Source organism: Mustela lutreola, chromosome 17 (genome assembly GCF_030435805.1).
Source record: "Mustela lutreola isolate mMusLut2 chromosome 17, mMusLut2.pri, whole genome shotgun sequence".
Taxonomy (NCBI): Eukaryota; Metazoa; Chordata; class Mammalia; order Carnivora; family Mustelidae; genus Mustela; species Mustela lutreola.
Window position 1 is genome coordinate 6967131 of NC_081306.1, and position 72089 is coordinate 7039219.

At 45.0% G+C, this 72089-nt stretch overlaps 2 long non-coding RNA genes across 2 annotated transcripts; one reads left to right on the forward strand and one right to left on the reverse strand.

Annotated features, from left to right (window-relative positions):
• Window positions 1-1301: 1301 nt before the first annotated feature.
• LOC131819947 (uncharacterized) lies at window positions 1302-57907 on the reverse strand. The gene is made up of 3 exons (XR_009349415.1): window positions 57304-57907; window positions 2124-2266; window positions 1302-1552 (listed from the first exon to the last, which is right to left on the reverse strand). It is a non-coding gene; the product is annotated as an uncharacterized LOC131819947 (long non-coding RNA).
• Window positions 57908-63060: 5153 nt separating this feature from the next.
• Window positions 63061-66617, forward strand: LOC131819948 (uncharacterized). The gene is made up of 3 exons (XR_009349416.1): window positions 63061-63221; window positions 65074-65148; window positions 66172-66617. It is a non-coding gene; the product is annotated as an uncharacterized LOC131819948 (long non-coding RNA).
• Window positions 66618-72089: the final 5472 nt, after the last annotated feature.

Below are 72089 nucleotides of genomic sequence, written 5' to 3' on the forward strand. Positions count from 1 at the left end.
GGCAGGCAGAGAGAGAGAGAAGGAAGCAGGCTCCCTGCTGAGCAGAGAGCCCGATGCGAGACTCGATCCCAGGACCCTGAGATCATGACCTGAGCCGAAGGCAGCGGCTTAACCCACTGAGCCACCCAGGCGCCCTGGGAAGATTTTTTATCTTGTGGAGATCTACAGATGTACAATGTTGATGGTTGCACAACGATAGTGTCGTTAGTGCTATTTAACTGTATGCTGAGAAAAGAAATGTGTTGATATGTGTATCTTAAAAACTGTTGTCTTGATTCCTAGATTCATTTTTATTTTTTAAAATTTTTTTTTATAAACATATATTTTTATCCTCAGGGGTACAGGTCTGTGAATCACCAGGTTTACACACTTCACAGCACTCACCAAAGCACATACCCTCCCCAATGTCCATAATCCCACCACCTTCTCCCAACCCCCCTTCCCCCAGCAACCCTCAGTTTGTTTTGTGAGATTAAGAGTCACTTATGGTTTGTCTCCCTCCCAATTCCATCTTGTTTCATTGATTATTCTTCTACCCACTTAAGCCCCCATGTTACATCACCACTTCCTCATATCAGGGAGATCATATGATAGTTGTCTTTCTCTGCTTGACTTATTTCGCTAAGCATGATACGCTGTAGTTCCATCCATGTTGTCGCAAATGATTCCTAGATTGATTTTAAGAAACTGGCCATTGGGAATTAGGAAAAAGCAGGTCTGTTTTCTCCACTCTCACAAAGGAGCTATTCCTGGATCACATTTGAGGACATTAAAGCTTCTTTGCTCACTGTTAAATTCTTTCTTTCTTTCTTTCTTTCTTTTTTTTTTTTTTTTTGACTAATGCTAAGGCTTATTTATCAACACACAGATGATAACATAATATTTTACACCTTGGTTTGACTAAAACACAGCCATGCTCAGAATGGGCACTCCTTGAAGGAGGAATAAATGACAAGTTAAAAAAGAAAATATAAGTTGTAAATCTGTGCCATCTGTTTCTGCCCCAGGCCCACTTGGCTTACTCCTCTCTTTTCTCACACAGTATCTGGGTGATGGTAGAAAAGGAAAACTGGAAGAAGCCAGTAGCTGACACCAAATAGGGAAGTGAGAAAAAGCAGAAAGGCTGCTAGGGTTTGATTTATGAGTGAGTCTCAGGGGCTATGTATGGAATGATGAGAACAGAGACAGCCCTGGGAGAGGAGTTTTGAGTTTTGCTGTGCACTAAGGCAGTGCACTTTTTCCCTTGGCATTTTTAGCAAATGCTGCAGCAGAGATGTAAATTGCCTATTGATTACTATTTATTTGAATGCCATAAGGAGATGAGATGAGGCACAAGATACCAGGGTTGCCTTTGGGTCCCATTCACATCCCTAGGACCTGGGAAACTGTCCAGTAGTTGAGACTGAGTTGGTGGTATTTGCTGGAAGAGTTGATCCACCGTGTGGTCATTGGGAGCTCATCCTTCTAAGCGCCCTTATTTCTCTTGTGTCTGTGCAAAATCTTGTGAATTGCCCTTCTGAAGGGATCCATTGAAAGATGCAAGAGCAGTTCCCTGTGTAGTGGGAATACGACAGAAGTTGTCACTTAATGTCATCCTGATGCTCTGGGAATGAGCTGAAGACAGAAGAGTGGTGGTGACAGAAAGTATGTCGAGAATAGCTGTACATCACTTCATGTAGTGCAGGGGCAAGTCAGCATATTCATAAAAGTGCATTCAGTCTGAAAGCCAATAACTTAAGTCATTCAAACTCCATCTTGTTGGACCATAAAGCCTCTGGCAGTATTTCTTATAAAGGACTCTGTAGAAGGATGAATTCTGTTTACTGAATCGAACATCAAATACTAACCCCGCCACCTACCCTACCTAGCCTTCCCAGCCTACAAATTTTGATGCATTACAAAAAGTTCTATGGCAGTAAGATCACTTAAACCAAAAGCTATCCCAGTAGTAACACAAGCACCTTTAAACTGGAGATAAACTCATTTGCCTTTGGGTTTGATCATTCTTGATTTTGTCACTGCTCTGATTGCCTTTCTTGGGAAAAACGTTCAGAGTAATACCTTTTTGTTCATGGTGACAGGTGTTCCTTGGAATCTACCACTCTATTCTGTAAAGAACTCACTCTTGGATGCTTTCAGTGAGATGTTTTCCACCTCCACGTTCTGATCTTGGCTTTTCACAGTCAAGCCTGATGCTGCCTCGGTCCAAACAAGGGCCTCTTCCATACAGAAAAGATGCAGGAGCTTGGCTAGGGAGCATCCACGACTGTGAAATATAAAACAACACATTCTCAGAATTCCACCTAACTGCTTCAGTGTGTTCCTTATTTGATTTGTCTGCATTGCCTTTTCTGAAGACTCAGCTCAAGTATCCTTTCCCTTAGGGAGCTCTGTCTGATTTATTTCCTAGATAGGTTGTTATATGTCCTTTCCATAGGCTTTTTATAGTGAGAATTTGTTGAAAGTTTGGATTCTCGGGATCTTTGATCTCCCTGTGTTTGGAGAATTCCTCCCTCCCTTCCTTCCTTCCTTCATTTGTTCGACAGTGTTCACTGAGAGCCTACTGTGTTCATGACACCATTCCTGGCATTGGGGGCACAGCAGTGAATAAAGCAGACACGCATTCTCACCTTCTGGAGCTCACATTTGGGAAGGGAGAGATAGATGAGCATGTAAATAATGAGATGGTGGCAAGAGCCATGGGGGGAAAATATAGCATAGAAGGGTGATGACAAGTGCTAGGGGAAGGAGGTATTAGAGTTTTAAATAGAGTGGTCTCACTGAGAAGGTGACTTTTGAGAAAAACCTGGAAAGAGGGCTTCCCCTTACTGTACAAGTTTTGGTGGTGGGAGACCAAGTGGGTCTCCAACTGTAGAAACTCACCAGGTGAGATGCTCAGTTTCCCAGCATGCCTTACAGCTAGACTGAGGGTGAGGGATCTAGAATAACTGAATCTTTGGACCCCGGGAAACAAACTGAGGGTTTCAGAGGGGAGGTGGGTGGGGGGATGGGGTAACGGGTGATGGGTACGAAGGGGGGGAATGTGTGGTGATGAGCACCGAGTGGTTTTTTTTTTTTCAATTTTATTTTACTTTTTCAGTGTTCCAAGATTCATTGTTTATGTACCACACCCAGTGCTCCATGCAATACAAGCCCTCCTTAATACCCACTATCAGGCTCTCCCAAACATCCCCTCCAAAACGCTCAGTTTATTTCTCAGAGTCCATAGTCTCTCATGGTTCATCTCCCCCTCCAATTTACATCAACTCACTTCTCCTGTCTTTCACCCAAAATCCTCCATCTTATTTCCTTATGCTCCACTAAGTAAGTGAAACCATATAATTGACTCTCTCTGCTTATTTCACTCAGCATAGTCTCCTCCAGTACCGTCCATGTTGATACAAAAGTTGAGTACTTATCCTTTCTGATGGAGGCATAATACTCTATTGTATATATGGACCATATCTTCTTTATCCATATCTTCTTTTATTATGCCCCAAGAGGGGCATCTTGGCTCTTCCCGCAGTTTGGCAACTGTGGCCATTGCTGCTGTGAACATTGGGGTACAGATGGTCCTTCTTTTCCCTACCACTGTATCTTTGGGGTAAATACCCAGTAGTGCAATTGCAGGGTCATAGGGGAACTCTGTTTTTAGTTTCTTAAGGAATCTCCACACTGTTTTTCAAAGCAGCTCTACCAACTTGAATTCCCACCAACAGTATTGAATTCCCACCAACAGTATGAGAGTTCCCCTTTCTCTACATCTTCTCTAATGCTTGTTTATTGTCTTGTTAGTTTTGGCCATTCTTGTTTGTTTGACCATTGTAGTAAGGTGGTTTCTCAATGTGGTTTTGATCTGAATCTCGCTGATGGCTAGTGATGATGAAAATTTTTTTATGTCATTAGCCATTTATATGTTTTCTTTGAAGAAGTGTCTGTTCATGCCTCCTGCCCATTTTTTGATGTGATTATCTATTTTTTGAGTGTCGAGTTTGAGGAGTTCTTTATAGATCTTGGATATCTGTCCTTTGCCTGTAGTGTCATTTGCAAATATATTCTCCCATTCTGTGGGTCGCCTCTTTGTCTTTCCATGTTTTTAAATTGTCCCTGCAAATAGCATAAAAGTAGCAACTGGGCAATGCAGTCCCCTTACTGGAAACAGTATGGAGCCACAGTAGTTATCATCACTGAAATTTCACTGGTATAATCTGAATCAATAACACTGGTGTGGACTAATACTCCCTTTGAGGTGAGGCCATATCATCCCAAAAGTAACCTAGTGGTTCCTTTTGGTAAAGGGCCAAAAATATTAGTTGGAATTTTAGTGGGAATCTCGGCAGGCATTAAGAGATGATCTTTGGGAATGGGATATCTAATCTGGCATTACTTAAAATTAAAATGGTACATTTGTCTGAAATCTGGGTTCAAAGGAAGAATTGGCCACCTTGTTTTGTGGGGTTGAAGGCTTGCCCCAAAGTAAGTTTCCCTGAAGGGGGATCCATCCTTGTGGAATTTGAATGACATCAATTTGCACAATGGATTCCTTCTTTGCATTTAGGACAGAGACCTGGTGGCTCATGTCTTGCATTTTGCAGGGAGAATTTTCCTTGTTGCCTACGTTGAGCTTTTGTATGCCCTGTCTGCCCACAGTTGAAACATTGTGCTTTAAATTTTCCTGTGATCAGAGCAGCTTGAGCTAACAAATCAGCTTTTTTGGTCTCTGTCCCCACTCCTTGGCATAGCTTAATATTGTCTGTTAATGTTTTATTGCCTTTAAAGGGTAAAATCAGTTTTTTTACAATAAGCCTTGGCATTTTCAAATGCCAGTAGCTGAATAATAGTATCAGCAGCTTTGAGATTAATTTATCTGTTTTTTAATAGCTTCTTGTATTCCCACAATAAAATCAGTAAAGGGTTCTTTAGGACCCTGTGCTACCTTTTGAAAAGAAGAGCAGTTCTCGCCTTGGGATTCTGTTCTCTCCCAGGCTCTCAAACAACAATGTTGGAGCTGCTCAATAGCTTGATCACTCATTAGTACTTGATCTTGCAGCCAGGCCCACGGCCCAACACCCATGAGCTGCTCCATGGAAACAGGAACATTATTAGCTGTGTTATGGGCAGCTGCTGTTTCTGCATGATATTGCCACCATGTTAAATTGTAAAAACTCACTTGAGGATAAGACTGTTTTTTCTAGTAATAACCCATCAATCGGAATAGGTTGATTTTCTTCTCAGATGCCTTGAATGATTCCTGTTGTATATGGGGAATTGACTCCATAGTTTTGTACTGCCTGTTTTAATTCCTTCAATAACTTGAAGGGAAATGGCTCATGCATGGCCTCATAGAAACCATTAGGGTTGTTGGGATCATGTCCTGGAGCGACATGTTCTCTAATAGTAATTGGGAAATTAAAATGTAAGGCGTCTAGGTCTCCTGCTCACTTTGCTTCAGTGAGTCCTTTTTGAATGGATGATAGCATGATTTTTCACCCTTTTCACTAAATGGCGCCTTCTTATAGGATGGTGGAGCCAATGGGGACGGTGCCACTTGCCCTGGCACAGTAGCAATTCTTCCCTCCTTTGGTTCTGTTACTGGAGGGCGGGGGGGAGGAAATTCCTCCTTTATATATTCCTTTATGATGACTTTAGTAATTTCCCTCCAGGATGGCCTGTTCAGTTTCCTCTTTTATAGTTTCTCCTGAAACTCGTTACCGGTTTATAAAGGCTCCAGACTATCTGCTTCTGGGAACTCAGACCTAGCAGGGTGATATCTCTCTCTCTCACACACACACCCTGCACTCACACATGCACACACAAGCACACACACCTTGCCCCTTTCAGCTTACTCATCAAGCAAATGGAAATGAGGTCATGTGCTCCGGGTAATACTTAAGATGTTTCTGGGTCTAACTCCTTTTAGTTTATTAATTACATTGATCTTCTGACATGGATGGGTAGCAATTCTTTGTTTGAAAAGCACTACTAGACAATGGATCCTGTTTACTCTTAAAACTCTGTGGGTCAGTTTTCCTTGGACAATCTGGGCTTGTAGGTAATTTTGTCCCTTATTGTGTTTCGGTGTTGACTTATTGCCTTGAGTCGCCAAGGGTATGTGCTTTCTTACAGGTGTCTGCTGATGTGGAAACATGAATGTGGGAGATGAGGTGGGGGGACATGTTTGTACAGCATTAGCACTGACTGTAGTCAAGGCAGCAGTTCGATTTGTCCATGGATATGAAGAGAAGGTATAGTATCTGTCTGCTTCTGTGAGCTCAGAACTGGGCCGGGTGACATCACACACACATACACACACACACACCCTCCTGCTTTGAGCTTATTCATCAAGGGAACAGAAATGGGTTAATACACTTAGAATATCACTTAGGATGTTTCAGTGTGTAAGTAACAGAAGAACAACTCCATTTGGTTTATTTTTTTAAAAGATTTATTTATTTGAGAGAGAGTGGGAGAGAGGGGCAGAGGGAGAGAACATCCTGGAACAGCCCCCTCACTGAGGAGTCTGATGCACAGCTCGGTCCCAGGACCCCAAGATCATGACCAGAGCCAAAACCAAGAGTTGGCCTCAACTGATGAGCCTACCAGGTGCCCATTTCCTTTAAATGGTAAAGACATTTATTAACTCACAAGATAGTCACTGAGAGGGAGAGCAGACTCCAATGCCCAGAGTGTCTTGGTGTGGCCTTGGGATTTAAGCTCCTTCCACTACTTCTCACTCTCGTAAAGCTAGTTATACTTACAGTTGCTTTAATTGATTTACTTCTGAATCCACATTGATGTTTCCTGTAGGTGTTCATTCAATGACTTCTTGCTCCTTGATCACTCTAAAAAAGTAAGTTAAACTTCTTCCTCTTCTAATAAATCGTGGTTTTTCACTTCCATTCTCTCTAGTCAGAGGCTGAATTGTCACTTCAGTATCATCACAGTGTTCTGTTGGAATGTGTAGGCTTTTGTCAGGCAGTTGGGATTTCATTTGTTCTATCGTATCTTGCAAATTCTGAATCTGCTTGTCTTGCTGAAAGGAGCTGAACATCTTCAATACTCATCTGCTCCTGCTGGTGTTGAAGATGGTCACTTTCTGCTTTTGCTCTTGTAAAGATTGAAGCAGTGCTACCTTCCCCTGCTCCTGGTTGTCAATGATCTATTGCTCTTTTATTTCCCCCTCAAGGTCATCTTTTAACTCATTGAGTTGAAAGACGTCACACTCCAGTTTTACAGTTTCGCCTAGGATTTTAGGTCAACCAGAGGGACAGTGTGACTCTGTTGTTTCAGTCGCTACAGGTCTTTGTTCACAGGACAATTTTTGTCAGGCAACCAGGCTTTCATCTGTTCTACAGTGTCTTGCAAATTCTGAATCTGCTTGTCTTTCACTGAAAGCTGAGTATGTTTAACATTCATCTCCTGTTGGTATGAAGGTGGTCTGCTTTCTGCTTCTGCTCTTGTAAAGATTGCAGCAGTCCCATGTTCCCCTGCTGTTGGTTGTCAATGATCTCTGGTTGTTCTTTTACTTCCTCCTTGAGATCCTCCTTTTAAAAATTTTTATTTATTTATTTGACAAAAAGAGAGAGAATAGCAGGGGGAGTAGCAGGCAGAGAGAGAAGAAGGGGGCTCCTTGCTGAGCAGGGACCCTGACACAGAACTTGATCCCAGGACCCCGGGATCACAACCTGAGCCGAAGGAGGCTGCTTACCCATCTGAGCCACCCAGGCACCCCAAGATCATGTTTTAACTCCTTGAGATCATTGAACTTGGTGTGAGGTCTTTCAACTCATCTAAGACTTTAGGGTCAACTACAGGGACAGTGAGACTCTGTTGTCTTAGCCACTCCAGGTCCACATTCACATGAGGATTTTTGTCTGTTCCAGGTGGGGGACAAATGTCTTTGTCCTCCACAGACGGTTGTAAAATGCCATTGCTTCTTAAGGTTTTGGTCGATTTACGGAATTCCTCCTGAAGCTCTGGCCTTTCTCTAAGCTCTTCAATATACATGTCTTTCTCTTTAATGTGTTGTGTCTATTGCTTCTGCTCCTCCAAAGCAGAGGACAGCAGTTTCTTTGTTTCTTTATGGTTGGCATCCATCTGCTTGATCCTCTTTTGAAGGTATAGTATTTCCAGATCTTTCTCTTGATCGAGTTGAATGAAATGTGTATGCTCCACCAGTGACAATTCTTTGAAAATTTGCTCAGACTTGTTTGTCTCTTCCAACAGCTTCTTTTTGGGCCCACACAATTTTGCTAGTAACTGTCCTTTCCCTATTTTTAGAGCCCTCACAGCAATGTTGTTTTCCAGAGAATCCTTGTTGTTCCACAGAATAGATTCTTTCAGTTGATGTCTTACATCTTAGAGCTCCAAAAGCAACTTTTGGGGTTTTGCTCTGAGATCAGATGCAACATTGATTAAACTGTCATTCAGCTGCTGCATCTCTGCAAGTTGTTGCTTCAACCTTCTAAGCTTGGTTTCCCTTTCTTCAAGTAAGCCATTTTTTACATTCCCAGCAGAGTCTTGATTTTGTACGTCTTCCATCCATTTTTCACAATTGATTAGTTGCTCGCAGTGCCCCTCATTCATGTCTGCCAGTTTCTCCTGATGAGCATTCTGCAATAGCACGATGGTTGTCATTCAACCCCTTCATCCAATGCTGTTCTATCCCTGGTGCTCTTCAGTTTCCAGACTGTATTTGAGTCTAAGCTATTAGGTCCCTGGGATGAAGACTGGGACAAGTTCTTCTAGTATGTCACTTCTGCTTCCAGTGTTAGGATCTCATTTGGAGAGTCTGTTGATGTCTTACTCTGCCCAGTTGACATCAGCAAGGTCTGTGTCATTGCTATGGAAAGTTCCTTTCCTCAGGTGAAATTGAAGATGTGGCCCAGGAAAGAAGCCTCACTGCCATCTACTCCCCCCAGGAAATGGCCTAGGCCAAATCCCTGGCCACCAATACAGAAAAATCTTTGCAGGTCATAAAACTGACTTGGTCCACTGTGGAAAAGCATCTAGCTTTTTCTTGTGGGAGCTTCAGTCCATTTGGTCCTTGTTCTGCCACTAACTGGGTTTGTTTCCTTTCCTGTGAGTATAGTTATACCTGTTTTTACTTGTTAACAGAGCGGGTGAGAGATCAAATCAGGGAATAGCTACAAAAGGCCTCTGTGTCATATCACTATCACCAGCCTTGCACATCTCTAAACTGTACTGAAGACACTGTCATGATGACCATAAAATCTTTGTGACCATCAATACAGCAGATGCAGAGGCTCTGGGGCTCATAATCCCACTGGCAGTGTTTTCCACACATGCAGAGGACATGTCTACAAGGGTTTTTATCAGAACCCGTGTTTGTAACAGCAAAGGATGAGAAGCCACGCACCCATCCTTCATCAGGGCCCCGGTGACATCAAGTACTTGGCTGACAGTGGCAGCAGGTACAAGCAGCTGGGGACAGGGGCACAAGACAGGCAGTCACTGCATTCCCTCTGAATATATTTTTAACATTTTGAACCGGGGGCCACCTTCACAAATGAAACAATTCAGGAAATAAGAGGGCGAATGTTCATTTACCTTTAATCTCCAGAAAGTGGTCTCCATCCCAGCCTTAAATTTAGAACTTTACAATGACATTGATAAAGCATTTCAACTGAAGACAGCTACCTGACAGAATGGACTTGAGGAAAATATTCTGAGAGAGACACAGAGACCAGCTATCCCTCAGTGAGGTTGGAAATCATCCCTGCACAGCCCACCCCAGAAGAGCAAATGAAGATTCTGCTGCTCTTCTTCAGGGTCAGCAATTTATCTGTGGACTCATGGGAGAAATAGGGACTTTCCACATTCTCTTCCTTTTTTTTTTTTGTTTCTTTTTAATTTGAAGCTGCTGGAACCAAAGTAAGTAGAATCTATTTAATGATTTAATGGTAGAAATAATGATCTTACAAATAAAATGCCTTGTGGGGCACCTGGGTTGCTCAGTCAGTTAACTGTCTGCCTTTGACTGCCTGAGATCAAGCCCCACATCAGTCTCCTTGCTCGGCTGGGAGCCTGCTTTTCCCTTTCCCTCTGCCCCTCATGCTCTCCCTATCCAATACATAAATAAAATCTTTCAAAATTAAAATGTCCCATGATTGTATATAGGAAAGACAAGTGTTTTACATCAAAACATCAGATCTTAATATTCCTCTTTGAAATATGCTTTTTTGTGGCCAAGTACAAACTGCTTAGGACTCAGATAAAACTCAAAATGTGAAATGGTGACAAAATAATATTTTCAGATCACGAAATGTGGTCAATAAATAAAAAAGGCCTTTATCTCTTACCCTGTTTCCTTCATCTCCATCCTCTGTGGGTAAAAGCATCTATGGTTATAAAATGGCTATACAGACTCTCTGCAGGAGGGGAAGGTACAAGCACATGTTGCTGAATAAATGGACTTGTTCAGCTCCAGGGTGGGGAGCTGGGGTAAAGGCGATGGGAAATAAAAGAGGGGGAAAGGAAAATAAAATCTGTGCCCTAAAGTCCTGTTGCTTAAAGTAGAACTATCTTAAGAATGAAATTTGAGTAGCATTTAGAAACATACTGCAAGGTGATATAGGAGTTCTATGTGTATTGATTCTCCTAATAAATAATTTGAGCTTGTACTTTACATGTTACCTTGCATTTTATTTCTTAGAAATCATTTTTATTGTATGTTATAGAATATTGTCCACAACAGACTGGATATTGAAACAAAAACTTTAAAGATGCTCACCACACCCTATTTGGAAAGCACTCTACAGTGTACTGCAGCCTGGACATGCCAGCCCAGGCAGAGGAAGAAGGCAGGCAGGCTGCTGCCATGCTGCCTGAGGCACCCAGCTCCCCAGGGCTCCAAGGTGGGTCCCTGCCTCTGGTTAGGAAAGTTGCCTCAGGGACCCAGGAAGGAAGCTTCATGCCTCTTAGGCAGGCCTGGCTCCATCTTCCTAAAGCCTTAGTTCATGCTCAGCTCAAAGTAAGGTCCATGTCCTTATTGTCAGGGACCACCACTTAAAACTGTCTGTCTTTTTTACAGAATCTACCCCTAGGCTCCATCTTTAGGGCCAGGATTCCCTGCATGCCCAAGGACCAGGGTCATTTGGCTAATTTCTCAATCTGGGTGAGACTGAGTCACCCTCCCATCTCAAGTCCTTTCACTGCTTGCTAGAGGCTGCAGAGCTTAATAGTGTTACTACCATCTTAATAAGGTCAAGAAAGTAATCCCTTACTTAACAGCTCACAGTACAACATAAATGGCTCTTAAGCATATAAAATGATTTTCAACTTCAACCCCAAAATGAGAGAAATATAAAGTTACCATAAGATACCATTTTTCACATATCAGATTAACAACACTGAAAAGGTTCCTAATACACAGTGTTTTTGAGGATGTTGGGAAATGAGCACTTTCATATGCCACTGGAGAGCGTGAACACTAACTCTCTCTTTTGAAGAATGAGTCCCTAAAACCTCGGGCCTCTGGGCCAGGAAGGGGACACTGAGAGGGATGGGGTCACTTGCCTCTGTTAATTTCGGTTGTCTTCCTCTCCTTAGATAGTCTTACAAAATGCTAGATGGAAAGATCATGCCAGTATCCAAGGCTTACTGCAGACTTGGAAGGGAGGAAAGGAGGCAGGTGAGGCGAGGTCAGTAGGTTCTGGCCCAGTTCTCAGGAACCAGGTCAAGGAGGACAATCAGCTACCTCCAATGGTCAACTGGGGCACATTTCGTGCTCCATTATAAATCTCAGCAGCGGACTCAGCCATCCATCTTGGTGCTCACATACACAGCTCCTCATCCTCCGCACAGTGGCCATTTCTTCACTCTCTTTGCTCATGTACATAACTCATTTCCCAGGACCCTACAGAGCACAGAACCTCACCTCATACCTCACCTAAAAGACCTGCCACCATTTATTCCCTCAGCAAACTCACTGGCAAGAGCCAGTCAGAAAACTGCTCAACCACAAGTTCTGTGTCCATAGAAAAGGAGATCCAGGATTGCTTCCTAACAATATTTCCTCAAATTCATAAATGAGTAAGCATTTCCTGTGGCTTTGTATCACCTACCAGTCCTTCCACATCCTTTAAGCAGGTCATAGTGGGAAAACCAGGAATCAATAAATACAATAGCTACAACGTAGAAAATGCTGCTCTGGTCTATACAACCTGGAAAATGCTGTAGTAGCCTAAACTCTCCCCAGTCTACTGTACAAGAAACCAAAGTTTTAGTGTTATAAACCAGGGAACTGAAGCCCAGATTAACACTGAAGGTCTTCTGGCAGCTGTGAGTTATCCTGAGGCTGGGTCAAGGAGAAATAGTGGAAGGAGACTGGGTCCCTAGAGGCATGCCAAGTTATTGCCGGCCTGGAGCCTGCTCTGCCCCTCATTGGATATCTTGTGAATTAATAAATGTCTTTAACATTTAAACTAAATGGAGGGGCACCTGGGTGGCTCAGTCTCCCAACTCTTTGTTTAGGTCCAGGTCATGATCTCAGGATCCTGAATCGAGCCCCATGTTGGACTCTTTGCTTAGCGGAGTCTGCTTCAGGATTCTCTCTCCCTCTGGCCCTTCCCCCATCCCCGTTCACTCTCTAAATCTTTTTTAAAAAAGTAATAAACTGGGGCACCTGGGTGGCTCAGTGGGTTAAACCTCTGCCTTCGGCTTAGGTCATGATCTCAGGGTCCTGGGATCGAGCCCCGCATCTGGCTCTCTGCTCAGCGGTAAACCTGCTTCCCCCTCTCTCTGCCTGCCTCTCTGCCTACTTGTGATCTCTCTCTCTGTCAAATAAATAAGATTTAAAAAAAAAAGTAATAAACTGAGGGAGAAAGGCAAGATGGTGGACTGGTAGGGGACCTCATTTTATCTGGTCCCTTGAATTTAGCTAGATAACTATTTAATAATTCTGAACACCTATGAATTCAACCTGAGACATAAGGAAATAATTGTTGGAATTCTACAGATAGAAAAGTGACCACTTTTTGCAATGTAGGAGGTGCAGAGAAATGAATCTGCAGGGATATGTGGGAAGATCCTCTGTGTAGAGCGGGAGCCTGTGTAAGCCGGCCATAGGAAAGTGATGTAGCCCTAAAACATAAAATCAGAACATTTAGAAATCTGCTCCAATGAGAGATTTGCTTACTCAGGTGGTGAGGTGGGGCAGAATCCAAGGTGGGGCAGTGTGGTCTCAGGACCTCTGGGGTCACAGGAAGCATGGGGTGTCTTAGCCGGCAGAGTTCCCAGGCATTGGAGTGGGAAAATTGGATAGGGTCAGGGGCCAGAGCAGGGGTTTCTCAACAAGGTTTGCCATAATCCGCAAACCGTGGCTAGGCTGGGCAGTAGCTGTTGTGGGGGCGCTGCAGGACAGAAAAATCGGTGACCTTCTGCCTTCTCCCAGGAGGACTGGGGCAGGCACGAGCCACAGGAGACTGCAGGGTCTGGTACACACAAAAGTGAAGACTGCTTATCCCTGACGGTTTACTGAGAAGAGTGGACCAAGATCTTTCACTCTGGGGCTGGAAATTGGGGCCCAGGCATTTTTATTTTCATCCTCTAAAGTGGCCCACAAAGGCTTCAGGGAACAAGAGCGGCACAGAGCAACCAGAAGCAGTTTACATTGGCCTGGCCCCCTGGCAAGGCGCGGTATAACTGCCCCAGGCAGAGATGCCTGAGAATCAGCACAGCAGGCCCCTTCCCCAGAAAACACCTGGAAGAACAGGTGAACACCAAGTTTAGGAGCACAGAGGAGTGCAAAATTCCAACACTGGGGGAAAACAGTAAATAGAATTCAAAGGTTTTGATCTTTCAGTCTAAAATTTTTCCTTTTCTTTTTTTCTTTTTTCCATTCCAATTAGTTTCTTATTTTATCAACTCTTCTTTATATGTCTTTTTAAATTTTCATTTTCTACATTTACATTTTTTAGATATATTCTTCATTTTTTGCTTCCTTTCACTGTATTCAGTGTTATGTTTGTATGTAATTTTGGTGATTTTACACTTTTGGGATTTGGTGTCTTAACAAACAGACCAAAATACACCCAGTACTTCCTGGAGGTTTGACCACCTGGGAAATTATATTCTCTTTTCACCTTGCCCTCCCTGGCCCCACATTTTTTTTCTTTAGTTTTTGGTTTCTGACCTCTTTGAATTTCACTAGTGTGTTTTTTGCCTGGATCATGGTTGATATTTTTTATTTTGCTCTCTTGTTCATTGATTCTTCTCTTGGCAAAATGAATAGGAGGAAGAATTCACAACAAAATAAAGAACCAGAGCAAATACTCTCTGCCATAGATCTAATCCATAGGGGTATAAGTAAAATGTCAAAGCTGAAATTTGAAATAATGATTATAATGTTACTAGCTGGGCTTGAAAAAAAACATAAAAGACACTAGAAAAATCTCTTAGTGCAGAAATAACATGTAATCAGGCTGAAATTAAAAATGCTTTGAGATGCAGTCTAAACTGGATGCTCTAACAGCTGCAGTACATGAGGCAGAAGAGAGAGGAAATGACATAGAAGACAAGTGAATGGAAAGGAAGGAAGCTGAGGAAAAGAGAGAAAAGCAACTAATGGACCATGAGGGAAAGCTTCAAGAAATCAGTAAAACCATAATGTGAAACAATATTAGAATTTTTGTGGTCCCAGGGGAGAAAGAGAGAATGAGACTGAGTATATTCAAACAAATCATAGCTGGAAACTTCTCTCATCTGGGGAAGAATGCAGGCATACAAGTTCAAGAGGTAGAGATGACCCCTTTCAAAATCAATAAAAATAGATCAATACTGTGTCATATAGTAGGGAAGCCCGCAAATTTTCAGAGACAAAGAGAAAATCCTGAAAGCATCTCAAGACAAAAGGTTCCTAACCTACAGGCATGGCAACATTAGGCTGGCAGCAGACCTAACCAGAGACCTGGGAAGCCAGAAAGGGCTGGCATGATATCCTTGGGGTACTAAATGAGAACATACAGCAAAGAATACTTTCTCCAGCAAGGCTGTCATTCAGAATGGAAAGATGTAGAAAATGAAAATTTAAAAAGACAAAAAGAAGAGTTGATAAAATAAGAAACTAATTGGAATGGAAAAAAGAAAAAAGAGAAGGAGAGATAAAGGGCTTTTTGGCAAACAGAAACTCAAAGCCAGCCCTGTAAAAAAAATATTAGAGGGGGATCTTCAAAGCGAGGAGAGAGCCCCAAAGTAAGAGAGATCAGGAAGAAACAATCTACAGACACACAGACTTTAGAGGTAATAAAATGGCACTCAATTCATATCTCTCAATAGTTACTCTGAATGTAAATGGGCTAAATGCTCCAACCAAAAGACAGAGGGTGGGATGCTTGAGTGGCTCGGTCAGTTAAGCTGCTGCCTTTGGCTGGGGTCATGATCCCAGGGTCCTGGGATCAAGTCCTGCATTGGGCTCCTTGCTTGGCAGGAAGGCTGCTTCTCTCTCTGCCTCTGCCTGCCACTCTGCCTGCTTGTGCTCGTTCTCTCTCTGTCTCTGACAAACAAATAAAATCTTTGGAAAAAAAAAAGACACAGGGTATCAGATTGGATAAGCTATCTAAAGATATGCTATCTACAATTTTAGACCTTAAGACACCTCCAGATTGAAAGTGAGGGGGTAGAGATCTATTTATCATGCTAACGGACCTCAAAAGAAAGCTGGGATAGCAATCCTTATATCAGACAAATTAGATTTTAAACTAAAGACTGTAGTAAGGGATGAAGAAGGATGCTATAGCATGCTTAAAGGGTCTATACCCAACCGAAAGGTCTAAGAATTATAAATATTTATGCTAACTTGGGACCAGCCAATTATATAAGCCAATTAATAACCAAATTAAAGAAACATTTTGATAATAATACAATAAACGTAGGGAGCTTCAACACCCCATTCACAGAATAGACAGATCATCTAAGCAGAAGGTCAACAAGGAAACAAGAGCTCTGAATGACACACTGGATCAGAGGGACTTAGGGGATATATACTTACAGAGCATTCTAGCCTAAAGCAACAGAATACACATTCTTCTCCAGTGCACATGGAACATTCTCCAGAATAGATCACACACTGAGTCATAAATCAGGTCTCAACTGATACCAAAAGACTTGGATTATTACCTGCGTATTTTCAGACCCAATGCTGGGAAACTGGAACTCGATCACAAGACGAAATTTGGAAAAAGACTTGGAGACTAAAGAGCATCCTAATGAAGAATGAATGGGTCAGCCAGGAACTTAAAGAAGAATTTTAAAACTTCATGGAAACAAATGAAAATGAAAACACAGGTGTTCAAAACCTTTGGAATATAGCAAAGGTGGTCCTAAGAGGAAAGTACATAGCAATGCAAACCTTTATAAAAAAATACGAGAAGTCTCTGGGGCACATGGGTGGCTCAGTGGGTTAAAACCTCTGCCTTCGGCTCAAGTCATGATCCCAGGGTCCTGGGATTGAGCCCCGCATCAGGCTCTCTGCTCAGCAGGGAGCCTGCTTCCACTTCTCTATCTGCCTGCCTCTCTGCCTACTTGTGATCTCTGCCTGTCATATAAAAAAATAAAATCTTAAAAAAAAAATACAAGAAGTCTCAAATACATAAGCTAACGTAATACCTAAAGGAGATGGGAAAAGAAGAGCAAATAAAGCCTAAACCAAGCAGAAGAGAAATTGTAAAGATTAGAACAGAAATCAATGAAATAGAAACCAGAAGAACAGCAGAACAGATCAATGAAACTAGGAGCTGGTTTTGAAATTATTAATATTGATGAACCCCTAGCCAGACTTATCCAAAAGAAAGGGGAAATGACCCAGAATAATAGCATGAATGAAAGAGGAGAGGTCACGACCAACACCAAGGAAATACAAAGAACTTTAAGAACATATATATTTTTTAAGATTTTATTTATTTATTGGACAGACAGAGATCACAAGTAGGCAGAGCGGCAGGCAGAGAGAGAGTGGGGGGGGGGGAGGAAGCAGGCTCCCTGCTGAGCAGAGAGCCCGATGAGGGGCTCAATCCCAGGACCCCGGGATCATGACCTGAGCCGAAAGGCAGAGGCTTTAACCCACTGAGCCACCCAGGTGCCCCTCATCAACTCTTTAAATCCTAGGTGGATTAATCAAAGACCGGTAGTCTAGCTAGCATGCTAAGATAATTTGTTATCTTAACTTTTTATTACATTTTCATTTGTTTCCATGAAGTTTTAAAATTCTTCTTTAAATTCCTGGCTGACCCATTCATTTCATTAGGATGCTCTTTAGCAGGGAGCCTGTTGTGGGCTCCATCCCAGGACCCTGAGATCATGACCTGAGCCGAAGGCAGAGGCTTTAACCCACTGAGCCACCCAGGCGCCCCGAGAATTTTAAGAACATATTATGAGCAACTACATAACAACAAATTAGGCAATCTAGAAGAAACAGATGCATTCCTGGAGACTTATAAGCTACTAAAATTGAATCAGGAAGAAATAGAAAATCTGAAAAGACCCATAACCAGCAAGGAAATTGAAGCAGTGATCAAAAATCTCCCGACACACGAGTCCAGGGTCAGATGGTTTCCCAGGGGAATTTGACCAAATATTTAAAGAAAAACACCTATTCTTCTGAGGCTGTTTCAAAAAACAGAAGTGGAAGGAAAACTTCCATACTTGTTCTGTAAGGCCAGCATGACCTTGATCCCCAGACTGGACAAAGACCCCACGGAAGTAATGTTAAAGGGACTACTCACCCCAAACAAGTGGGATTTATTCCTGGGCTGTATGGGTGCTTCAAAATTCACAAATCAAATCAACATAACATATCACATTAATAAAAGAAAGGACAAGAGCCATATGATCCTCTCACTTGATGCAGATAAAGCATTGGACAATACACAGCATCCTTTCTGGATTAAAACTCCACAGGGACAGAGGGAACATACCTCAATAACATAAAAGCCATCTATGAAAAGTCCACGGTGAATATCATTTTCAGTGGGGAAAAACTGAGAGCTTTTCTGTAAGGTCAGGAACATAACATATGCCCACTTTCACCATAGTTGTTCAACTAGAAGTCCTAGTCTCAGCAATCAGACAATAAAAGGAAATAAAAGGCATCCAAATGGGCAAAGAAGTCAAACTCACTCTTTGAAGATGACATGATGCTTTATGGGGAAAACCCCAAAGTCACAAGCCCCAAATTGTTAGAACTCATACAAGAATTCAGCAACATGGCAGAATATAAAACTCAATGCACAGAAATCAGCTGCATTTCTACACACTAACAATGAGACAGAAGAAAGAGAAATGAAGGAATTAATCCCATTCACAAATGCACCAAAATCCATGTAATAGGATGCCATGGATCTGAATAATGCTGAAGTACTTAGAGAAAAAAAAATTTAAGAACATGTATTCTGAATGTTTTCTCACTCTCTTGCCCATTCATTTTCTTAGTGTATCCATTTTTCTCTCTAATTAGCATTTTTGTGTTCTCCATACAAAACATTTGTACACCCCAAGGTTGTCAAGTTATTTTCCTTTGTTTTCATATGAAACTTTTATGGTTCTAGCTTTTATTTCCTTTTTTTTTTTTTACATTTATTTATTTATTTATTTGAGATAGAGCATGCAGGAGGGGAAGAGGGAAAGAATTTCAAGCACTCTCCTCACTGAGTGTGAAGCCTAACACAGTGCTTGACTCCAGATGGGGTTCCGCATGGGGCTGGACACAGGGCTCAATCTCATAACCCTGAGACCATGATCTGAGCCAAAATCAAGAGCTGGACCCTTCAGGGACTGAGCAAACCAGGTACCTCTGGTGCAAAGTTTTATATTTAGGTTTATGATCCATCCCAGATTAATGCCTGTGTACACAATGAGGTCAGGGTCAAGGTCTGTTTTGCTTCCACTTGAATAACCAGTTTACCCAGAATTATTCACCAAAAAGTCTTCCCTTTCCCCCACTAAACAGATTAGACACTCTGGGCAGAAATCAATTGACAGTACTTGCTGTGATTGCTCTATTTTTGGACTCTCTTCTGTTTCACTGATCTACCTTTATGCCAAGACTTTGATTACTGTGGCTTTATTATAAGTCTTAAAAGTAAGTGTGAATAAGCAGTATAATTTCTTCAAATGTGTTCTTCAAATGTAAGTTCTTCAAAGGTGATGGGACTGTCCCCTTGAAGGTGAAGAGAAAGACAAGCCCCCACCCACTGAACAGCTAAAGGCCAGGTTCCCAGGGGCGAAGAGCAGGTGCTGCCCCCTTGGTGGCACTACCCTGCCTCCCAGTCACACACCCCCTGCCCACTCTGCCCACTGAGGGTCCAGCCTCCCGCCTCCCTCTCACTCTGTGGCTCAGTCATCCAGACTGAGGTGGTCACTGGCAAGGATTAGACCCAGACAGCCTGGCCCCAGAGTCTGCTGTCACTGCCTTCCTAGACTCTGCTACACAGTCACAATTGTCAGCCAAAACTAAGAACCATCTCTGGGTCTTGTGATGTTTAAATAATAGAAGTCAAGTCCCTGGAAAATTGTAAGGCTGTAAGAAATGACAGTCATCAACTTCAATCTCCAGGATGCTAGTCTTTCAATTCACATACAGAATAAAAATACCTTCTACTTGTATTGTTCTACAGGTTTGGAAAAAGGTTCACCTAAATTACCCTCCTTCATTCTTAGAACAATCCTAGGATACACTTTTTTCTTTTCTTTTTTGAACAATCTTATTTATTTATTTATTTGTGTGTGTGAGAGAGAGAGAGAGAGAGAGAGAGACTGAGAGAGCATAAGCAGGGGGACCGGTAGCAGAGGAGAAGTAGGCCCCCTGCTGAGCAAGAAGCCCATTGCAGGGCTGGATCCCAGGACTCTCAGATCATGACCTGAGCCGAAGGCACATGTTTCATAATCGACTGAGCAACTCAGACTTCCTAATCTACTGCTTTTCTTCTAATAATGCTAGCATGCAGTGCTTAATATGTCCCAGGCATTTTCCTGTGTGCCTTTATTCTTAAATAAATGTGTGCCTTTATTCCTAAACTCACTCAGTCCTATAGCTCAGTGAGGTAAGTATTAGTATTATCTCTATACTACCAGCCCAGGGAGGTTAACAAATGTGCCAAGGATCAGACAGCTAGTAAGAGTAGTGGTGCTGGGATGTAACTCAAGAGAGTCTGGTTTCAAACTCTGAGCTCTCTGACCCTCTACTCTGGGAGATCTGTGTAGAAGTCAACTCCAGCTCACAAACCCTGTGATAAGTAACAGACTCAGTAAGTGCCAGAGCCAGAACTCAAATGCAGGCCTGTCTGCCACCAGTGTCCCTAATAGGTGATTTCTCTGACTCTGTTGCCTTGTACATCCAAGTGGCCCGATGGATATTGCCTTGAGTTGGGGCTTAGAAGACATAGGCTCTAGACTTGCCAATAAAATAAATTAAAAAACTGGTCAACAGCAGGGAGACCTTGAACAAATCACTTTGCCTCCAACCTTCACCTAAAAATTGGGGAGTCATGCTCACTTGATCTTTAATAACCTCTAATTCTAAGCAACTGTTTTCCAAGAAGAATTCCAATTCTGTTTGAAGGAAAGAAATGTAGCATGTTTCGTATAGCTCAATGTCAACCCCACCCCCACCCCTGAGGAAAACTCTGGAAAATGCTTCTTTTTACCTGATACAAATCCTACATGTGCCATGAAGTACAGCTCAAAGGCACAGCAGCCAGAAACACAGCCACTTCTCTGGAGGCCTCCCAAGCTTCTAGTCCCTTTCCCCCACCCTTACTGGTAAGAACTATGCACACGCTACTCTGTGCTCCTGTAATCCTGAGTTTGTGCCTCCAGAATAACAATTCCTACATTCACAGACAGCAGCAGCATGTGTACCTGTGCGTGTATATGTGTGTACGTGTCCTTAAGGGCACAGATTGTACTCCATTCATTTTCCTATGTTTGGACCATATCTGTAAGTACCAATATCTGGCCATTTTTGACCTACACAAGTGGCAATTTATATGGTGCAACCTACCAGATGCTCATTAAATATAGGCATATTTCCTACTGTGCAACAGATGCATTCCCAAAAAACCTTATGCTCTATAAGAGGGGCCAGTAAGCTTCTCTATAAGGGGGCCACATGGTCAATACTTTAGACTTTATGTGCTATTCAGTCTCTATCCCAAGGATTCCACTTTGCCATGTTGTATCAAAGCATCCCTAAAGAATCTATCAATGAGCATGGGTGTGTTCCAGTAAAGCCCCATTTGGGGAAAAAAAAGGGGGGGCTGAGGGCACCTGGGTGGCTCAGCTGGGTAAGTGTCTGACTTCGGTTCGGATCATGATATTGGGGTCCTGGGATTGATCCACGGATTGTGCTCCCTGCTCCATGGGGAGTCTGCTTCAGCTTCTCCCTCTCCCTTTGCCCTGCCCCCTGCTTGTGCACTCTCTCTCACTCTCTAATAAGTTAATAGAGTCATTAAAAACAAACAAAAAAAATTTTTTTAAAGATTTTATTTATTTATTTGACAGAGAGAGATCACAAATAGGCAAAGAGGCAGTCAGAGAGAGAGAGGAGGAAGCAGGCTCCCTGCTGAGCAGAGAGCCCGATGCGGGGCTCGATCCCAGGACCCTGAGATCATGACCTGAGCCGAAGGCAGCGGCTTAACCCACTGAGCCACCCAGGCACCCCCCCCCCCAAATAATAATAATAATAAAAAAAAGCTGGACTCATGAAGAAACAGAAAATTTCAACAGCCCTATGACAAGTAAAGAAATCGAATTAGTCATTTAAAACTTCCTATTAAGAAAAGGTCAGGTCAGATGGCTACACTGGTGTATTCTAGCAAACATTTCAAGGAAAATGAATACCCATGTGTAGATTCATGTATCTACCACCAGCAGTCAAGAAACAGAAAAATTCCACCATCAAGGGGTTCTTCCTGATTTACTATTAGAATCTTACTTACCTACTCCCCACTATTCCTATTCCCTGGCACAAAGCCCTGCATTTCTGAATTTTGTCATTTCAAAATGTTATATAAATGGAATTACAAAGTACAGAACCTTTTTTCACTCAGCACAATTCTCCGGAGAGTCATCCAAGTTGCTGCATATAGATCAATACCTTATTCCTTTCTATTGCTGAGTATTCTATTTCTTCTAAGTTGTCTAATTTTTTAGCATACACCTGTTCATATAATGTCCTTGTTAATTTACTAAAGGCTACAGGATCTCTAGTGATTAAAAAAAAAAAAAAGAAAAATGAATACCATTATTTCTTCACAAACACTTTCAGAAAATAAAGGAAAAATGAACACTTGCCAACAACTTTTATGAAGCCAGTATTATCCTGATACAAAAACCAAGCAAGGAAATCAGAGGGAAAAAAAATAATCTACAGACCAAACTCTCTTAAGAAGACAGATGCAGAAATCCTCAAAAATTCCTAGCAAATTGAATCCAGCAGTATATTAAAAGGATTATATACCATGAGCAAGGAGACTATATGCCAGGAACACGTCTGGTTTAGTATCTGGAAATCAAGTATTAGAAGACACTACATAAACAGAACAATGCAGAAAAAACATATGATCAACTGAAGAGACACAGAAAAGCATCTGACAGACTTCAACACCCCTTTCTGATAAGTTTTAAAAACTAGGAACAGTTCAAGCTGATAAAGGGTATCTACAAAAACAACAAACAAATCAACAAATCATAGTAAGGTCCTACTGAAAAGGGTAAGACTGAATCGTTTCCACCTAAGATCAGGAAAGAGGTTCAGTCTCACCCCTTCTATTCAACATTGCACGAGACATTCCAGCCAGGGAAATTAGGCAAGAAATGTAAAATAACAGGGGGCAACATTGGATAGGAAGAAGGAAAATTGTGTCAATGTGCAGATGACATGATTATGCATATACAAAAATCTTGCATATAAGAAATTCAGGAAAGGAACCAATAAAAATATCTTTCTTGTATATAAGCATTCACTAAAAAACTATTAGCATGAATAAATGAGCTCAGCGAGTTTGCAGGATATGAGATTAATATACAAAAATCCATTACATTTCAACAGACTAGCAACAAACAATCCAAAAATGAAAATGCAGAAAACAATTCCATATAGAATATCATCAACATATCACTTAGGAATACATGTAACAAAGGCAGTGCAAAACCATAAACCATTGTTGAAAGAAATGAAAGAACTAAATAAGCAGAAAGATATCCCAGGTTCCTGGATCCAAAGACCTAATGTTGTTCCAATGGCAACACATTCCAAATTGATCTACTTGTGTAATCAATTCAATCCTTACTGGACAGAGTGGAATGCCAAAAGGTAGCTAAGTGGAGATAAAGGGAAGAGAAAGAAAGTCCTGGCTAGACTGATAAAGAAGCAACTTCCATAATCACACAGGGCAAAAGACAATAAGCAATTTAAGCATTACATACGTTACATACAATCTATTTCAACCTGAACAAAAAACTCTGTACAATTCTCATTCCAAGATTCCAAGATCTGGACTCATTCTTCTCAACTAAACTTTCTGTCATATTCATAAAATTCAGAGTTAACTTTCAGGGGACATGATCTGATATTGCTGTCAGAATTGAGTGAACCCTCCTTGATAATTATAGTCACTATATGTTGCTAAACTGCCAGACAGACCTATTTTTTCATAACGCCAGATGGTATTTTTAGTTCATTTCTATCCAGGAATGTTAAACGGTACCCAAATAGAGGCAGTCACATGGGTGATAAGATCATCACCATCTACGTGATTCTCTTGCTGTCAAAGAACTGATCTAGCTGGAACAAACTGTGTATTTCATCTCACTCATTCAGCTTGTACTGAATGCTAGCCACAATGCCACACACAGGCCTAGGTGCCAGGAGATAGCAGAGCCCTGACTCTCCCTCCAGCCCTGAAACTTGTAAACTGTTTATCATCTAATATCATCTAATTCAGCGATTCCCAACCAGGGTGATTTTATGTCAAGGGATATCTGGCAATGTCTAGGAACACCATTGGTCACAGTGAGGGAAATACTATTGGCGTCTACTGAGTCAAGGCCAGGGATGCTTCTAGACATTCTGCAATGAATGTCTAATACTTCCACAACAAGAATTATCCATCACAGAATGCCGAGACTATACCTACTGTGACACTTGATCTAAGTTCATCTGCCCCCATTTTTGAGAAGGAGAAACTGGGGCCAAAGTCTGTGATATACCCAAGATCATCACTTCTTCAGCAGAGTCTATAGGTCCTGGTTCCATTCTGCATCCAAGAGATCTTTAGTTTCTGTTTTTTGAACTAAAATTGAGGACTAATTTTTCCACGTTTGTCTTTTCCTCAAAGCAATGAGTTCTGCAGTGGCATCCTGGTGGAAAGCAGCTTTAGACAGCAACAGAAAAGCAGTCACCTTTGATCTGCATGTTTCACTGCAAGAAATGGGCTCTAGACCTGAGGGACAAAGGTGCCTTAGCATGGTTGCATATGGCTTCTGATTTTATTTGAAAGGAAGGATGCTGTGGAAAAAAAGCATGGACTCAAGGAGTTCCATTTATTTTCTCTTTTTCTTATTCATTCACAGAATCAACAAAAGCATACGACCTCCTACCATGTGCCAACCACTGGGCTAGACACCAGAACCATGAGGATGAATAAAAAGTATGTGTTCTCTCAGCAGCCTGCAGGAAACAGGAGACACACACATAAACAAGGCATTACAACGTGTTGAGAGAGAAGCACTAAAGGTGGCAAGCGCTGGATGGAATTAGGGATGTGCCAGTCAGAGCTACTGGCTGCAAGTAAGAGAAACCAATTTTGGCTTATTTAAGCAAGAAAGAAATTTACTGGATCTATCTCGGGATGCTCACAGAAGCACCAGAGAGCCTGAATAACAAAGCTCAGGAAACAGGCAGAAAGGCTCAGTGCAGCTAGTACCCCAGTCTCAAAACGACCATGGTGAACACTCTGCAGCCCTGCTCAGGGACCACTGACCATGTCAGTTAAACAGCACTATCCAGCTTTCACACTGTAAGCTGCACTGGATTCCTCTTCTCCCACGGCCTGGAGCCAGCAGCTATGACAGGATGGCTTCTCTCACTTTTTATCTTGCCAGATCCCAAAGCAATGTCCTTGCGATTTTTTTTTAACTTTTAAAAAAAGATTTTATTTATTTATTTCACAGACAGAAATCACAAGTAGGCAGAGAGGCAGACAGAGAGAGAGAGGGGGAAGCAGTTTTCCCCACTAAGCAGAGAGCCTGATGCAGGGCTCCATCCCAGGACCCTGAGATCAGGACCCTGAGATCATGACCCGAGTCAAAGGCAGAGGCTTAAACCAGTGAGCCACCCAGGCACCCCCCCACCAAAGCAAAGTCTTTGGATTCAGTTATTCTGGTTTTCTTTTTCTCAGATTTTTGGTTTTTTTTTTTTTTATTATGTTCAGTTAGCCATGTAGAGTACATAATTAGTTTTTGATATAGTGCTCAATGATTCATTGGTTGCCTAAAACACCCAGTGCTCCATAGATCAGTGGAACAGAGTACGGAGCCCAGATATGGACCTTAAATTTTATGGTCAACTGATCTTTGACAAAGCAGGAAAAAATATCCAGTGGAAAAAAAGACTGTCTCTTCAATAAATGGTGCTGGGCAAATTTGGTAGCTATGTATAGAAGAATGAAACTAGACCATTCTCTTACACCATACACAAACTCAAAATGGATGAAAGACCTCAACATGAGGCAGGAATCTATCAAAATCCTAGAGGAGAACATAGGCAGTAACCTCTTTGACAACGGCCACAACAACTTTCAAGACAGGTCTCCCAAGGCAAAGGAAACAAAAACAAAAATGAACTTTTGGGACTTTATCAAGATCAAAAGCTTCTGCACAGCAAAGGAAGCAGTCAACAAAACAAAGAGGCAACCCACGGAATGGGAGAAGATATTCCCAAATGACACTACAGACAAAGGGCTGATATCCAAGATCTATAAAGAACTCCTCAAACTCAACACCCAAAAAACAGATAATCACATTAAAACATGTGAAGACATGAACAGACATTTCTCCAAAGAAGACATACAAATGGCTAACAGACACATGAAAAAATGTTCATCATTAGCCATCAGGGAGATTCAAACCGAAACCACATTGAGATACCACCTTACATCAGTTAGAATGGCCAAAATTAACAAGACAGTAAACAACAAGTGTTGGAGAGGGTGTGGAGAAAGGGGAACCCTCATACACTGTTGGTGGGAATGCAAGTTGGTGCATGCAGCCACTTTGGAAAAGAGTATGGAGATTCCTTAAGAAACTAAAAACAGAGCTCCCCTATGACCCTGCAATTGCACTGCTGGGTATTTACCCCAAAGATACAGTGGTAGGGAAAAGAAGGACCATCTGTACCCCAATGTTCACAGCAGCAATGGCCACAGTTGCCAAATTGTGGGAAGAGCCAAGATTCCCCTCTTGGGGCATAATAAAAGAAGATATGGATAAAGAAGATATGGTCCATATATACAATAGAGTATTATGCCTCCATCAGAAAGGATAAGTACTCAACTTTTGTATCAACATGGACGGTACTGGAGGAGACTATGCTGAGTGAAATAAGCAGAGAGAGTCAATTATATGGTTTCACTTACTTAGTGGAGCATAAGGAAATAAGATGGAGGATTTTGGGTGAAAGACAGGAGAAGTGAGTTGATGTAAATTGGAGGGGGAGATGAACCATGAGAGACTATGGACTCTGAGAAATAAACTGAGCGTTTTGGAGGGGATGTTTGGGAGAGCCTGATAGTGGGTATTAAGGAGGGCTTGTATTGCATGGAGCACTGGGTGTGGTACATAAACAATGAATCTTGGAACACTGAAAAAGTAAAATAAAATTGAAAAAAAAAAATCCACTCGGTGCTCATCACCACACATTCCCCCCCTTCGTACCCATCACCCGTTACCCCATCCCCCCACCCACCTCCCCTCTGAAACCCTCAGTTTGTTTCCCGGGGTCCAAAGATTCAGTTATTCTAGATCCCTCACCCTCAGTCTAGCTGTAAGGCATGCTGGGAAACTGAGCATCTCACCTGGTGAGTTTCTACAGTTGGGAGACCCACTTGGTCTCCCACCACCAAAACTTGTACAGTAAGGGGAAGTCCTCTTTCCAAGTTTTGCTCAAAAGTCACCTTCTCAGTGAGACCACTCTATTTAAAACTCTAATGCCTCCTTCCCCTAGCATTTGTCCTCACCCTCTCATGCTATATTTTCCCCCCAATGGCTCTTACCACCATTTCATACACTGTATGTGTATTTATTTATATGCTCATCTATCTCTCTCTACTCAAATGTGAACTCCAGAAGGGAAGGACACACATATGCTTCATTCACTTCATTCACCAATGCCAAGAACAGTGCCTGGAACACAGTAGGTTCTCAATAAACCCTCAAATAAATGAAGGGAGGAAAGAAGGGAGGAAGGAAGGAAGAGAGGGAGGGAGGAATTCTCCAAACATGGGGAGATCAAAGATCCTGAGAATCCAAACTTTCAACAAATTCTCACTATAAAAAGCCAATGGGAAAGACACAGAACATAACAGCCTGGAAATAAATCAGAGAGAGTTCCCGAAGGGAAAGGATAATTGAGCTGAGTCTTCAGAAATGGCAATGCAGAAAAATCAAAATTAGGAAAGAAAAACTGAAGCAGTTAAGTCGGATTCCAAGAGTTTGTTGTTTTATGTTTTACACAATCGTGGATGCTCCTAGCCAAGCTCCCTGCATTTTTTCTGTATGGAAGAGGCCCTCGTTTGGACCAGGTCATCACCAGCCTTGACGGTGAAAATCCAAGGTCAGAACGTGGAGGTGGAAGACATCTCACCAAAAGCATCCAAGAGTGAGTCCTTTATAGAGTGGTAGATTCCAAGGAACACCTGGAGCCTTGAACAAAAAGGTATTACTCTGAACGTTTTTCCCAAGAAAAGAAATCAGGGGGTGCCTGGGTGGCTCAGTGGGTTAAAGCCTCTGCCTTCAGCTCAGGTCATGATCCCAGGGTCCTGCGATCAAGCCCCACACTGGGCTCTCTGCTCAGCAGGGAGCCTGCTTCCCGCCCCCTCTCTGCCTGCCTCACTACTTGTGATCTCTGTCAAATAAGTAAATAAAATCTAAAAAAAAAAAAAAAAAAAAAGAATAGAAATCAGATCAGTGATAAAATCAAGAATGATCAAACCTCAAAGGCAAATGAGTTTTTCTCCAGTTTAAAGGTGCTTGTGTTATTACCAGGATAGCTTTTGGTTTAAGTGATCCTGCTGCCATAGAACTTTTTGTAATGCATCAAAATGTGTAGGCTGGGAAGGCCAGGAAAAAAAGAGTAGGTAGCAAGGTTATTACCTGACGTTCGATTCAGTAAACAGAATTCATGCATCTACAGAGTCACTTATAGAAATACTGCAGGCGGCTTTATGGCCCAATGAGACAGGTTTGAATGACTTAAATTATTGGCTTTCAGACCGAATGCACATTTATAAATATGCTGACTTCCCCCTGCACTAAATGAGGTGATGTACAGCTATTCTCCACATACTTTCTGTCACCACCACTTCTCTGGCTTCAGCTTGTTCCCAGAGCGTCAGGATGACACTAAGTGACAACGGCTGTCGTATTCCTACTACACAGGGAACTGCTCTTGCATCTTTCAGTGGATCCCTTCAGAAGGCCCTTCACAAGGTGTTGGGTGGACGCAAGAGAAACGAGGGAGCTGAGAAGGACGAGCTCCCAATGACCATGCAGAGGATCGACTCCTCCGTCAAATACCGCCGACTGGTCACAAGTACTGGACAGTTTCCCAGGTCCTTGGGAGGCGAATGGGACCCAAAGGCAACCCTGGTATCTTGTGCCTCACCTCATCTCCTTATGGCATTCAAATAAATAGTAATCAAAGGCAATTTACATCTCTGCTGCAGCGCTTGCTAAAAATGCCAAGGGAAAAAGACTGCCTTAGTGCACAGCAAAACTCAAAACTCCTCTCCCCGGGCTGTCTCTGTTCCCGTCATTCCACAGCCCCTAAGACTAGTGCATAAATCAACCCTAGCAGTCTTTCTGCTTTTTCTCATTTCCCTATTCAGTGTCAGCTCTCTGGCTTCTTCCAGTTTTCCTTTTCTACCATCATCCAGATACAATTTGAGAAAAGAGAATAGTAAGCAAGGTGGGCACGGGGCAGAAACAGATGGCACAGATTTACAACTTATATTTTCTTTTTTAAGCTCTCATACATTCTCCCTTCAAGGAGTGCCCATTCTGAACATGGCTGTGTTTTAGATAAACCGAGGGTATAAAATATTATGTTATCACCTGTGTGTTAATAATAAATAAAATAATATATAAACTATAAAATGTTTTATTTTATATAAATATTTTATTTTATTAATATATAATAATAAAATATTATAAATATTTTATATGAAATATAAAATAAATAAATAAAATAAGCCTTAGCGTTAGTTAAAAAAAAGGGAAAGAATTTAACAGTTAACAAAGATTTAAAGACCTCAAATGTGATCCAGGAAGAGGTCCTTTGTGAGAGTGGGGAAAACAGACGTGCTTTTTCCTAATTCCTCTAGCCAATGGCCAGTTTTTTAGTATCAACCTAGGAGTCAAGACAACAGTTTTCAAGATACACATATCAATACGTTTCATTTCTCGGCATACATTTAAATGAACTAAGGACACTATCGTGCAACCATCAACACTGTACATCTCCACAATTTTCCCATCTTCCCAAACTGAAACTCTTGTCCTCATGAAACAACACCGCATTCTCGCCTTCTTCTGGTCCCCAGTAAGCACCATGCTACTTTCTCTCTATTATCTAGGTTACTGTAGGCATTTCATAAATGAAATTGGACAGTATTTGCCCTTCTGCCCTATTTCACTTTGTGTAACAACCTCAAGGTCCATCCGTGTGGTACCATGGGTCAGCATTTCCTTCCTTTTTAAGACTACAGAATCCCTCCATCCCCCTGAGGGACACGCAGGGCACTTCCACCTTTTGTCTATTGAGAATAATGCCACTATGAACATGGGGGTATTCAAGCCACCATTTTGTTAGTTTGTATCCAAACTTCTTGTTCTTTTTTTTTTTTTCTTTTAAGATTTTATCTATTTCTTTACAGAGAGTGAGCAAGAACGTGGGAAAAGGCAGAGGAGAGAGAAAGGGAATCCCAAGCAGACTCCTCACTTTGCCAGGGGCCAACATGGAGCTCTATCCCATGACCCTGAGATCATGACCTGAGCCAAAGTCAAGAGTTGGATACTTCACCCACTGGGCCAGCCAGGCGCCCCTCCAAACTTCAAACTGATTAAGAAACTATGAGTATCCATCAAAAAAGAAATTGACAAACAAATGGGGCACATCCATACATGGAACCCCAGCTGACAAATGAAGTACTGACAAGTGTCAACACGGATGAATTGGAAAAACACTACACTAGGTGAAAGAAACCAGCCACAAAAAGGTCACATATCAAATGATTTCAGTTATTTGAAATATCCCAAATAGGTCATCCACAGAGACAGAAAGTAGACAGTGGGTTGGCAGGGACTGAAGGGAGGGGACATGGGGAGAAAACTGCTTAATGAGCACAGGGTTTCTTGTCAAAGATGTTCTGGAGCTAGTTAGAGGTGATAGTCACACAACCCTGTGAATGTACTAAATGCCACTGAATTAGTCACTTTATTTTTTCATTAACTACCTTTCATTCCAGTATAGTGAACATGCAGCCCTCTATTAGTTCCAGGTGTACAGCACAGTGATTCAACAGTTCTGTACATCACTCGCTGCTGCCCACGGTAAGTGTCCTCTTAATCCCCTTCAGCTGTTTCTCCCATCCTCCCAGCCACATTTTGCTGCTGCTGTATTGTACTAAGATCGCACGGTCCAGTGTGGGAGCCACTAGCACATGGGGCTGCCGAGCGCTCCACATGTGGTTCGTCCAAGCCACAGAGATGGCAGAAGTGTAAAATACACACTGGAGTTCAATGGAGTAGTATGAGCAGCCAATACAAAATATCTCATTAATACATTCACACTCATTACATGCTCAAATGACAATATTGTGAATAAGCTCAGTTAAGGAAAACAATAATAATAAATATAAATAAGTAAATAATTTTTAAAAATTTCATCCATTTTATTATACTCTTTTCAGGTGGCAAGGAAAATTTTAAATTACACATGAGGCTCAAATCATATTTCTCCAGGAGAGGGACCGTTGAAGGTCTAAGCCAGTCTTGGGGTGGAGGGAAGGGACTGAGCACAGAATTAAGTGGGGGTCACTGCAGAGGAACAAGGAGAAAAGAGCAGGTGGGTGAATGGAGGACAGGAGAGCATCACCCTGGCCAAGAGCTGGAGTTCCCAGGACCAAGAGGATGCAGCAAGCCACACCTGCAGTGCTGGAGACCTGTGCTCTTCTCCCTTACAATGTCCCAAAGGAGACACCCCTTGGATGGGGTGACACTTGAATCCTAGGGGTCATGACCAAAGAATGAAACTTTCAAGGCCACGGGGAGGTCCTTATCTGATCCACAGCTCCACTGAACCACTGCACACAGCACTTCCCACAATGGACAACTGAGGACCACACCCCTGCTGGCACCCACAGAAGCTCTAGGATTTGATACCATCTCATTGTGGGGCAGGCAGCCCAATGATGACAGACTGCCCATCCCACCAGTCTCAGGACTCGGGGCTCAGAGCCAGATTTCATTTCACTTAGGAAAATGAAGAAATGTGAGTTTTCTGCACCCTAACACTGTGAAGCAAATTCATGCATGTGTCACACATAATCTGTAGCTAAATCAGCAGGACAGCCCAAGTCCTCAAACATTCAGAGCACCTGAAGCAGAAGGTCCATGTGCTTTTCTGCATATGGCTGCCTCCAGGTCTTCACTCCATAGCCTCCACTCTGAAGCACCAGGACCCAGATGCTTCCCAGGTGGATTTATCTTCTTGAGAATATACTAAGAATTTCCAGGGGCTAGAAGCCAAGAGAACTAATAATGCAAAAGCCACCAACTCCAAACCTCTGAACTGGAAAGGATCTATATGGATAATAGTCCAACTGCTTCATTCTAGTGGGAAGGAAGTACAGCCTAGGTGGGAAGTGGACAGGGAGGACTTAGTCAAGGTCACACACTGGTGGTTAGGTCTCTAAGTAGAAGGCACCCCATTTTTCCTATCCTGGACATCTCACATGGCCCGACAGATAGCTCCTCAACACTGTCAACCTCACATCTTTCCCTTTCCAAATAAACCAGACACTTTGCAACATACCAGGCAGAGTCTTTCGAGCTGGAGAACATGCAGGTATTGAACTGGAGACATTCCAACTCTACAGGGAAGAAATTGCCTTTACCAGAATTACGTGCAGATATACATGCATTGTATTGAGCGAAGATAGAACTGCATATGGCTTCTATAGCTCAGACTCAGGACAGCGGCTTAAATAAGAACCTCCTTGATGTCTCATGAAACAACTTGAACAAGCAGGTAAGGGCCAGTAAAGAGGTTCCAGAGTGTGTGTGGCCCAGGATCCTCCCATTGTGTTGCTTTTTGTCCACACACAGGGTGTTGCCCCTGATGGTGTGGTCCAAGATAGCTTACCCCCTGTGCCTGTGTTCTGGCCCATGTCAGTGAGGACCCAGGGGGCATGGGGAGAGCACATCCTGCCCTTCAGAGGCATGACCTAGAGGTTCTTCACAGCATTTCTCCTCACAACCTATTGATCAGAACTTATTCATGTGGCTATACCATGCTGTAAGGGAGACTACAAAGCAAATCTCAATTCTGAGAAGCCACATAAGTAGCAAAAAGTTGAGTTGGAAGAGTTACACAAGGCCTTTCCAAAAGTATCTAGATGTTCTGTTGCTCACTGGACACAGCCCAAACTGAGGAGCATATGAGCATGACCCCATACACTGTGGTCTCTGATGCTCCATCCCTGCAGCTATGCCTCTTGTTTCTGGCATCCTCCCTCATTCCTGCACAATGACATGCACTTCCCCTACATGTCCCCACTCTCTCTTCCCTTCCTCACAACTGCTGGCACTTAGAAATTCCTGTTCACTTTCTCTAGCTCCTTTTCCAACCTCCATAGCAGGCAGGAAGACTGGATTAGGGGCTACAAGAAGAATCTCCATGCAGGATGAGGCTTGGTCCTTTGGGCAATGACAGTCCTGGGAAACTGCCCTACAGTTCATCTCACCCCACTATCAACACAGAAGAATGTGTTAGGTGTCGCCAGGGAGCCATCCTGGGTGGGCAGGCAGCCAAAGAGTCAGCTTCTTCCAAAATGTGAAGAGGGAACAGGATGTCCATGAAAAGGACCAAAGAAAGTTTCCCTGAAGACCTGAGGGGATCCAGTCTCTGCCCAGGCAGCGTCACTGGTAGCTGGGTGCCTTCGTGAGAACCTGGGAGCTACGTATCCTGTTTGGGATTTTTCTCGTTCTGTAAGATACTGTATCCTTTACACACATTTGGCTTTCTCTTCTCCAAACACACCAACGTCACCTCCATCACAACACACAGTGCCTCTCTTCCAGGAGCCCCTGGAACCCTTGCATTTCTTCTCTTACACTCTTTCTCATGCTGTATAGCCACATGTTGAAGAATGAGGATTCAAGAACCAGACTGCTTGATGCCAATTCCCGACTCTCTGTTTACCAGCTGTGTGACACTAGGCAAGTTCCTTAACCTCTCCCTACTTTGGTTTCCTCATCTGTACAATAATACTAAGGATCCCTTTGTTGCAGTATTCTTGTGAAGGCTAAGTGAGTTCATTCATGGGAAGCATTCGGAATAGCAGGGGGGATGCAGAACTTGTTCAATAAACACTGGCAACGATTCGTAGGACTACTAACTTGCATCTACTTCCCCCTCCACCACAGGGCTGTGAGATCCAAGAGGCTAGTGGCTACCTGCAGAGTTCATCCTTTGCCCCCAGCACAGGAGGTGACACAAAGCAGGTACTCAGTAAATACCTGTGGATGTCAGAGAAAGACAAAGAGACGAGGGGAGGGTTGGAGTAGGCAGAGTGGAGGACAGGAATGCCTTGAAGGTTGTTTAATGTAACCTCTATATTACAAATAGAAAATTATCTAGAACCAAAGAAAGCCAGATGAATCAATTTCCGCCCTAGTGGGACTGGATTACCTTCTTTATTCTGCCAAAATCACAGAACTATTCTCCATCATTACATATCCATCATCCCTTATACTGAGTTCATTATTTGTTTTCTGGAAGAGGGGGACTAGGACACATGCGCAGTTCCTTAAAGGACACGCTGGGTGGCACAACAAACTCCCTCCATTGGCCCGGGATCCCGCCGCTTCTAAGAGCTTTGTCATGGGGATATCTCAATCCCACCGGCCCCCTCTAGAGGCCCGCCATAAGCCAGGGGTCACCTCAACACTGACACTGCAGTCCCCAGATCAACCTCAGCTTTGCCAATGGAATCCCAGATTTTACTAACAAGAGGTCTGTCTTCAGTTGCACGTTCACATGAGTCAAGTTCTCAAGATTAATATTTAATGCCAAAACGTTCAATAAATAGGGTTTCAGAACAGAATCCTCATCATATGGGTTTGGTTCCTCTAACTCCACACAAGCAGCACTTTCTCTCCCTGTCAACAGCCAAGTAATATTGAAAGGATACATGACGATCAGCCACTGGGAGTGGCAGGACTTGGGTGAATCAAATCTCAGCAGCATCAAGAGAAGATGGACTGACGCGTCCATCTCAGAGGAACAGATGGCCTGGCCTCATCCTGCTTCAGCCTCACTCGGGGACACTTCTGTGACTTTGTGCTACACCCACTGGTACTATTCTTGACTAGCTCCATACAGGGGTCCTGGACAGTCCCTTTACGGGTGGGGCTAGGTGCCTCCACACTAATACTTCTTTCTATCAAGAGGTTTTTTTCACTTGTCACCAGATAGTTCCTAACACGGCTGAAACTTAAAGGTCTTCCTTAAATACAAAACTTGCTTTGCAAGTTATTTTAATCACATGATGCTTGAGGGGAGATACTAGTTGTATGTTGAAATGTAAGAGGGTGCTTGCCTTTCAGAATTATGTAATGTTCAGGATTGCTCTTTTTTTTTTAAGATTTTTACTTTTATTACTTATTTGAGAGAGAGAGGAAGAGAGACAGAAAGAGAGCATGAGAGGGGGGAGGTTCAGAGGGAGAAGCAGACTTCCCGCTAAGCAGGGAGTCCGATGAGACTGCAGACAGGGACTCCAGGTCCATGACCTGAGCTGGAAGCAGTCTCTCTTTTTTTTTAAGAAATTTTTTTATTTTAAATTTTAAATAAAATAAAAAATAAATAAAATTTATTTATTTATTTGAGAGAGAATGAGTGAGAGAGAGCATGACAGAGGTCAGAGGGAGAAGCAGACTCCCCAAGGAGCTGGGAGCCCGATGCAGGACCCCATCCTGGAAGTCCGGGATCATGACCTGAGCCGAAGGCAGTCACTCAACCAACTGAGCCACCCAGGCGCCCTGAAAGCAGTCTCATAACCAACCAAGCCACCTAGGTGCCCCCCAAAATTGCTCTTAGTTTCTAAGCCCAGCCAGATCCACTCCAGGAACCATAGCCTCCATTAATTAAGGTTAGATACACTCGAGATAGCCCATACTCCAGGGCAGCCAGAAACGATGGGATGCCCACTCAGTTCTTTCCATTACTACATAGTGTTCTCTCACACTGAGGCCCACTGATACAAAGTCTGATCTTCCCTGACTGGACACATTTAAAGCACACCTTCCTTGAGGACTCAAAGTATTAGAATGGTCAGCCTGAAGATCAAAACTATAGCTCTTTACTCCCCTCTTTGACTAGGGATCTTCTTCCTCACTGGGTTTATGGAAGTTTAGTGCCTCACGTCTCACCCACGTGTCTTCTCCATGCAGCCTGAGCTTCTCACAGCATGGCATCTAGGTTCTGAGAGGCAAAAAGTGGAAACTGCTCAGAAATTCCAGGACACCATTTCCAGTGCCTTCTAGTGGCTAAAGCCAGTCACGGAACAGTACAGATTCAGGGGACACAAGTTATGCCCCATGGTGTGAGGAGTGTCATGTACACAGGGAGGGGGGAGGGATGGCTGGGGCCAGCTTCAGAGACGGGCTGCCCACACAGCCTCTGCCCTTAGTGAGTGTCCTTCATGGCTGGGATGAACTACGCAGACCGCTGCTTCTCAAACGTCAGAGTTCCCATGATTCCCTGGATGTTGTGTGGCAATGCAGCTCTGATTCAGTGGATATAAGTGGGTCCTAGGAAGCCATGTTTTACAATTTTCAGGTGATGACAGATGCTGCTCGTTCAAAGATCACGCTCTGAGTAACAAGGATGGTGTTTGTATACAGGAGGTAGCCAAGGGTTAAAGACTACAGACCTGAGGTCCAAATCCATCTCTGCCTCTTTTTCACTGTGGCTCCATGAGTATCCTTGAGCCTGTTTCCCCTGTTTAAATGGAATCATGAAACAACTGCAAGAACCCACAGGAAGAATACGATATGGTACCACAGACTCTTGGTAGCTGTGTGTCAGGGGCACTTTACTTCTTCCCCTTTCTCACCTTTAGTTTATTCACTTAAAATTAAAGTGGGAATGGGAATGACAGTATCTACCACATAGGGTGGTGATGAATCTATGGGAAAACTGGAATTCACATACGGTGAATATGTGAGAAGATATGGGATATATCCTTGCTCCCCTTTTTGCTTTCCTCCCTTTAAACCCCATCAAACATATCCCAGCAGGTCAGCATGTGTTATGATTTGAGGGGCAGAGAGGGTGGAAGGAAGCAAGGGCTGAGGTTTTGAGGTAAGGGAAGTAGGAAGCTAATCCATGGTCTATATCTACCCATGACCCACTCCATGGAAAAGGGGGGATTTGCTTCTCCTTCTCCCCCTAGTGGACTGAAACCAAAGATCATGAGCAGGAACCATATTTGTCCTGGATGCCTGGAAAGAGCTCAGCTCCCTCTTTTGTGGGATCAGTGGCTGCTGTGATTAATGATCCCTGCTGGGAAATTCAGCTGTGCCATTATCAGTGAGAAGGGTCACCAAGTCCAAGAAAGCTCCTGAGTAAGTTCCAGGTGGTCTATGCCCCCATGGGGACCCTTGAACCATTCCTGGAAATCAGAGGTTCCGGACCACTGAGGACAGTTCAAGTCTGTTTAGTCATATATTCAGATACTCTTGTAGTCACTGCCATCTGTATCGGAAACAAAATGGCTCTCACGACTTATATCAGGATGGGAACCAAACTATCCTACCTGGGAATAAGGCCACAAATGACAAGGCAAGAAACAATGCTTGATGTTCGTTTTGCACTTCATGCTATGTTCTGAGATAATGTGTGCACATGCACTATCTTATCTTTACAGCAACTCTAGGAAGAAGACAGCATAATAACCCCCATTGTCTATATAAGGAAACCAAGGACACAGAAATGAGGTGAGCTTCTCAAGGTTGTACAGTGTACTTGAAATCATATCTGCCTGGTGACGAAAAATGCTGCACTGTTTTTTGAAGGCTGGAGGCAGGTAGCATCTCACAGACAAAAATAAGGTTTCTCTCCTGGTTCGGTGACTAAGATATTGGTCCCTTATTCCAACACACAAATAGACCCCTTGGGAAGAGAGAGCAGCCATAATAAAGCAGGGCTTGAGGAAGCTAACTCCTGAGTTCTAGTGACCAAGGCAGAACTGAGAGAATCTATTGCTCTGATCCCATCTGATCTGAATACACTGCTCTGTGCATTTGGGACCTGGCACCGTATACCTGAGTGACCAGCGGTTCCAGGCTGGATGCTCCAGGCATCTGAGTTTGGGCACTGTTCTATGTCATTTTCCCTCCTGTGCAGACCTCTTATTCCCCAGTGGGCTGCAACTTCCTTAAGGACCCAGACCCTATCACATCCTGCCTCAAACCCTCTGCACTGCATGTCCTGATCCCTCAGAGAAGATCCTAATCTGTCTCTACTGGCTCCTCCTCCAACCTCTCCTCTGGAATGCTCTGAAAACACAAATTAAACGAGGTCACTCCAAATTAAAAATCTGTTAATCAAGATAAAGAGTCATATTGATATGAACACATTAATAGTAGGAGATCTTAGCATGCCTCTCTCAGAAACACACAGATCATCGAAGCAGAAAATCAATAAAGAAACAAGAGCACTGAATGACACATTGGGCCAGATGGACCTCATAGATATATACAGAACATTCCACCCTAAAACAACAGAATACTCATTCTTCTCAAGTGCACATGGAACATTTTCAAGAATAGACCACATTCTGGGTCACAAATCAGGACTCAACCAATACCAAAAGAATGAGATTATTCCCTGCACATTCTCAGATCACAATGCTTTGAAACTGGAGCTAAATCACAAGGAAAAGTTCAGAAGGAACTCAAACACCTGGAAGCTAAAGACCACCTTGCTTAAGAATGCTTGGATCAACCAGGAGATCAAAGAAGAACTTAAACAATTCATGGAAACCAATGAGAATGAAGACACTTTGATCCAAAACCTATGGGATACAGCAAAGGCGGTCCTAAAGGGGAAATACATAGCCATCTAAGCCTCCCTCAAAAAAATTGAAAAATCCAGAACACAGCAGCTGTCTCTACACCTTAAAGAACTGGAGAATCAACAACAAATCAAACCAACTCCACACATGAGAAGGGAAATAATTAAGATTAGAGCTGAGATCAATGAGGTAGAAACCAGAGATACAGTAGAGCATATTAATGAAACTAGAAGCTGTTTTTTTGAAAGAATCAATAAGATCAATAAACCATTGGCCACAAAATTCATAATATTATGAGTGAAAAGGGAGAGATCACAACTGACACCAAGGAAGTAGAAACAATCATCAGAAGTTATTATCAACAGTTATATGCCAATAAGCTAAGCATCCTAGATGAAATGGATGCATTCCTGGAAAACTATAAACTCCCCAAATTAAACCACGAAGAAATTGACAACCTGAATAGACCGATGTCTAGTAACAAGATTGAAGCAGTGATCAAAAACCTCCCAAAACACAAGAGCCCAGGACCTGATGGATTCCCTGGGGAATTCTACCAAACTTTCAAAGAAGAAATAACACCTATTCTCCTGAAGCTGTTTCAAAAAATTGAAGCAGAAGGAAAACTTCCAGACTCTTTCTATGAAGCCAGCATTACCCTGATCCCCAAACCAGGCAAAGACCCTACCAAAAAGGAGAATTTCAGACCAATATCACTGATGAATATGGATGTTAAGCTTCTCAACAAGATCCTAGCAAACAGGATTAAATAGCATATTAAAAAGATTATCCACCATGACCAGGTGGGATTCATTCCTGGGCTACAAGGATGGTTCAACATTCGCAAATCAATCAATGTGTTAGAACAAATTAATAAGAGAAGAGAGAAAAACCACATGGTCCTCTCAATTGATGCAGAAAAAGCATTTAACAAAATGCAGCATCCGTTCCTGATTAAAACGCTTCAAAGTATAGGGATAGAGGGAACATTCCTGAACTTCATCAAATCTATCTTTGAAAGACCCACAGCAAATATCATCCTCAATGGGAAAAAGCTTGCAGCCTTTCCGTTGAGATCAGGAACACAACAAGGATGCCCACTCTCACCACTCTTGTTCAACATAGTATTAGAAGTCCTAGCAACAGCAATCAGACAACAAAGAGAAATAAAAGGTATCCAAATTGGCAATGAAGAAGTCAAACTTTCTCTCTTCGCAGATGACATGATTCTTTATATGGAAAACCCAAAAAACTCCACCCCCAAACTACTAGAACTCATACAGCAATTCAGCAACGTGGCAGGATACCAAGTCAATGTACAGAAATCAGTGGCTTTCTTATACACTAACAATGAAAATACAGAAAGGGAAATTAGAGAATCGATTCCATTTACTATAGCACCAAGAACCATAAGATACCTGGGAATAAACCTAACCAAAGAGGTAAAAGAACTGTACTTGAGGAACTACAGAACACTCATGAAAGAAATTGAAGAAGACACAAAAAGATGGAAGACCATTCCATGATTTTGGATCGGAGGAATAAACATTGTTAAAATGGCTATACTGCCTAGAGCGATCTGTACTTTTAATGCCATTCTGATCAAAATTCCACTGGTATTTTTCAAAGAGCTGGAGCAAATAATCCAAAAATTTGTATGGAACCAGAAGAGACCCTGAATCGGTAAGGAAATGTTGAAAAACAAAAATAAAACTGGGGGCATCATGTTACCTGATTTCAAGCTTTACTCTAAAGCTGTGATCACCAAGACAGCATGGTATTGGCATAAAAACAGACACATGACCAGTGGAACAGACTAGAGAGCCAGATATGGACCCTCAAAATTCTATGGTCAAATAATCTTTGACAAAAGAGGAAAAAAATGTACAGTGGAAAAAAGACAGTCTCTTCAATAAATGGTGCTGGGAAAACTGGAAAGCTATATGTAGGAGAATGAAACTCAACCATTCTCTTACACCGTACACAAAGATAAACTCAAAATGGATAAAAGACCTCAACGTGAGACAGGAATCCATCAGAATCCTAGAGGAGAACATAGGCAGTAATCTCTTCAATATCAGCCACAGCAACTTCTTTCAAGATATGTCTCCAAAGGCAAAGGAAACAAAAGCAAAGATCAACTTCTGGGACTTCATCAAGATCAAATGCTTCTGCACAGCAAAGGAAACAGTCAACCAAAGAGGCAACCCTTGTAAGGGGGGAAGATATTTGCAAATGACAGTACAGACAAAAGGTTAATATCCAGGATCTATAAAGAACTTCTCAAACTCAACACACACAAAACAGACAATCATATTTAAAAATGGGCAGAAGATATGAACAGACACTTCTCCAATGAAGACAAACAAATGGCTATCAGACACATGAAAAAATGGTCATCATCACTAGCCATCAGGGAGATTCAAATTAAAACCACATTGAGATATCACCTTACACCACTTACAATGGCCAAAATTAGCAAGACAGGAAACATGTGTTGGAGAGGATGTGGAGAAAGGGGAATCCTCTTACACTGTTGGTGGGAATTCAAGTTGGTGCAGTCACTTTGGAGAACAGTGTGGAGATTCCTCAAGAAATTAAAAATAGAGATTCCCTATGACCCTGCCATTGCACTCCAGGGTATTTACCCCAAAGATAAAGATGTAGTGAAAAGAAGGGCCATCTGTACCCCAATGTTTATAGCAGCAATGGCCACGGTCACCAAACTGTGGAAAGAACTGTGTGAAGATGCCCTTCAACGGACAAATGGATAAGGAAGATGTGGTCCATATACACTATGGAGTATTATGCCTCCATCAGAAAGGATGAATACCCAACTTTTGTAGCAACATGGATGGGACTCGAAGAGATTATGCTGAGTGAAATAAGTCAAGCAGAGAGAGCCAATTATCATACGGTTTCACTTATTTGTGGAGCATAACAAATAGCATGGAGGACAAGGGGAGATGGAGAGGAGAAGGGAGTTGAAGGAAATTGGAAGGGGAGGTGAACCATGAGAGACTATGGACTCTGAAAAACAATCTGAGGGTTTTGAAGGGGTGGGGGGTGGGAGGTTGGGGGAACCAGGTGGTGGGTATTAGAGAGGGCACAGATTGCATGGAGCACTGGGTGTGGTGCAAAAACAATGAATACTGTTATGCTGAAAAGAAATTAAAAAAAAAAAGAGGAAAAAAATCACTTAGTGTTAGAGAAGTGTTAAAAATGCAGTAGCACAGACCTAGATGCCGTTGATGTTATCAAATCATCAGAAGAACTGGAAAAGAATTTTGTGTGAGAAATAAAATCCTGCCCATGGAAGAGGGGGACTTGGTGTTCTTTAAATCCTACTAGAATGCACCCCCTAAAATCATCTCACATACCATGGATGGACATGCCTCATCTTCTAGGAATTTTTTTTTTATGCCAGTGAAAACAAAATATTCAAGCAGAACTAGCTATAAGTCTCTATGTCCAACGCAACCTTAGAGATGGTCATAGCAATACAAAATCTACTGGTTACCTCAACAGGATAAAGGCCATCTTTGAGAAAGTGATGATTAACATAATACTCAGTGATAAAAGTCAAAATGCTTTTTCCCTAAGATCAGAAACAGGTCAAAGATCCCCACTTTTACCACCTCTACTCAACACAGGATTGGAAATTCTAGCCAGACCTATTAGGCAGGAAAAAGAAATAAATGGCATCCAGATTGGAAAGGAAGAAGAAAAATAATTCCTGCTTGCATGTGAAATAATCTTTTGTGTAGAATGCCCTAAAGATTCCAACACACACACACACACACACACACACACACACACACACACACACACATTAACATATTAGGCTTAATAAATTTGGCCAAGTTGTATGATACAAAATCAACACACAGAAATCACTTTCATTCCTTTGCACTAGAAGTGAACAACCTGAAGAAGAAATTCAGAGACAATTCCACTTACATAAAATCCAAAAGAATAAAATATTTAGGGATAAACTTAACCAAGGATGTGAAAGACTTGTATGCTATGTTTAAAAAGAGATAGCAAGGTGCCTGGGTGGCTCAGTGGGTTAAAGCCTCTGCCTTCAGCTCAGGCCATGATTTCAGGGTTATGGGATCGAGCCCCATATCGGGCTCTCTGATCAGCAGGGAGCCTGCTTCTCTCCCTCTCTCTCTGCCTGCCTCTCTGCCTACTGTGATCTCTGTCTGTCAAATAAATAAATAAAATCTTTAAAAATAGATAAATAAAAAATAAAAAGAGATAGCATGCCCCAAAGAGGGTCACTTGTACTAAACCCCAGCATCAGCAAACCAAGATTGAACACCTAACCTAACCACCATTTCAGCCCCCCAGGAATGCAAACTTGAACCAGTCACCATGAAATTAGAAGGTCAGCACTAATGAGATGATTCATCCATTTGACTCCTTCCGTTCTGCTTAAGAAGGTGACCTCCTGGGAGACAAGTCATTCTTTGGTAATCATTTCGTTTTTCCACCCCGTTTCCACCTTTAAAAACCTTCCCTTCCCCACAGCTCAGCCGAGCTCCTTTCTACTTGCTAGAGGAGATGCTGCCTGACTCTGGAATTGTTAAATAAAGCCACTTTGATGTTTAAATGGGCTCAGGTGAATTTTTGTCTCAAGGATTTGATGGCATCACTGGGACCACAGGAGACTTCCAAGAGCTTCAGGGACAAGAAATACAAGTGAGGTACCCCACAGACCCTTTGAGCTCATGGACTTCATCACTTCCAAAGGCTGTGGGTAGGCTCATGCTTGATTCTGAGCTCCACTCTCATTGGGTCAAGCTCAGAACATTCGTCCAGCTTTGGGGATTTATTCTGTTTGGCAGAGGAAAGCTCTCCTGTTGACTCCTTGATGGTATTCAAAGATCAGTTTAGTGGCACTTAATTGTTACCTTAAATTAACGGCTGCCTGAGCCTAGAGAGCTTGCCATCAGGGCCAGAGTAGAGGAAGAGGTGACAGTGGGCTTCCAGTGGGACTGAGTGGTCTTAAACGTGACCAGCTTAGGGAAAAGCACCCATCCCCCAGAATTCGCAGGTGGAAGGAAAAACGCCCCAAACCAGTGATCTCAGTGGCTTGTCTGCACGGCTTTCCACAATCTGTCCTTCTCTGAGGGAGGTTGTTTGAATTCTTTCCCAACTCTTCCCAGAGGGTTTTAGAAATCAAGAGGTTTTGAAATAACTGAGCCTCGCCTTCAACATCCACTCACTACGTATTTATTCAATATCTACTCTCTGGCAGGCACGGGGCATGAGAGAGAGAGAGATGGCAGTGCGTCACCCAGAGAAGGCTGCTGCGCTTAGGAGGGCTATGGTCTAGCTGGGATGTCAGACATCCCCAGTAACTACATGTACACTAAGTAGGCACTACCAGGGCATCTGTATGACTCAGTCAGTTAAGTGTCTGCCTTCAGCTCAGGTCATGATCCCAGGGTCCTGGGATTGAGCCCTGCAGGGGCTCCCTGCTCAGGGGGAGCCTGCTTCTCCCTCTGCCTCGGACCCTACCACCCTGCACGTGTTCTCTCACTCTCTCTCAAACAAATAAGTATTATAAGATGTACAAACTGCTTAGGAGGGCGTCTTAGTCCATTTGAGCTGTTATAACAAAATACCACAGACTTGGTGACTTAGAAACAACAGAAATCTACTTCTCACAGTTCGGAAGACCAGATGTCCAAGATCAGGGGGCCGGTATGGTTGAGTGAGGGCCATCTTCTAAGGCATAGAATTCTCCTTATAGTCTCACAGGGTCGAAGGGGCTAGGTAGATCTCTGGGCTCTCTTTTCTAAGGGCACTAATCCCATTCATAAAGGCTCCACCCTCATGATCTTTTTTATTTTTAATTGTATTTATTTGACAGAGGGATCACTAGTAGATAGAGAGGCAGGCAGAGAGAGGGTAAAGCAGGCTCTTTGATGAGCAGAGAGCCCAATGTAGGGCTCGATCCCAGGTCCCTGAGTTCACAACCTGAGTGGAAGGCAGAGGCTTAACCCACTGAGCCACCCAGGCACCCTCTACCCTCATGACCTTTTGCTGGAGTGTTCCTGGAAGACACAGGAAGCCTAATGGAGATAAACTGATGATCTGGAGGTGACCACAAGCCCTGCCTTCATGGCTCGGCTGTCTGGATGGTACCATCATGGGTGGAGGCTAAGCAAGTAGAATCTGGGGAGACAAGATTCAGCCTAGTGATGTCTCAAGATCTTGCTTAGACTTGGTGATTCTGAGAAAGGATTTAGAGAGTTCCCCTTCACTATGGCTCCTCACACTCCTCACCACTCAGCCTGGCCACCCAAACTGCCACCGCAGCCTAGACCAAAGGCTCTGGAGGAGCTGGGAAGGGGCAGGACAGAGCAGTGCTCAGGAGACTGGCTCTGGACTTGGACCACTGGTTTTGCAAAGCTGCTCTCCTGCTCGCTAGCTGTGTGACTGTGTGCACTACTGCGCTGCTCTTGGCCTCATGCTCTGGGGGGATGATCATAGTGGCTCCTGCTGTCATGCTTGGGAAATCGAGGGACTTAATCCAAGTACAGTGTGTAAAACTGTCCTTATGGTACTAAGTACTCAGTGAAAGACCAGACAGACATATGTACTCCCTTGGTTGTGGCAGCATCGTTCCTAAGAGCCAAGGTATGGAAACCAACCAAGTGTCCCTCAATGGATGCGTGAATAAAGATGTAGTAGATAGCTACAATGGACTATGATCCTGCCAGGGAAATCCCACCACTTAAAACAACAAGGACAGATCTTAAGGACATTGTGCTAAGATAAGTCAGACAGAGAAAGACAAATAACATGCAGTACCTCTTTTTTTTTTTTTTTTTTAAAGACTATTTACTTATTTAGAGACAGAGACAGAGAGAGAAAGAGAGAGAGAGAGCTAGCGCACATGTGCAAGTCGGGGAAGGGCACAGGGAGAGGGAGACAAAATCTCAAGTAGATTCCATGCTGAGCTTGGAGCCCAATGCAGGGGTTGATCTCATAATCCTGATATCATGGCCAAAGCCAAAATCAAAAGTTAGACCTTAACCAACTGAGCCAACCAGATGACCCGAAGGGTACCCCTCTATGTGGCATCTAAAAAAAAAAAAGAAAACAAACTTGTAAAAACAGAGTAAAGTGGTAGTTACCAGGGCTTGGGGTGGAGAAATGGGAGAGGTGTTGTCAAAGGCACATAGTGTAGCTGACGGATAAATAAGTCCCAAGACCTAATACACAGTACGGTGATTACAGACAACAATGATATCAGAAACATTAAACTTGCCGAGAGACTAGATCGTAAATATTCCCAACACCAGAAGAAATAAGAATTATGTAACAGTACAAAGACACCTGAACCCTAACCCATAACCCTAACCTGGAAACGGAACGCAAACCTAAACCCTAACCTCAAATCCTAAATCTGAACCCTAACCCTAATCCTAACCCTAATCCTAAACCTAACACTAACTCCTAACCCTGACCTGGACCCTGACCCTAACCCTAACCCTACCCTGACCATAACTCTGACCCTAACACTGACCCTGATCCTGTACCTGACCCTGACCCTAAACCTAACCCTGACCTGAGCCAAGTGTGTGCACCACCCTCCTGGGAGAGCGGGTATGGAACGTACAGAGAGGTCCTACCCCTGATGGCATCCCTAGAAGGAGAAGCCAGAACACCTCCAATGTGCAGACGGGGAGACTGGGGAGGCCCTGAGAGCCACTGGGTGTGTCCGGGCTCACAGTCCTGGGCAGGAGCAGGAGCCCAGTCTGAACCCAGCTCTGTGCCCTCCCAGCGGGGACAACAGCTGCACCCACGCCTCCCAGTGGCTGTGGGGAGGCTGTGTGGGGGTCACTGTATAGACAGGGCATGGGGCGAAGGGTGAGCCTTGAGCAGCTGGGGGAGGGCCCTCAGGGAGCTCTGTGGGAAGAGGAAGTCAGTTAAGGAGCCCCCAGGCAGTGGTGACCTCACTTCCCTGACGACAGAGCCCAACAGAATTGGAACCCACATATCCAGGCACTCACATTCCCAGAAAACCCCCCTGCCCAGCTCATTTCTGTGCAGATCCTGAAGGAAGCAACATGTTCTTGTGCTGCCTACCAAAGCGCAAGGATGCAGGCAGAGGAGAGCCCACCCACCAAACACATCCCCTCACTGGGCAGGTCGTGTCAGGCTTCCCTGACGCCTCCGGCCCTTTGGCAAAAAGAATCAAAAGGTGACACCGGGAGGTCAGACAGCCCCACACCTTCTGATCGACCCGTGTAGGCCTATGTCTCCTCCGTGTGTGTGTGTGTGAGTGTGTGTGTGTGTGTAAAGAGAGCTCATTGGGGGTGAGCACCCCAAGCAGGAGCAGGCTGATGAGGGGTCAGATGCCTGGTGGGCAGGTCATGTTCACACCCCAGGTTAACGCTGGTTAGGTGGGACGGGGTGTGGGGCTGCACCCTTCTGCCCAGGGTTTATCCTGAGACCCTGCAGGGACGGGTCACTGACCCAGGTGTGGGGGCTGTGCACGCACAGGTCTGCGTGGGATCTGGGAGAAGCCGGGGCACTGGGCAGGAGGATGGAGGGTATGGCCAGGCAGGGCTCTGAGGCCTCTTGCACACTCCCCATCTCTGCCTTGGCAGGCCACGGATGAACTAGGAAGGAGGCAGGAAGACACGCACTCCTCCCTGACCCCAGAGTCCCCGGTCCTGGGAAGGCCTCCGGTACCTCCCAGACCACTGCCCACGGTACTCCATTGGACTGCGGTCCTGGACGCGGAGCCCACAGAGGCCAAGTCCGAGGGTGAGAAGTCTGGGATGGGGAGCCTGTGGCTGTGTGGGGATGGGTCAGTGCTGGGCCCCACAGGGAGAAGCCCCCGCAGGCTGATGTGGGGCCAGGAGCCACGACTTGGCTCAGAGCACCCAGGGGGTGGACTGCAGTCGGGGAGACATCCTGGTGACGGTTCCTTCGTGGCTGCGGCTTATCTGGGAGGCCCTGGGCTGTGCCCTGTCTCTGCAAAGCCACAGGGAGAGGCAGGCCCACGGGTGACCTTCTCTCCTTTCACAGCTACTCCAGTGGAGGAACTAGACCCACTCCTAACTTCAGCAACTCCGGAGGGGGAGATGGTGTCTGGAATCACTTCAGGAGGAGACCGGGAGCCGACAGGTGCCCTGGTGCCTGCCCACGGAGATGCTGATGCTGTCCAGGGAGAGCTGGCTCCTGCTCCTGCCCCCACCCCTGCTTCTGCCTCTCCCCCTTCCCCTGCCCCTGCCAGAGCGACTCCCACTTCCCCTGCCCCTGCCTGTGCTCCTGTTCTGGCCCCTGACCCAGATCCTCCCTTGGTCTCAGCCCTTCCCCGACCCCTCCCTGTGCCCTGTTCCTGCCCCAGACCCAGCTCCTGCCCTTGACCCTGCCCCGGCCATCACCCCTGAACTTGCCCCAGCTCCTGCCCCTGCCCCTTCCCCTACCCCTATCCCTTCTCCTTTCTCTGACAGAGCCACTGCCCCTGCACCTGCCCCAGACCCAGGTCCTACCCCTGTTCCTGCCCCTTCCCTTACCCCTTCCCATGCCCATGCCAGGACAGCCTCCCCTTCCCCTGCCTGTGCCCCTGTTCCTACCCCAGACCCAGCTCCTGCCCTTGACCCTGCACTGGCCATCACCAATGCACTTGCCCCAGTTCCTGCTCCTGCCCCTTCCTCTGCCCCTGCGTCTGCCCCTGTCCTTTCTCCTTTCCCTGCCAAGGCCACTGCACCTGCACCTGCCCCAGACCCAGGTCGTACCCCTGTTCTTGCCCCTGCCCCTGTCAGGACAGCCTCCACTTTCCCTGCCTGCGCCCCTGTTCCTGCCCCAGACCCAACCCCTGCCCCTGCTTCTTCCCCTTCAACTGCCACCATCCCTTCTCCTGGCCCTGCCAGGACCACTATCCCTTCCCCTGCCCCTGCCTAGGCCCCTGTTCCCGCCCCAGACCCAGTCCCTATCAATTGCTCCTGCTCCTTTCCCTGCCCTTGCCTGTGCTCCTATTCCTGCCTCTGACCCAGCTCCTGCTCTGGAGCCTGCACTGGCCACTACTGCTGACCCTGTCCCCGCCCCTAGCCCAACCCCTGCCCCTAAACCTGCTCCTGTGGGGCTCCCAGACCCGCATCCAGAGCCCACAGCTCTGCGGGGAGATCTCCCCATAAAAATACTGTCAGTTCCATCCCCTGACCCCGACATCCCCCCAGAATGTTTCATCCCCTCCCCTTGTGTTTTCCTCTCCTGTATGGAGTCACCGTTCTAGTCGCCGTCCATCTCCTGTATGCTGTGTATTATTTATTTTAAATAAAAGTTCTTTTCCCTTGAACACATCATGAGCATGAAGTGCATTCCCAACGCTGTGCCACCACACCACAGAACATCGTTGCAGGATATCTCCTTCCCCAAAGGAGACCCTGAGCCCAAGCCCTCCTGCCCATTGCTCCCCCAGCCTGGCCCCTCGCAACCCCTAAGCTGCTTTCTCTTTCTGTTCCTGCACGTGTTCTGGAGGTTTCTGGAAGTGGAATCCCTCAATAGGTGCCTTTGTGTCTGCACCTATTTTCAAAGGGCACTTGTTTTGGGTTTTGTTTTTGTTTCCTCTCTGACATAGAATTTCCCTTATTGGATGTTGAGACACCCAATGGATTACAGAGGAGATGTCATCCTAGGGACCCCTTTAGGAATTCTGGGCACAATCTCGGGGCTAAGGCCCCTGTTCCTGCTGGGACACCACAGTCGGTTCCCAGACAGGACACGGCTGTTTCCTCCTGTGGCCCACACAGAAACCAGGGAAATGCAGAAACCTGGAAGACACACCGCAGGGGGCAAAAGCATCGCTCACAACCCTAGGCCAGAGAAAGGTTTCCCATGGGTCTGCTCCAATCCATGCTCTAAGTCACTGGGTCCCACAGGGACAGAGACTAAACACGTGCAAGTTTAAGGGGGAGGAGAGGCACACAGGGAGTATGTGTCAGGAGATGCAGGAGCTCCCGGGGAAGGACTCAGGCAAAGGAAACACTGGGAGGCAGTGCTGGTCACACTCAGACTGGCAGGTGTCTGGTCTGGGGACCAGCAGCCCTGGGGAGAATGTGAGGAAGCAGAGGTCCAATGCACGTCCCCTGGAGAGAAGGGGGACAGGCACCCTGGTCTGGGACAACAGTGAGCAGCACCCATCCCAGGCCACAGGTGCACCTATCACCTAGCAGGGCTCAGCCTGGGACTCACCCCCGGAGACTCTGGCTCAGTTGGTCACAGATGTATTGTCAGTGGTATTTGGCACAGCAGTGGGGGAGACAGCAGGGAATGGAACAGTGTTCATGCCCAAGGAGATGGACAGGATCCTCATCCCAGTCCTCATGACACAATGTCCTGGGGCTACTTTCTCAGTGCTGTCTGGGGCACAGGATCACGGCAGCCCCTCTGAGACCTGACTCCTGCCACCCTGCTCCTGGGGACTTCCTAATAGTTTAAGGAGGAGGTGGAGAGGATCCCAGATAACAAAGGGCCAAGGGAGAAGAGAAATCCTGCCCTTCCGTGCCTATCTATCTGTGTGTCACCCAGTCCTGGAAGCACACAAATGGCTCAGCTGATCTTCACTGGGCCAAGTGTAGCTGCAGGTCACTATACTGAAAGGCAAAAAAATCTGTGCTTTCTTCTGCTTTATGCAATAGATGCCAGTGGTCCGCTCCTGGCAATGCTTTCTCTCCACTTTCTCCTCCTTCATCTGTAAGATGGAGAAATGGTCTTACTAGTCAGAGAAGGCCGGTTGATACTCCAGCCTCAGTGGAGAAAGGCGCAGACATTCCCTATTCCTTTTCTTTCCTCCCTGGGCCTCCAATGTGGCCAGCTCCCAGGCAGAAGTCCGAGCCAGCATCCAAGCCCTGTCCCAGCTTTGCCCGCACCCAGTGCAGAAGACCACTCCACCCTTCCCGTCCAGGCCCTACTCCGTGACCCACACCTCCTCCCCTGCCCACATCCTGCCCTCCCAACGGTCCTTTCACTCTTATTCACAGCACATAGAAACACTTTGTTCAGACCTCCTGTGGGAAAGCAGAGATGAGTGAGTCCATCTAGTTACTCAGAAAACATTACACCCGAGGGCTGACGGGAGGACAGAATGAGACTAATGACATAAGATGTGGAGACACTAAGTGGTGCCCGTTTCCCCTGCACAGGACTTAGCACAAGTGTCATCTTGGGAAACATTGATCCCATTATGTGCTTCACGTCTGTCACCCCTGCCAGATTTTGAGCCCAATGACAGTAGGAACCATCTCGGTCTGTGTATCATTGTTCCCGAGTCCACACCAGCGTAGTGCTCAAGAAACTGCAGAGCTTGAACAAGTGACTAAAATGAGGACACTAGGTCCTGCGTCCAGGAACTGTGGCAGCAGCAGAAGAGACCAGACGCAGGGGAGGGTATTGTATGCCGCTGAAGGCCATGAAAACAAGTGCCCCTGACACACAGCTACCAAGAGAGTCTGTGGTACCATATCCTATTCTTCCTGTCGGTTCCTGCAGTTGTTTCACGATTCCATTAAAACAGGTGGGGAAACAGTCTAGAGGACACTCAAGGAGCCACAGTGAAAAAGAGGTAGAGATGGATTTTGACCTCAGGTCTGTGGCTTTTAACCCTCAGCTACCTCCAGTATACCAACAACATCATTGTTACTCTGAGTGTGAACCAGCAGCATCTGTCATCACCTGAAAATTGTAAAATGTGGCTTCCTAGGACCCACTTAGATCCACTGAGTCAGAGCTGCATTGCCACACAGCCTCTGGGGGACTATGGGTACTCTGACATTTGAGAAGCAGCGGTCTGCATAGCTCTCCCTCCCGTGAAGGAGGCTTGCTTCCGGCAGAGGCAGTGTGGCAGCCTGTCTCTCAAGCTGTGCCCGGCCACCTCTCCCCTCTCCCTGTGTATATGACACTCCTCACAAGGATGTTGTTGGCAGCTGTGTGTCAGGGGCACTTTACTTCTTCCCCTTCTCACCTTTAGTTTCTTCACCTAAAATTAAAGTGGGAATGGGAATGACAGTATCTACCACAGAGGGTGGTGATGAATCTTCGTGAAAACGTGGGATTCACATACGGTGAATATGTGAGAAGATATGGGATATATCCTTGCTCCCCTTTTTGCCTTTCCGCCCTTTAAACCCCATCAAACATATCCCAGCAGGTCAGCATTTGTTATGATTTGAGGGGCAGACAGTCTGGAAGGAAGGAAGGGGTGACTTTTAGAGGTAAGAGAAGTTGGAAGCTAATCCATAGTCTATGTCTAACCATGACCTACTCCATGGAAAAGGGGGGATTTGCTTCTCCTTCTCCCCCTAGTGGACTGAAACCAAAGATCATGAGCATCAACCATATTTGTCCTGGATGCCCGGAAAGAACTCAGCTCCCTCTTTCCTGGGATCAGTGGCTGCTGTGATTAATGATCCCTGCTGGGAAATTCAGCTGTGCCATTATCAGTGAGAAGGGTCACCAAATCCCAGAAAGCTCCCGAGCAAGTTCCATATGGGCTATGCCCCCATGGGGACCCTTGAACTATTCCTGGAAATGAAACTGGACCATTTCCTTACACCACACACAAAAATAGACTCAAAATAGATGAAGGACCTCAATGTGAGAAATGAATCCATCAAAATCCTTGAGGAAAACGCAGGCAGCAACCTTTTCAACCTCAGCCGCAGCAACTTCTTCCTAGGAACATCGCCAAAGGTAAGGGAAGCAAGGGCAAAAATGAACTATTGGGATTTCATCAAGATCAAAAGCTTTTGCACAGCCAAGGAAACAATCAACAAAACCAAAAGACAACTGACAGAATGGAAGAAGATATTTGCAAATGACATATCAGGTAAAGGGCTAGTATACAAAATCTATAAAGAGCTTAGCAAAGAACTCCCAAAGAACAAATAATCCAATCAAGAAACAGGCAGAGAAAATAACAGACATTTCTGCAAAGACGACATGTCTGCCAACAGACACATGAAAAAGTGCTCCATATCACTTGGCATCAGGGAAATACAAATCAAAAGCATAATGAGATACCACCTCACATCAGTCAGAATGGCTAAAATTAACAAGTCAGGAAATCACAGATGCTGGCGAGGATGGAGAGAAAGGGGAACCCTTGTACACTGTTGGTGGGAATGCAAGCTGGTGTAGTCACTCTGGAAAACAGCATGGATGTTCCTCAAAAAGTTGAAAATAGAACGGTCCTATGACCCAGCAATTGCACTACCGGGTATTTACCCTAAGGATACAAATGCAGTGATTGGGAGGGGCACGTGCACCTGAATGTTTATAGCAGCAATATCCATAATAGCCAAACTATGGAAAGAACCTAGATATCTGTCAACAGATGAATGGACAAAGAAGGTGTGGTGTATATATATATACAATGGAATACTACGTAGCCATCAAAAGAAATGAAATCTTGCCATTTGCGACAATGTGGATGGAACTAAAGGGTATTATGCTTTGCAAAATAAATCAATCAGAGAAAGACAACTCTCATATTATCTTCCTGATATGAGGAAGTAGAGATGCAATGTGGGGGTTTTGGGGGGTAGGGAAGGAATAAATGAAACAAGATGGGATCGGGAGGGAGACAAACCATAAGAGACTCTTAATCTCACAAAACAAACTGAGGGTGGCGGGAGGAGGGGGGTAGGGAGAAGGTGGTGGGGTTATGGACATTGGGGAGGGTATGTGTTATGGTGACTGCTGTGAAGTGTGTAAACCTGGCGATCACAGACCTGTACCCCTGGGGCCAGTAATACATTATATGTTTAAAAAATAAAAAAATAAACTGTGGTCTCAAGAGGGATAGAGGTTAAGTACAAGAAAAACAGAAGCCATGAGATTCTCTTTCTCTCAAATATTTTATATATATATATATATATATATATATGCATGCATATATATACATACTATATACACTCTGTAAATTTTAGTTGCTAGATATATAAATGACATATATTTTTATATATCTATTTCTTCTAATTCCTCTCTCTCCTCTCACAGTCTGTCAAATCAGATATTCCCTATACATCGACTTCACCCTTTTCTTGTGTAAGTCAGAATTCTTGCTTCACAGAAACTGATCATGACTGAATTAAACAGAAAAAGAACTTATTGAAGGGCTATTAGGAAGCCCAAAGAACAAGACAAAAAATGAACAAAAAAAGCAACAGGCATAAAGAGAAGCTAGACAGTCAGACACCACCAACATCCCACTGCAGACTGAGCCCAGTAAGGACACCACTGCTGCTGCTCCTGCAAACCCACCGTCTCATTTTGTCCAGCCTCCCCACCTGCTGGCACCAGGCACCACGTGAACAGACTCTACATTGCCCGTCGCAAGCTTGTGAGCTTTTGTTATGAAAATTTACAATAGTATATAATATATACACATACTACACACACACACACACACACACAAACGATATAAACATACAGATAGATACATATACACACACACCCAAGTAGAGAGAATGGTATAAGGAACTCCCATCACTAACTTAAATAATTCTCAACTCATGGCCCATCGCCACAACCCCCATAACATTTTGAAGCAAATATCTTCATCCTATCATTTGACCCACAGCTACTTCAACACTTGTCTCCAGAACACGGTTTCACAACCTTGGCATTCCCTACATCTTGGGTCCCATCATTCTTTGCTGAGGGCACTGTCCTGAGCATAGTATGATGCTTAGCATCACCCCTGGTCTCCATACACGACATGAGGGTAGCCTCTTCCTCACTCCTGCTTCTGACCACCGGATATGTCCTAGACGTTGCCAAACATCTCCTAGGGAGCAAAACTGCCCTTGCTGGACACACACATAGATATACCCACAAAACTATCATCACTCTTTAAACATTTCAAAATAATTTCTCAATGTCATGACATGTCAGGTTAGAGTTCAAATTTATCTGATTATCTCATTAATATTTTGACTCTATGCATTTGTTAAATCCTGAGTGAGAATAAGACCCATACCTTGTGATTGGTTAACAGGTCTCTCAAGCCTCTTTTAATTACAGGCCTCACTTTCTCCCTTCTCTTTCTTTAGCCCCTGCAATTTATTTTCCTAAGACATCAGGTCCTGTAAGGGTGCCTGGGTGGCTCAGTTTGGCTAAGCGTCTGACTCTTGATATCAGCTCAGGTCCTGATCTCAGTCAGGGTCCTGGGATCCAGCCTCTTGTTGGGCTCCCTGCTCATCGGGGAACCTGCTTCTCCCTCTCCCTCTGTTGTTCCCCCTGCTTATGCTCTCTGGCTTGCTGTCTGTTAAATACACAAAATTTATACACAAAAGAAAAAACAATCCATAACTTTCTGACAAGAGCTAAGAGTGTAACACATTACATCAAACATGCAGATCACGATATCCCAGAACCTGAAGGACAGAGCCCTGCTAAGTGTCATCAAACATTAATTCACGGGGTCTCGCAATCTCACTGCATGTTTTTTTAGATGACGGAAAGCCCCGTGCCAAAAAAGCTTTGATTAAATGCGTCCAGATGGCAAACATGCTTGGTCCTTGTACCCTGGGGCCTATCGCAGACAGCTCTGACTCAGTGAGTCTAGAGTAGGACACAAGGATCTGTTTTTTATTTAAAAAAGCCCCATAGGCTGGGTGCCAGGGTGGCTCAGTGAGGCAAACACCTGCCTTTAGCTCAGCTCATGATCCTGGAGTACCTAGAATGAGCCCCGCATCAGGCTCCCCTCTCAGCAGAGACTCGGTTTCTCCCTCTAGTCCTCTCCCCAGCTCCTGTTCTGTTTCTCACTCTGTCCCTCGAACAAACAAATGAATATCTTAAAAAAAAAAGTCCCAAGCTTTGCTGGTTTGCACTTTGGGTTGAGTACAACTATTAAGTCTCTGCAATTCCAAACCCAAACTTCTCCTACAATGTTTAGGCTGCCCACACAGGAAGGCATTGGAAACTGAGAGAAAAGAAAAGAGAAATTATAAAAACTATCCCATAGAGTCAAGAAAAGCCAAGCTCTAGTTATACTATTTCTCTGTCCTTATTCTGTGTCTGAATTACTCTACAGTCATTTACATTAAATGAGCAAGTTTGCACAAACTTTTACCAACAAATATTAAATAAATCAATTTATCAGATTTTACATACACCTAACTAGGATACGGTATTGAAAAGCATTTTATTTCCCTCTCATCATTTCAATGGCACTTCAGATTCTCTTGGCAAATAACTGTCAATATGAGAAAAATTGTTTCTAATTCAACAGTGTGACACATGTGGTCAACAGCACCTGAAAGCTGGAGAAGAAATGAAGTTCAGTGGAATCATTTAAGTTCACAAATGTCACCACAGACTGCCTCCAGGTCTTCAAAACTTATGTATGTATGTATTTCTTTATATATATATATATATATATATATATATATATATATTTATTTATATTTTTTTTTTTTTTTTTTTTTTTTTAGATTTTATTTATTTATCTGACAGAGAGAGATCACAAGTAGGTGGAGAGGCAGACAGAGAGAGAAGGGGAAGTAGGCTCCTGCAGAGTACCCGATGCAGGCCTCAGTATCAGGACCCTGGGATCATGACCTGAGCCAAAGGCAGAGGCTTTAACCCACTGAGCCAACCAGGTGTCCCTATTTATTTCTTGAGACAACCACCACTGAAACCTACTACATGTCAGACATGGCTCTAAGTGTTTTATTAATGTTAAATATCATTTCATTTTTACAATCATCTATGAAGTGGGATTATTATCATCCCCATTTCGCACATCAGGAAACTGAGACATACAATGGTTTAGTAACACGGCTCATAAGAAGCGGAGCTAGGATCAGCCTGGGTCTGGACCCCATGTTATAAATCACTATGATTAGTCTCCAAGAACCTACAAAAAGTCCAAGTCTTCACCCCAAACCTTGGTTTTTCCCACCCTATAGTCCCCACATGCCCCGAGTTTCAAGAACATTCTCTCAATTCCTCTAATAGTTCACAGTCCTTCCCTGCTCTAACTGAACACCCTCCCACATCCGCCTTTATTTCTCAGCCTTCTGGTCTCAGCTTAAACGTTACTCAGTAAATTACAAACTCTAATGCACCCTTTATTTCTCAGCACTCAATGCAAAACAGTAACGAATTTCACAGGTCATTTCCTTCCTGTCCTTTCCAACCAGGGGGTGAGTCCCTCACACATCCTGTCAGTCCTATTTATCATGTGTTCCCAATCACCGAACATCCATGAACCATCCAAAAGGAAGGTCATTCCCCCTACACATACATACACATACACACACACACATCCCAGATTGGCCTAGTCTCAGGTGCACAATGGGGATCCTAACAACCCCTAGTGGAATGTAACTACTGAAGAGAACTTCTCCCCCAACAACACTACACTGACTCCCTTCACATCGGTCTTCTAGCAGGAATTGAGCCCCAAAAGGTGAAACCCCACCTGCCTGCTTCAGGCCGCATTCCCACTCCTGCTATCCCCAGGCCCGGCGCACAGCACAGGTGAGATAATCAGCCGCTCCATAAACGAAGCCCCGCTCCGGGCTCTTCACAGCTGTGAAACGAGGGGCGCACGAGCCCACAACTACCTTTTGGCAAACCAGCGTATTCCTGAGACACAGGCCCGCCTCCCAGCGAGGCCCCAGCCCCCCCCCCCCCCCCGGGGACACGGGGCCCTGACACCATGCCCTACAGGTACCTCTGCGCAGAGAAGCATCTTCCCAAGGGCTGCTCACTCCCTCGTCCTCTGTGTCGACCTTGACGAGGAAGTACAGAAGGTGAAAGAGGACGTCTTCAGACAGTGGCCATGGGCCTGGAGGTTCTGAGGTGCTGCGCCCACTGGGGCAAGGTAGCGGGATCCTGAGACACCAGGCAAGAAGCAAGCCTCACAGAAGGCTGCAAAATGCGAGTTGGTTCCCCTGCGCTCAGCTGAGGCGTCTCAGTGACGCACCCACGTCAGCTATCCTAACAACCGTCCCGCTCATTGGTGCCTCTGCCCACCCGCTGATTGGACAATTTCCCCCGCTCCCTCGGCCTTCAGAAAGCATCATTGGCTAGCTCTTTGGGCCCCGCCCACACAACCCTGGGCACACACTTTCTCTCCTTTCCTATTCCCACCTGGTAGAACCTTGGTTAAACCTTCTTCCTTCTCAGCTGCTGCTGTTTTCTGAGATTGGCCTGAGTTCATCACAAGCTACAGATGGCTGTAGTCAGCACAAAGCCCAGCTTTTTCCCATGGAATTGCTTTAGCACCCTTTTCAAAATGCAGTTGGGCATATTTGTGGGCAATATTTCTGGGTTCGTTGTTCTGTCCCATGTGTCTGTCCTGCAAATACCACGCAGTCTTCCTTATTATAACTACTAATAAGTTTTGAAACTCTGTAGACTGTGTCCCCCCATTAGTATTATTTTCAAAATTGTTTTTGAAACTGCTCTAATTCCCTTGTCTTTCTACATACACTTTAGAATATTTTTCTCATCTCTACAAAAACAAACAAAGCTGACAGGATTTTAATAGGAATGGCATTAAATCTCTCTGTCAATCTGGGAAGAAATGACATCTTTACGATGCTTAGTCTTCCAAATCACAAACATGATGTATCTCTCCATTTATTTATATCTTTGATTTCCTTTATCAGTGCTAAATAGCTTTCAGCATGCGGATCCTGGACATGCACTGTTAGATTTATACCAAAGTAGTTTCTTTGTACCAGTAATTGGGAATGTATGTTTGATTGTGGTCCACATATTCATTGCTACGTATATCAGTACAACTTACCTTTACGTGTTTATTCTGTATACTGTTTCACTGTGAAATTCCATTACTGGTTCTCAGAAGAATTACTTTGTCATACCCTCTTGTGGCATAAAGCCTAAAATTAAGATTCCATAGTAAGGGCTGTCCTGACACCTGGAAAATCAAGGAGGGACTCAAATGGCATCATGCATGTTCTCCTCTCCCTCTTCCCTCACAGGGGAGGTCTCTTAACCAAACACTCTTCTCATCACAGGGACTAGATATAATGCCTATTGGTTTTGGGGGACCAGCATTCAGTTCCCTAGAAGCCCACTGAATTCTTCAAGCCAGCCACTCACACCCTCCCATGGGAACCAGGACTTGCCACACCCTGTTGTTTCAACCAAGTCTTGCCTTCCAAGGCCCTGCTGGTTCTCTCTGTTCCCAAGTGCAATCTCTGTGCAGCCCTTCACAGTGTGTGGTATCTTCCTCCCCTTAAGTGTGAGTATATGTGACTATTAAACTCTTGTCAATCACATGTTTCAGGTGTCAGGGGATTCCCACAAGTCGAACAGGAATCTCTCTCGCATCAGAGACCTGAGGAGAAGGTGATTAAAACAAGTGGCATCACAAACAGGGTGTCCCCATGTTAAATGAGGACACAGGATCAGCTTGATCTGCTCCTTTGCTAACTAACTGGCTTCAGAGGTGACAATCACGATCTGAGAGGGAACTGGCCATCGCTGGCCAGCTTGTGTTTTGGCCCATGTTCTGTTATCTCACATGGAGGTTGCCATCCATTTCCAAACTAATGTCCCATCCTTGCCAAAAGGTGAGAATGAATGAGAATTGTCTGTATCTAGGAGGGAGGTGTCACCTATGTGACCTGCATGTGTCCTGTATTGGTCTCCAAGGCTCCTCCCTGAAGTCGGCAACCACAGGACATGCCGACTGGTGTGCTTGAGTTCCAGGTACTGGGTGTTGGGCCAGTGCTTGGGGCTGACTTGCAGATCCTAAGGGGGGAAAGTGCACCCCAAGCACAGTCTTGGGGGTGACCTTCTGTGTTGTGGGTGGAAAGGAGGGGGGCCCCAACCCCAGGGAAATGTAAGAATGGCTCCCTGGCTGCCCCCTCAGTCACTGTGGTTCAGGCAATGGGAGTGGCCTTGCTGGGCTCCTAAGCTGCTGCTACTCTCTCTGTTACCATGTGTCTTCCTGAGCCCTCAGGGCTTTGAGGTGCGCATCCATGACAGCGCAGGGCCCATGAGCTGATGAAAAACAGAAAAGTGGAGGCTGGGGGTGTTTGGTGTTCCACTTCTCTCCCATTTCTAAACCCCTCCCCAGCACACTTGCCTTTCTCATGTTGTTGCTCCTCAGCTCGTCAATAGACTCATCTTGTGAGGCAGGGGCTTGAGGCTCTGACTCTGGCCATGGACGAAATGATTTTGCTGTCTGTGGACTCCAACACTGGGGGGATGGACTGGCATTCCCACAGGAAGAGGACAGCCATCTGTGGGCTGAACAACCCAGCTCCCTTTACCCATAAACACCCAGAACGTGTGCACCATGTGTGATTAGATGGGGACAGAAACAAAAACTCATGACTTTATGTGGCTAGACATGAAAATCTATCCTGAGGGAATCTGTAGAGTGGGAAAGGGGGGCAGGGGAAACAGTCCCCCCTGAGAGAAGGTAGGGCTGTAGCAGAAGATGGTTTTGCTTCATCCAAGACTAGGCTGTGGGTCCTGTGCTCTTCCACTGACCACTCCATTGCCTAAACCTGTTTGGCACAAGATCCTGATCCTCAGGGTTATGGCACAAGATCCTGATCCTCAGGGTTATGATCCATACGGGGGAGCCCTGTGGCACAGTGAGGGGATCAGTTCCCACCTTGACTTCCGCCAGGAGACTGGAAACCATACAACCATTGCCACGACAGAAGCTCCAAGGCTGATGATGCTGATTTAAGACTCTCTGGAAGAAAAATCCGAGGAAGAGGAACAGGGTAAAAAGACACCCCACACCTATATCCACGAAGACACAAACCTAAGCAAAGGAGGAGTGGAAGAGAGAAATCTGAATACAGGAGGCTGAAACCTCCCCCCCACCAATTGACTAATTCAACATAGGTTCAAAATTTGACCCAATTGTAAATCCAAAATTTACAAGGGCACCTGGGTAGCTCACATGGTTAGTCATCTGACTTCAGCTCGGATCTTGATCCTGAGATCCTGGGATAGAGCCCCATGTCAAGCTCCCTGCTGGGCAAGGAGACAGTCTGCTTCTCCCTCTACCTCCCTCTTCTCATTTAGGACAACCAACACCTGTTCGCTTTTCAAGGCACACTCTTGCAATTAGCGCTGAAGTCGTTCCACATGCCTGTTCTGGCTGTAAGAAGCCGCAGAGATTCTGCTGGAAAGACCCTCAGTCTCCACATCCTTTTGCTGGATGATCCGAGTGAGTTTCCCGATCTCCTCTTTGGAGAGTCGATCCACCTGCTCAGTCAGTCAGATGTTCTGTTCAGTGAGAAGCTTCATCTCCAGTTCCTTGGACTAATCTTTGAATTTCGGCTTTAGATGGATCACGCTCTTCACTTCCGTTCTCTCTGGGGAGAGGCTGGCTTGCTCTCCCTTCCTCATCCTCACAGGGTTCTCTTGGAATTTGTGGACTTTTGTTAGGCAACTGGGCTTTCATCTCTTGTAGCGTGACTTGCAAATTCCAAATCACCTCGTCTTTGCTGCAAGGAGCTGAGCGCGTTCAGTGTTCATCTCCTGCTGCTAGTGTTGAAGATGGTCCACCTTCTCCTTCTGTTCCTGTAAGGACTGAAGCAGCGCTCTCTTCTCCTGCTGCTGGTTGTGAATGATCTTCTGTTGTTCTTTTATTTCCTCCTCCAGATGATCTTTTAACTCATTGAGCTGAAAGACCTCACACTCTATTTCTACAATCTCGTCTAGGATTTTAGGGTCAACCACAGGGACAGGGTGACTCTGTTGTGGTAGGCGCTCCAGGCCTTTGTCCACATGAGGATGTTCATCTGTCATGGATGGGAGATGCATGTTTTTGTCCTCCAAGGATGGCTGTAAAACGTCATTGCTTCTTAAGATTCCGGTCAACTTACCAAATTCCTTCTGAAGCTCTGGCCTTTCTCTAAGCTCTTTAATGTACACGTCTTGCTCTCTGGTGCATTGTGTCAATTGCTTCTGCTCCTCCAAAGCAAAGGACAGCAGTTCCTTCATTCCTTGATGGTCGGCGTCTGTGTGCTCAATCCTCTTTTGCAGGTGTAGTATTTCCAGGTCTTTCTCTTGGCCAAGTTGAATGAAATGCTCATGCCCTACCAGTGACAATTCTTTGAGAATTTGCTCAGACTTGTTTGTTTCTTCCAACAGCTTCTTTTCGGCCCGACACAATTTTGCCACTAACCATCCTTTCTCTATTTTTAAAGCCCTCACAGCAATGTTGTTTTCCAGAGAATCCTTGTTGTTGCGCAGAATAGATTCCTCCAGCTGATGTCTTACATCTTGGAGCTCCCAAACCAACTTTTGCTTTTCTGCTCAGAGATCCGAAGCAATGTTGTTCAAACTGTCGTTTAGCTGCTGCATTTGTGTAAGTTGTTGCTTCAACCTTCTGAGCTCAGTTTCCCTTTCCTGAAGTAAGTCATCTTTCACATTCCCGGCAGTCTTGGTTTTGCAGGTCTTCCGTCCATCGTTGATAGTTTACTAGTTGTTTGCAGTGCCGGTCAGTGGGGTCTGCTAGCTTCTGCTGCTGGACGTTTTGCAACACCGCCCCTTCCAGCTCATGTTCGTCCATCTCCTGCATCCGCCGCTGCTCTAGGTCCTTGATGTGGCTCTTCAGTTCCACACTGCTTCTGAGTCGATGGTATTTGGTCCCTGGGTGGAACACTGGCACATCTTCTTCCAATGAGTCACTTCAGCCTCCAGTGTTTCGATCTCATGGAGGAGTCTATTGATCGGTGTCTGGGCTGAGATGACATCAGCCAAATCCATGGTGTCCCCAGGGAAAGTCCCTTTCCCCAGCACATGTCTGTTAATATCAGAGATATCCCTGGTCAGAGAGGTCTCATTGCTGTCCACAGCCTCTAGGGAATGACCTAGGCCAGAGCCCAGGCCAACAGCCCAGGAAAACATCTGATGGTCATACAACTGCTCTTGTCCATGGTGCAAAAGCATCCATCCCAGTTGGACTACCCCGCCAAGTGTCCCAGAACCCCTGCCTGCCAGAGGCTAAGAATCAAAAGCCAACAGGCATTTCCAGGCAACACCTGTGCGCCCCCACCCCCCCCTTGTGTGTACTCCTGCATGCTCATGGGCCACTGCTGGTCAGGTAGCTCCAAACAGCCAAGGCCTTCTAGCCACGCCACTCATCCCCAGGACTTCTACGCGCCGCTCATCCCCAGGACTTCTACGCCAGGCCTGGGTCCCTTGCTTTGTTGGCTGTCCTGGGTGGGCCCTAGAGCATGCTCCTGCCTGACTGTTCCCAGGTGCCTGCCCCAGAAAATGTACCTGGCTCTCGACTTCCCCTTAAGTGAGATCACAGTACACAAAGTCCTGTGGCATGCGCTTTCGACGCAATAGTATTTTTCAATGAGGTGAAATGTACACAGTCACATGAATCCATCCAGCTAGGAGAGAGGCTCCTAAGTGCATTTCACAGATATCTACACCCACACAGAGAACGGCCCTCATGGAGACTTTGGGTATTTCCAGCCTCCAGAGGCTCCAGTGTGCCCCATCCCTCCTTGCCTCATTAGTCCTGCGAAGAAACCTGTGCCTGCGCCTTGATTTGGCATTTCACTGGCCACCGTTTGCGCTTGCCTCCGTGGACTACCATGGCTGTGCGCCTAGACCAGGCCAGGGGTTGCTCAGGTTGGTGAATGTACCTGGTCCGCGGGTCCTCTGCTCTGCACAGAGTGGCCCAGGTGTGGGTTGGCAGAGGCCCGAGTCCCCCCCCCCCCGCCCCCCAGAAGTCCTGGCCTGGCACTAGTCCACCGGTTATGGTTAGGAAGCATCCCCCCCAGCTGTCTTGCCAGAGCCCTGCCAGCCCCAGCCACCAGCAATTCTACTGCATGAAGCAGGCAGCCAACCAGACCAGCCAACTGGTCTGAAGTTGGCAGACCAGCCAACCAATGGGCAGAGGAATGTGCCCATTCGGGCCCACTGCGATTGCGCTGGTTGGGTATAGGAGGGCTGGCTGCTCTCCTGGTGGTGTGCTCCCGTCCCCTGCCACCACCAGACACCAGGCACAGGGGGCTCTGGCCTGGGACCGTGCCTTGCCACAGACTGGAGGCCAGATCAGGGCGCCACCAGAGTCCCATAGGAGCCACTTGGTGGGTGGGCCTTCTGAGACACACCCTGGGCAGGTCCCCACCATCTTATGTCCTGGCCCCGCCCAGCATCACCCTGGGGGGACTGCACCTGAGCCTTCCCCTGCCCTCCCCTGGGGTTTGCCCTGGGCCAAAACTCCAGTCATGGATGTGCTGGAGGCCTGGTGGTCGGTGGGCTCTGGGGGCGGTGTTCTCTGCCTTTCAGGGGGCACCCCGCCTCTGCAGACCCTCTTCCTCCACATGCCTGAGGGCAGGAAATAATTAAGGGGCGATCAGAGTCCACAGGATCCGCTTCAGGAGTTTCTGGCGTCCAAGGAGGGACTGTAGAGGTGCTGCCTCCAAACCCGGGCACCTGTGGACCAAACTGTCCAAGTTCTTGACATGGAGAAATTGGCAACTGGGAGGAAAGAATGGTGGAGACATCTCAGCTGACTTTTATTTTATTTTTTTAAGAGCTTTTTAAAAAGCCTTTCTCCCTTTGGGTTTGGAAGCAGATCTTTCTCCAGGTTTCTTTGGTTTTGCTTTAATGCCTGACAGAAAATATTATCCATTATGAAATGACAGCAGAGACCAGGGTTTGTAGACCGTCTGTTGGAAGGGGAACGACTGGTGGTTTTGAGAACTCCTGGAGGTGATGGTTATGTGCCCAGTTATCTGGGGCACAGCTTTCAAGGTCTTTTAGGGCTGTTGGCTGTACTGGGCCTACTGACTGTTTATTCTGGGATAAGTTACCAAAGGTGAGTTTTCTACAGCTTCTGCTTTTTTTCTTTCCCCCAACACCTGGGTCAAAGGAGGAGTGTGGTTTGGCAAAAGCACATGTGGCAGTTCTTTTGGTGTGTGTGTACCAAAATGCTTTTCCTTCCCCTCCCATTTTCTAAACTTGCTTTTGAGGGTTTGGGGTCCCTCCCCCAGAACTTTTTTCTTAGTGGCTTTGTTTTGTTTTTTAATTTGGTTGCTACCCTACCCTATGATCTTACTGTGCATTGATCCTGTTTCCAGAGTTGATGCCTGTCCCCTAAAGCCTAGTGGTGCCTACTTTTCCGTCATTTCTAGGAAATGATAGAAGTAATGCCAAGTGGCAGGTAGACAGGGGAGCAGTGATAGAGTTTTGGAATGTAAGTAACATTTGGCAGGGTGAGGTCCAGATCCGATGACGAGAAAGAATTCTTGAGACCTCTTTGGTGCAAAATAGTGGTTTTATTAAAGCACAGGGACAGGATCCGTGGGCAGAAATAGCTGCATCAGGGTTGTGGGGGCAACTGATACACACTTGGAAGGTGGGGGAGGTGAGGAAAGGGAAGGGAAGGGTTTCAAAAGCACTTTCCTATGCTAAAGAGGACCTACATGATACTGGAGACCTTGCCATGGCCAAGTGAGGTGGTCTTACCTTCCAGCAAGGAATGAACATGAAGATGGTTGGAAGTTTCCTGGACGAAGGTCACACAGGTCCCACCGAGGCATGGGGACGGGTGAGTGCAGGGTGTCAGCTTCTGCCTTGACCTCAACTAGCCTTCTGCTCCCTCATCAGGTGTGGGGGCTAATGTTTCAATGGAGAATATGTAAATGAATTCTAAGATAATTCCTTGGGAGTCTTAGAAACATGTCTTGTGAAATCAATATTCGGTGAGGGTCAAGACAGATTTGTCACATTGTCGTTCTGGCCTGTTTATACACCATATCAGGAAAGGGGTGTTTGCTCTTTTGGCACAAAGTTCTGAGGCTATTATTTATTCTCCTTATTTATTTGGCAGAGTGAGAACACAAGCATTAGGAGAGGAGGATGCAGGCTTCCCACCGAGCAGGCAGCTTGACCTCGGGCCCCTCTCCCAGGACTCTGGGATCATAACCTGAGCTGGAGGCAAACGCTGAACCAATTGAGCTATCCAGGCACCCCTGTTCTGAGCCTTTTCAAGCTCCCAGGCCAGTCAGGCTCTCCTTGGCAACAGCTTCCTCTGCAACAGCTTCTCTCTTCACACTTCCATTTTGGCCATGGATGCCCTGCTTTTAGATTCCAGAGCAGGCTGAGGATTCCTACCTGTTCACCCCTCCATGGATTATTCTGGAGCTCCTTTCACCACACCAGCCCTGTAGCTGCCGCCTACTCATTCTTCAGCTTTCCGGGCAAATGTCTCTGCTTCTAAAAGGCCTTCGCTGATGCTACTGATGCTCCAACATAGACTGGAGGATCCATCCTGGGAACTTTCATAAGTCCACATAGCACCCGGTTTTCTATGATGCAGTGGCCTATTTACTTGTTCTTGTTCTCCAGTAAACGAAAGGCCTTGAGAGAGCCCTTGTTGTCTTTCTCCAGCACCTGCTGTGGTGCCTTGGGTAGAAACTCCATAAACATTGTCAACTCAAGGGTAAATCTAGTTCTTACCAGATCAGCCTGGCAGGGTGAGCCCAAGTATGAGAAAATGAAAACTGGATAGAGTCAATGGGGACTCTGCACTGACCTTTGACTGTGTTTCTTTATTGCTCGATGCCAGCAGAGGTCAAGGAGACTACTGAGCTATGAAGGGTGTGGTTGCTATGATCCCAACATCTAAACGCTTTTCCTGGAGGATATTCTGTAATCCCGCCACTCCAAGCTGATGTGGTCGTCCATCTCCCTAATCCGATGCTGTTCTGTCCCTGACGGTGTTCTTCAGTTTCCAGACTGCAGCGGAGTCTGAGCTCCTCAGTCTCTGCAATGAAGACTGGAACAAGTTCTTCCACTGTGTCACTTCCGCCTTCAGTGTTAGGATCGCATTTGGAGGGTCTGTTGATTTTTGCTGTACCCAGATGACATCAGCAAAGTCCAGCACATCTCTGGAGAAACTGAAGGTGTGGCCCCCTCCCAGGATCCTGGAAGCCTACTTTATTTATTTTTTTTAAATTAAATTTATTCATTTTCAGCATAACAGTATTCATTATTTTTTCACCACACCCAGTGCTCCATGCAATCTGTGCCCTCTATAATACCCACCACCTGGTACCCCAACTTCCCACCTCCCCCCGCCACTTCAAACCCCTCAGATTGTTTTTCAGAGTCCATAGGAAGCCTACTTTAACATATAAAACTTACTTTGGAAATTTCCTTTTTCTCTAGCCCCCAAGATACATGTTGGCAATCATCCCTCAAGCATAAGGCCCATTGATTTAGGCCTGAATGGTCTCATGACTAAGGCTTTATTAGACCATAATAAATGAACTTTGCCAACAACAGCTAGCCCCTCATGGTCCTGAAAACCTTTCTTCCAGAATTCCTTGGAGACTTACACTATTCCCAACCCCCTCAAACTTGAAAGTATAGAATAGGCCACTCTTCATGACCACTTGGCAGCCCTTTTTGCCTATAGGTCCTGTCCCCGGTTTTTAATAAAATCACCTTTTTGTGGCACCAGAGACAGCTCAAGAATTCTTCCTTGGTCGTGAGCTCTGGACACTATGATGGGAAAATCAGAAACTCTAAGGTGCAGGACCAGAAAATGTGCCTAAAGAAGATACAAACACACAGTTCAAAAACAAGCAAGAAAACACTAAGAAAAAATCTTCCCCAAACAGGCTGATGAGGGACTTTGATCAAAGACTATATCTTTATGTTCTAAAGGATTCCCAGCAATTGAAAAGAACAACATTTCCGATGGACATTTACAATGAAATTCAGCAAACCGGTAAAAGGAAGGAAGGATACTCCATCTCATTAGTACAAAGTTCTTTAAAAAGTTTTAAATTAATAGGTTTGGCAGTTTGGCAGAATTTTTAAAATGATAACAGCCAGTGTTAGGGTGTACAGAAAGGGAGCCCTCATCTACTCTTGTGAAAATGCAAATCAGTAAAGAGGGTCTCAAGGAATGGCTTGGCAGTTGCTATTAATATTCACAAGGGACAATTCCTTGAGCCAGCCAATTCCTGCAAAAATGCACATTTACCTGTGCTTTCTACAACACTGCTTAACAGAACACCATAAAACACGCAGCTATCTAAAGGGCCATTGGTACTGAATACATTAAGTAAAATGGAATTTCCATGCCAAGGAGAACTAGAAAGCCATCGGAAATGAAGAGGCAGACCTATCTATGATGACACAAAGATAGTCACGGGTCACTAGAATGCAGAAAGAGCGAGCTAACTACAAAGCAGGATGTATAAATGATTCACTTTATTAAAAGGACACCTGAATTTACTGATTTTGAGAAATACAGATTCATTCATTCAACAGATATACACTGAACTCCAACCTATGTATTCATTCAATGTGTATATATAGTCTCTCAACAAAAATGTATGGGACCCTCTATGTGCCAGGCACTGGATTATCTTTCTTGTGTGTTTTCTCATGTGTGATATTTATCCGTCTCTAGGTGTGCTATTCATCCACAAGAGAAAACACCCTGAACACTGCTTTTCTTGGTGGGGGGAGACATTATGGAGTGTGTTTACTTTCTACTTCATACATTCCTGTATGATGGATCAAAGCTAATGCAAGGTGGTAGCTATTTCATTATTGGTAATCATCTTGACCCAAGTAGTCACCCAATATGCAGAGAATTGTGACAGCCACAGTGTGGAGAAAACAGCTAGGCCAGGAAATGGCAAAGCCTGCAGAGGATCTACTTACAATTCACAGGAGGGAAACAAAGGATGGGGGAAATGTTCTTTTCTGGGGGAGTTTCTTCACTAGGAGCACGAGTATGGCACTGTGGTTGCATAGAGACCTGTCTGGTTGTCTGATGTTTCCTGTGTCATCTGTGTCCACCAACCACAAAGGCCATCCTCTCTGGGCATGTCTCCTGGCAGCAATTATTAAGAAGTCCCTTGGACTACTCCATCAGACACAGACCGAAAACGATGGAACATTCTGGAAGAGGTTTCCCTGGGTTCGAAAGGCTTAGAGGTGAGCAGAGTGTTGCGAGCTCACCAAGCTTGATCCTCCTCTGCAGATACACAGTCTCAGATGCCAGGCGGCAACTAAAAAGCATATTTACTGTAACAGAATCTTCTATTTGGAAATGGTGAAAACCCGGTTTTTATAGGATATAGTAGAATAGCCTCATACTAGAAAACTATTTCCAGATGTTGAGAATTAGACATCTTTGAAGGAAACGCTGAAAAGTTTTAGGTTAACTAAGAATTTAACTAACTAAGAATGTTTAGAGCAGATGAGGACATAACTTCTGCTAGGATACCCCACAGCACCCTTCCAGAATGTTACTCCCATAATAGGAAAGGTTAAGGAGAGTCTAAAATTCCAAGACAATGAGAATGATTGCAAGCAAATGAGGGACAGCATATACTCCTACACCTTGTGTTGGACTTCTTACTTTATTACAAGGAGCTTTCCCTCGAGGCATCTGGGTGGCTAAGTCGAGTGAGCGGCCAACTCTTGATTTCAGTTCAGGTCATGATCTCAGGGTCATGGGATTGAGTCATGAGTTGGGTTCAGTCTCAGTGGGGAGTCTGCTTCTGGATTCTCTGTTTCCTTTTGCCTCTGCCCCTCCTTGCTCATTCTCCCTCCCTCCCTCTCAAATAAATAAATAGATCTTTTAAAAAAAAAAAAAGAAAAGAGTTTTCCCAGGCATCAGATACTTGACCCTCAGAAGAACTGTAAATGAGGGGTCACTGTGGAGGGAAAGCAATCCAGAGGCTCACCTGGAGCCTCTAAGGAATAGACATCTTCTTTCTGGGCTTTGGCAAAGGAGCAAAATGGCTGCAGCACGTGACACACTTTTGCTTCTGGGATCCCTAAGCCCATCTGACACTCTATTCATCAGGAGCTGGCGTGTCACAGGAGGTGTGGAGGATACGCAGGATGAGGCCTTGCTCCTGGACAGGAGCCAGGGACAGCTGTGAGGAAGGACAGCCCTCGGATTCAAAGGGGATCCCGCAGGGCTGACTGCAGCACAGGCTGCCCAAGGTAACACCCATCCCCTGCGTCCTTGATCCATGGGTGGTGTGGAAATAGAAGTTAGGAGACACAGAGAAGCCAAGATTCCTAAAAGGGTTTCGCTACACTATGATTCTTTATCTGTGATGGTATTGGCTTTCCTGGGCCCTACTGCTGCTCACTGCCAGAAGGTGGGAGCCTGTCCCTATAGTCTTTGGCCTGAGATCATACAGAATGATCTCCCACTGTGGTGGAAGCAGAAAGCCTGTGACCTGCTGCTAAGCCTCTACTGGTGCAGCCGGGGGACCATCCAGTGTGGAAGGTGCATGAGACCATGAGACTGGCAGACAAAATTTTCTCCACACTGTCTAGAAGCACAGAGCTCTCAATTCAGGGATTAGCAAACTTGCTGCAAATGACCAGAAAGTATTTTAGTCTTTGCAGATCAGATGGCCTCTCCTTGAACTACTCAACTCCCCTGTCATGCTGGCAAAACAGCCATAGAGAAGACTTAAGTAAATGGGAGTGGCTGTGTTGCAATAAAACTTTATTTACAAAGACAGGTGGGTAGGTGCAATTTGGCCCTTTCAGCCTGGGCTCCAAAGTCCAAACAGGCATTCTTTTTTTTTTTTTTTCTTCCCCCCATGGAGACCAGAGTTTTTAAAAAACCCTTTGGACCAATTCAAAACACCTCCTCTAAATCTTTCCTACCCTGTGCTATTTGCCTTCCCCAACTACATGACACGAAGGACAACACAAACCTCAGGACCAATTTGAAAGGGTGTGGGGCCGAGAGGAGGTATTCCTCCAGTGGCTTCTGCTCACATGCACACATTCCGTCCCTGCATTCTGCTCCAGCTCCTTCCACCACACCATGGTCACTGAGGGAGAGATGCACCACTGACTGACGGACCACAAAGACCCCCCTGAGCAAGCACAAGGCTCTGAACAGAGAACAGGGAAGCAACCTGGACTTGCGGGACCTGCAGTCTATTCGCTCCTGGTTCTGCCACTGTCCAGACCCGTCTGTTTCCCTTGAGAGAAGTTATACCTGTTAAAAAGAGCAGTTGAGGTATCAAATCATGGAATAGCTACAAAAGGCCTTTGTATCATATCACTATCACCAGCCTTGCATGTCTGTAAACTGTACTGAAGACACTGTCATGATGACAATAAAATCTTTGTGATCGTCAATACGGCAGACATAGGGGCTCTGGGGCTCACAATCCCACTGGCGGGGTCTTCCACACGTGCAGAGGACACGTCTACAAGTGTTTTTTTTATCAGAAGCGCTGTTTGTAACAGCAAGGGAGGAGAAGCCAGGGACCCATCCTTTACCAGGGACCCGGTGACATCAAGTAAGTGTCTAAAGGTGGCAGCAGGCACAAGCAGCTGGGGACAGGGGCATGAGAAAGGCAGTCACTGTATTCCTTCTGAATATACTTTTAACATTTTGAACCAGGCAGGCACCTTCACAAATAAAACATTTACCTTTAATCTCCAGAATGTGGTCTCCATTGTAATCCCAAGATTTAGAATTTGACAATGACATTCTGCCTCCTGTAGAAATGCCTTTATCAGCTGACTGACGACATGGACTCGACCAAAATATCCTGAGAGAGAGAGACACAGAGACAAACTATCCCTCAGTGAGGTCGGAAAGCATCCCAGCAGAGCCCACCTTAGCAGAAGAGCAAATGAGGATTCTGCTACTTTTCATTCGGGTCAGTGTTTTATCTGTGGACTCATGGGAGAAATCAGGACTTTCACCTTCTCTCTCTCTCTCTCTCTTTTTAACTTTTAAAGCTGATGGAACCAAAGTAAGTACAATCTATTCAATGATTTAATGGTGGAATTAAAGATCTTAGGAATAAAATGTCCCTTGTGGCACCTGGGTGGATCAGTCAGGTAAGCATCTGCCATTGGCTTAGGTCAGGATCTCAGGGTCCAGGGATCAAGCCCCGCATCGGGCTCCCTGCTCAGCTGAGAGCCTGCTTTTCCCTCTCCCTTTGGTCCTTCCACTCATGCTCTCCCTTTCCAATAAATAAATAAATAAAATCTTTCAAAAATAAAATAAAATGTCCCATGATTGTACTTAGGAAAGACAAGTGTTTTACATCAAAGCATCAGATCTTAATGTTCCTCTTTGAAATATGCTTTTTTTGTGGCCAGGTACCAACTACTTAGGACTCAGCTTAACTTCAAAATGCGAGATCATTACGAAATAATATTTTGTGGTCAGAATATGGGGCAGATAAATGTCCAAGAAAATGAAATAAAACAAAATAAAATAAAGCTATATTTCTTACCATGTTCCCTTCATCTCCATCCTGTGTGGGTAATTGCCTCTATGCTTATAAATTGACCTCACAGACCAACTGCGGGAGAGGAAGGCATGAGCAAAATTGCCCCCAAAATGGATTTATTCAGCTCCAGAGTGGGGAGCTTGTGCAAAGGCGATGGGAAATAAAAGAGTGGAATAGGAAGATAAAATCTGTGTTCTAAAGTCCTGTTGCTTAAAGCAGTAACAGTTCTTAACTC